Below are 72089 nucleotides of genomic sequence, written 5' to 3'. Positions count from 1 at the left end.
AGAGAAACAGTTTACTACTGCCATCAGCTACAGTGTTAATGTAGTTAGCAGAGTCCTGTATGATGGATACAAACATGACAAGCAGATTACAGATTGACCATGGGTGAAGTAGGCTTAAAGAATTTCTGTTATCTCAGGATGCCACTAGAGAAAAAGTAGAAAAATCAGAGATGAGATTACATATCAGAAGGACATGACATATAAAAAAATGGTGCTGGTGAAATCACTCAGGCTTACAAAACCAAACCTTCAGAGGTTGTTTAGCGCTGGGATAAAGACTGCCTATACAGAACCTATTTAATTCCTCCTATGCATATGCATTTGAATCTTTATTTATTTATTTAACTATATGATCTGTACTTCTCTTGCTTAAACATCTGGGTTGTGCTTTGAGTATTCTTGTCCACTAGACTAGCTATAGAAGTTGCAACTTCATTTCTTGCTGAAGTTGGAAAACATTAAAAAAAGTATTGGAAAAAATTAAATGAACAACTATTGATTAATGAATTTGAATTTGTTTTGGAAAACTGGATTTCATCCCCAAACACCGGGTTCCTTAGCAAAGTAAGATTAAATCAAACTTTGGAGAGATCCTTTTTCATAGCACATCCTTCACTTCTAGATTCATTATCTGAGATCTCCAAATCTTATTTGCTGAAATCTTCATTTGTGCCCAAAATCAGTGGGAGTTGTGTCTGAATACCAACATGGTATTTAATGCTAAAGAGGATAAAAAATAAGATCTTTGCATCTTGAATTGTGCATGCAAACTTACAGATTACTTTTTAAAACTCTGTACCTCAACTAGCAATCTCTATAATGGGGTTAATCCTATTCATTCACTTCATAAAGGTGAAAGCAATTTCATTAATGTTTGAAAAACTGAATAGCCCCCTGGGTGAATTAGTCATTCGTTTTTCAAAGGGAAGTTTGAAAAGCACGTACTAAATAAATGTGTCATGTTTGAATAAGGAAAATAAGCTATTAAAATACAAATATCATATATTCTGGGCCCGGAAAATGGCCAGGGTCTTGTGGAAAAATAAATACTATCATAATACTCATGCACATATAAAGCTAGCACTACCTACCATAAAGGTAAGGAAAATCAGCATTCAGGGTTTGACTTAGCAAGCTTGGTCATGGGCTTTTAATGTAGCTTACTGTGTGTAAGTAGATCCATACAGATTGAAAACCTACACCTTGCTAATCACAGTTCTACAAATTTTCCTTCTGTATTCTCAGAAATAGCTTAGAAAAGAGAGTAATGCCTTGTGAGACAAGAAAAGGTCATCTGGTGTGACAAACCTCTTTCTTCCATGTCTATTTAGTACAATTTCCTGTTTGGTCAGCATCCTTTAAAACCTTCTTCTGTGTGTGTCCATAAAATGCTGTGAGATCTTAATCTTATTTAAACCAGCTACTTAATTGTCTTTGTCTCTGAACTCCTCCCAAGCATTTACTACTCTTTGCATTACACAGCTCTTCCTGAATCACCTGCATATATTTAATGTCATCCTTTCTGGCCCCCTTAACCTTAAACTTGAGCTTCTATCCAACAGAAGCACTATCTCAACCTTCCTCATACTCCATCGCTGTCAGCTCTAGCCAAAGCCCTGCCACTTATCCAAAAGTTACTGGAAATCCTAATCGCTCCCAAAAAGAAAAAACAAACAGATAACATGACAGGGTCAGTAAAACTATTAGTGCCTACAAAGTAAGTTTTGCTTAGCTTTCCTTCTGAGACATGAGATACATATAAAATAAACCAGGGAAAAAAATAAATTAGTAAGAGGCTCTATCTGCTTATTACATCATCAAGCTTATGATATAGATGGCAGAATCCTTAACTTCCATCTGTCATACCAACAGGCACCCACAAGAGCAACAGTCAGAGCACGCAGGGTGGGAACACAGGTTATATTCCATCTCTATTCCTTGTAAACAAGCAGCTTTCCTTCCAAGAACATGAGTTTTCCCCATTATTGCCTGGCAGGCTGAATCTCCAATATCATCACAGAATGATAGAATTGTTTAGGTTGGAAAAGACCTTTAAGATCATTGAGTCCAACTGTAAGCCTAACACTGCCAAGTCCACCACTAAACCATGTCCCTAAGCACCACATCTACTTATCTTTTAAACGCTTCCAGGAATGGTTACTCAACCACTTCCCTGGGCAGCCTGTTCTGATGCTTGACAACCCTTTCAGTAAAGAAATTTTTCCTAATACCCAATCTAAACCTCCCCTGGTGCAACTTGAGGCCATTTCCTCTTGTCCTATTGCTTGTTACTTGGGAGAAGAGACCAACACCCACCTCACTAATAACCTCCTTTCAGGTAGTTGTAGAGCAATATGGTCTCCCCTGAGCCTCCTTTTTGCCAGGCTAAATAACACCAGTTCCCTCAGCTGCTCCTCATAAGACTTGTGCTCTAGGCCCCTCACCAACTTGGTTGCCCTTCTCTGGACACGCTCCAGCACCTCAATGTCTTTCCTGTAGTGAGGGGCCCAAAACTGAACACAGTACTCAAGGTGCAGTCTCACCAGTGCTGAGTACAGGGGGACAATCACTTCGCTGCTCCTGCTGGCCACACTATTTCTGATACAGGCCAGGATGCTATTGGTCTTCCTGGCCACCTGGGCACACTGCCAGCTACATATTCAGCCAGCTGTCAACCAACACCCCCAGGTCCTTTTCCACCAGGCAACTTTCCAGCCACTCTTCCCCAAGCCTGTCGCGTTGCATGGGGTTGTTGTGACCCAAGTGCAGGACCTGGCACTTGGCCTTGTTGAACCTTGTACGGTTGGCCTCGGCCCATCAATCCGGCCTGTCCAGATCCCTCTGTAGAGCCTTCCTACCCTCAAGCAGATCAACACTCACACCCAACTTGATGTCATCTGCAAACCTACTGAGGGTGCACTTGATCCCCTTGTCTAGATCACTGATAAAGGTATTAAACAGAACTGGCCCCAGTAGTGATCCCTGGGGAACACCACTTGTGACCGGCCACCAACTGGATTTAACTCCATTCACCACCTCTCTTTGGCCCCGGCCATCCAGCCAGTTTTTTACCAAGCAAAGAGTACACCTGTCCAAGCCATAAGCAGCCAGTTTCTCCAGGAGAATGCTGTGGGAAACAGTGTCAAAGGCTTTACTAAAGTCCACATAAACAACATCCACAGCCTTTCCCTCATCCACTAAGCGGGTCACCTTGTCATAGAAGGAGATCAGGTTAGTCAAGTAGGACCTGCCTTTCATAAACCCATGCTGACTGGGCCTGATCACCTGGTTGTCCTGTACGTGCTGCATGATGGCACTCAAGATGATCTGCTCCATAACCTTCCCTGGCACTGAAGTCAGGCTGACCGGCCTATAGTTCCCCAGATCCTCCTTCCATCCCTTCTTGTAGATGGGCATCACATTGGCTAACCTCCAGTCAACTGGGACCTCCCCGGTTAGCCAGGATTGCTGATAAATGATGGAAAGTGGCTTGGTAAGCGCTTCCACCAGCTCCTTCAGTACCCTTGGGTGGATCCCATCTGGCCCCATAGACTTGTGTGTGTCTAAGTGGTCTAGCAGGTCACTTACCATTTCCCCCTGGATTATAGGGGCTTCATTCTGTTCCCCATTCCTGTCTTCCAGCTCAGGGGGCTGGGTACCCAGAGAACAACTGGTCTTACTATTAAAGACTCAGGCAAAGGTGCCATTAAGTACCTCACCTTTTTCCTCATCCTTTGTCACTGTGTTTCCCCCTGCATCCAATAAAGGATGGAGATTCTCCTTAGCCTTCCTTCTGTTGCTAATGTATTTATAGAAACATTTTTTATTGTCCTTTACAGCAGTAGCTGTAATTTTCTCCCTGCATAACCTCACGACATCCCTGTAGTCCTCCTGAGTTGCCTGCCCCTTCTTCCAAATGTCATAAACTCTTTTTTTTTCTCCTGACTTCCAGCCAAAGCTCTCTGTTCAGCCAGGCTGGTCGTCTTCCCTGCCAGTTCATCTTTTGGCACATTGGGATAGCCTGCTCCTGTGCCTTTAAGATTTCCTTCCTGAAGAATGAAATCAATACTAAATGGGATAGGAACTGACTGATTTGGTAGGTCAGAAGGCAACAACGATTTCCAAGTTATGTACTTTTATGACTACCACATATGGACTCCCAAGTATACTAGTAAATAGACTCCCTCGCTTCATCTCTTTATAATCTACAGGGAGGACAGAGAGCTGCCACAGTGCTAGTGGTGTACAAGGAGAGTGTGATGGTTTGTACGTACCAATGCCCAGAAGGTAACAGTACAACTGCAGTAGGGCTCACTGGTGTCAAACATCTCCCCGTTTACAACTTCATAGCCAGGAAGAATAAGCTAGATCTAGTGACTGTGGCAATGATGACCTAATGGATATCACGGAAACACTAAATCCAGCAGCTACTGTTGAGATAAACATGAAAGGTCACACTGAAAGTGACCATGAATCTTCCTGCAGATTTCAGCAAGCTTTGGATCAGGCCATGTTAGAGCAACTGCCAAGCTCTGACTCCGGTGACCAATTTCAAGGCTCCTGTCCTTCATTTTATCAGTTGCGTTTTTCTCTGGCTCATGACCTCAGTAGCAAAAGCCAAGGTCCCCATCTGAGACATTCTGCTTTCACAGAAACACAAGACATGACTAATTTAGTATGATAAGAAAAACACAAGACTCAAGTTATAATAGTCACACTTATTACCATGTAAGCCATTTCATTTAAAAATGAGCATAAAACTTAAGTGCAGACAAGAATAACTTTTGTATCAGAAGACAAATATCACTGGTATAATAATAATGTAAAATTAAAATATTAGAATCAGCTAAACTTAGAAGATAGATAGCAAAATGAATAATATATGCAAGTACAATCCAGAGTTCTGTTTTATGCATACAAGGGGAATAATTAACTGATCTGGAAACATGTAAATGAGGGCTTAAAAGCATTTTCAAAACAGCACATCCAATTTCAGTTACACATGCAGAAGTTGCTACATTATAATAATTAGATTTTTTTTCACAAAAGATTTATTTATTTTGAATAGGAGTATTAAATATTATACTAATTACTAGTTATTTTACTTTGTACCCAGGGAAAAGGAATGAATATTCATTAATTCCTCAAGCTACCAAACCCCAACAGACCAGACAGATTCCAGCATAGCTACTGATAACTATGGAAAACGTTTGGTACAAAACCAGGCTCATTCCACAAATCATAGCTTCGGTCTTTTTCACATGTTAAATGCACTACAAGAAGCAACAGAACAACAAATAAAACCAGAATACATCAGTGTTTTTCCTTTTACTTTTTAAGTGTCTTTTTGTATAATGCCCTTGAGAAAGCTTTTTATTAGTATTATTTTAGGAATATTATATCCATTTTGCTGAGGTAGCAAAGGTAAAACTCAACGTATTCTGGAGATAAATAATAATCAAAACATCTTCCGCTTATTCGCCTGTTCGCTTTATTTATTTTTTTTTTATAATGGAAGAAGCTCTACTGGATTCCTGTCATCATCACAGCAACTGCAGGAAAGACACTTGTCAATCAGATACAAAGTGGTACATAATAAACACATACTTCTCGGTAGCATGTCAGGATGACTGTCTAGCTTAAAGACAAGAAACCCATTCAGATTCCATGCTTTATTTTTATTTGTTAAATTAAGACCAAAACTTTTCAGTGATGAATGATCTGGGAATTCATAACTTTTGGAATGCCCAAGTGGAGATATCATACAGGTGCTTTATTTTTCAGAGATTGGATACATGGTGATTTCTGAAACTAAGCCATTTCAGGGCATTTCCAAATGGCTGTACAACTCTAGCTCTGGAATTTATTTTAGAAGTAATAGGCTACCAGCTTGGCAAATGGCTGATTAAGATGAAGGGAATCAACCAGTCACCAGAATCAGAGCAACCATCAGGCTAAATCACTGCAGAGCTTGCCGCCTGCTGCCAGCCAGGGTTTGGACTCTCTCCACATGTGTATGGACAACCCTTTCCAGGCTCCTCTAAAGACCAGCCATGCCCATCTAAAGATCTTTAGAATGGTCAAAGACAACGACAGAGAGAAACCATCTGCCTGTAAGTTAATTTGATATTTATGTTGTAATTCCCATTTGTGTTTTCATTCAAATCCAGAATAGTTGCAGACCAACTAGGTTTATTTCTCAAACTAGACCTAAAACTTACTGGAATTAGGTTGACTCTCTTGACAACGTCTCAATGGAAGGGGTAAATTCTGCATGAGTTTGGATGCTTTCTGTTACTCTAACAGTAACTATTTTGCTCTTCATTTTAAATTGTCTTTATTTTACGGTTACATACAGTGCTAGATGAATTAACAAGCATAGTTCAGAATCTAATCACTGACATAATAGCCAACCCATTACTTTATATTTTTTTTTTATTAAAACGTTACTGTTTCTTAAAACATCATTGCAAAAATAGCCCCTCAAAATTCATCAACTACCTCCACATATTTTTAAGAGGCCAAATTTTAAAAAGGAGTAAAAAAGTGCCTTAAGAATTCTTACTTTACCTGAAATTTAAGTATTTACACTTTGCACTTTGAAATCAATCTACAACTTCATATTTACATGCTCTCAAGGAAGGTTAAAATCTTTTATTTGGACACTCAGATTGATACAAACAGACGTTAACACCCCCACACCCCCCCGCCGTTCCCTATACACAGGATCTGTATCTGTTCTGATCTAGTGATTTAGATGTAAGGTTTACACAGCTTTGAAGAGTGTTTAATAACGTACCTAAAATACTTTTTTGAGTAGCCCAAATCTGCTATAATTCTCTCATTTTACAATAACCCAAACTGTGTTCTCTCTTAAAGAAACCTCACACTGCTTCCCCCCCTTGTAATTACAGTGTAAAATAGCTTTTCTTCTATTGACTGTTTGCACATTGCTTTCCTTGTACATGCACAAACCAGAATCTCTCCTGAGTTTAAAGAATGAACACCGTATCATCTGTTGAGGAATTAATTTATGTCATTTTATATACCCCACTGAAAACATGCATTGAAAAAAAATTAATTACATTAGAAGAACGTATGTATATACTAAAGCTAAAATTACATCAAAGCCCTTCAGAAGCACCAGCCTTCTGGAAACTGAATATGCCTATTTCAAGTCCAAAACTGGACTAACTCTTACCATGATGAGAAGAATGAGGGTTGCTTTTTTTTATTTGTTTGTCTTGCCCGAACTAACATCTAGAAATACAAACACATTAAATCCCAGGCATTAATCTCACATTTCACATGCAGTTACCAATTTATTTGAATCAGCTCTAGTTCAGAGCAAAACATGGAAGCATACAATGTAGTGTCTAAAAAAAAAAAATGTATTGGGGCCTGATTACAGATGTGCATTAAAAATAAACTGATGCCAAATTCTTTACATCTTGGCATTATGCCCTCAAAGGCTAACACTCCAGGAATGGGGCGTATGGCCTGAATTAAACATTTAAATGAATGCTAAAGTTCTTTCCTGAACATGAGGATATGCGAAGACTTGTATCATACAGTTAACCAACTAATTCAATAAGCCTATTACTTTTTTTTTTTTTAATTTCCTTGTTCTTTTATACTCACGAGATCAATTTATGGTATGCCGTGATGGGTAGGAAACAATACTATGACATAAAACGCATCATTAATATTTTAAAAACCTGTATTATATATCTATATGGATAAATAACATAAAAGAAACCAATTAAAACAAAGTCACTGAAATATAAATAATATAAAAACCTATCATTCAGCAAGCTACTGAAATAAACTAATAATTAAGGTATTTACCATCAGTCTAAAACAATGCAGTCAGGATTGGGTTAAGTGAGCTGTGTGCATGTGGGAGGGATACATTGGTCAGAATTATCCTTTACTAATTTGAGATAGTACTATAAAACATCCACTGAAATATTTCAAAGAAAATGTTATTATATTAAATGTTACCTTTTTCTGCTACTCAAGTAATTAATTATTTAAACTGTTACGAGAGTCTAGATTCACACACTTGTAATGACTAGGAGGATATTTAAAATTCATTACAGTACATTAAACTTCCACTGATTAGTTAGCATCACTGCAAAATAAATAAATACCGAATTTGCTTTGATCAGCAGAAATTCTGATAAAATCAGCAAAACACCAATTAAAATGTGAAAAATGTCACCTACTGTCATTATGCTAATGGAACTAAGACATATAGAGGAAACTGATTCAATGTTTATTTTCATATCAGCTGTGTCTTCAAACTGTAAATCATTACAGCTTTTACTTGCATCTCTTTCTCACAACCCCAGAATTAATTCTGTAGATGGATTTACTATGGACCACATCGTACTAGAATAGGCCATCCTATCATAAACAGAATAATAAGGTCTAGCTGCACTTCTATGAACTCCTGTTGGGAGGGGCAGTGGGGAGTAGCAATTCACTCAGAAATATGTGAACAGAGATGAAACTTGACATGTGGGATTTTTGCCTGAAACTTTGTTCTTTGGAAGCAGGTGGAAGGGAATGAAATGATTAAGTAGAGGTGCTATATTTACAGTTATACACATTTCTTATTTATCGAGTTCCTCAGCTTTGAGGCCCTAAGCCTGCAAATAACCACACAGTTGCTTGTAAATCAGCTAGAATGCCTTGAAGACATAGAAGGCAAAATCTCAGTAACTAGCCTGCAATTTTTAGCAACCCTGAATTTTAACAAATAAGGAGATTTCATAGAAATGAACAATACTTATACCTACACAAGCTTCTGACAATGCCAGTGCTTCTATTTTACATACATAATCTTCAGCTGGAGTGACTGTTAAGTATCCAGTTAAGACAATCTGGGTAAATCATTTGGGCTGCTGGCTGTTTCAACTGAACACAAGCTGAACCTTTTGAGCACAGCTATGCATTCATTTGAACTACTGCATACTTCTATCACCTTAGAAGTCTTGATGGCTCTCAGAAAAGAGAGCCACACCATGTATCCCATGTACCAGCTGCCCATAGTGGAGCATCAGGAACACAGAAAGGAAAAACTGTGGCCTACTAGTGATAAAAGATGATTAGCATTTATTATCTCTCTCTGGGAGGTCATTTTGGCCAGACATCCTCTGGGTGAGCCAGTCCCCACTGTGAAGTGTTTCTTTATGTACACATGCCAGCTTCTTTGTGGTTTATTTGCCTTTTTAAACTCTGCATCGGGAAATTTTCATAGTACCTGGAATGGAAGCTGAGCGAAGAGTTTAGTACTTGATCCACTGTCACCACTCAGCCCCTTACTGACTACTGTCAGCAACAGCTGGCACTGGTTTAGAGGTGAATCATGGACTTGCAGAAAGACATAGTTCTGGAATAAAATACTAGCTAACGTGGAATTAGAAAGCTCAGTCACAAACACATACTTCTCTTGGATCACAAACACGTACTTCTCTTGGAGTGGAGTTCCTGTGAGAGATTAACTCTGAGTGCCCTTGCAAAACAGGATTCCTATATCGGAGGGACTTCAATGAAGGGAAACCAATGACCTGGCACATGAGGTGAAAGAAAAAAATTAAAAAAAACCAAAAAACTATCACAGGTATATAGAAGTCAGCACAAAGATAAGAAGAGCTGGTGTGGCAGCTTAAGAGACATGAAGACAGAAAAGTCAGAGTTTATGTGCAAATGCAAAAGAAGGCAGAGTGCACAGCACCTTGAAGAAAAATATGAAAACTAACCTTGGAGTCAGTGAAGGAATTAAACAGTAAAGACCTGTCGGTTATAGGGTATAGTTCTTGAAACAACCTCAACAAGGTAATTTCTCTTCTCCCAGCTCTCATTGCCCTTCCCATGCTGACAAAATTTGCTCAGATGGCACAGCAGCAATGAAAAAACACCACATAGCTTCCTGAGGTGTGAGTACAAAGACTTTAGCCCAAGGCTTGCTTTGTCTCACAATCTGCAACTGTGGCAGGCAAAAACATGAGCAAGCTAAGCAAGCTGATGGCTAAACACAGTACAGATACATACCGCCCTGCCACAGTCAGTATCAGGTTGCCCTGAGACTCTTAAGAAGTTCATTAATTTTGGTCTCATGAAAAACCAATAGATGCCATAACAGTTCTTTAATTGGTATTTTGATTTCTACTGAAGGATCATAGTCTAAGAATAGATAGCCTGTATTCATGCTGTAAAACCCAGCTGCTGACCAGAATTGACAGGAATCAACTAGTTATTTTTGGTTTATTTTTTTCTTTTTAAGTGGCAAGGGAAGTAGGGTTTATTTGTGCAAATGCTTATTATCCAACACATTGTAATATCTGAACTAACCCTTCATGGTGGCCTAGGTCTATTTGAACACAAACAAGTGCACAAGAATGCCAAAGAAGGGAAACACTAAGATATTAATCTGTTTTTCCAGCTGTCAGTCTTCATGCTCGGTTTCCGGTCATCATAAAGAAGGGAAAGTGCAGTCACAGGATATAGATCATATACTCTAAAATGCACACCACATCATGGAGTCCCATCACCAGAACAAAACGTAGCTTTGAGTCATATGCAGCTACTTATTAATAGGTTTTGGGTAGAGTCAGGAAAAGGTGGGAAAGATTACATGTTTTCTGCTATGTGCTTTTTCTGTGTCCAGCATCTATAAGCCTCATGATAAAAACAGGCATATGACTTCTGTCACCAGTCCATGCCAGTATGAAATTTTGTAGAATGATTATGTCAAAAAACAAGGAAGGAACTCAGTGTTTAGTCTCAACAATCAGAAGAAAATAACATTCTATGAGGAGAAGACAAAATTTCACACCACATCCACAAAGCAGGTAACAAAAATTTACAGAATGTGAGGACCTGGCCTTACAGCTCTGTGTCTGCATATATGATGTGCAAAGAACACATTAAAGCTAATGGTTCTGGGTGATCAAGAAATCCTCACAGCCGGTGGATTCCCACTTCTCTGAGAAAGCGCCATTTCAAGATAACAGAAGGATGCAAAATGCAGCACAGATTCTCAGTTACCATATTTAACATCCTTGGGTTTAAGTCAGCCCTTGAACACTATTTCCACACAGAACTTGTAATTTATTAATTTGTGTTCTATGATGTTCATTGTTTATGAAACCTGCATTTTTCAAAACATTTTTCTCAACTATTGCAGCGTTTCCTAATATGCAGGAAAAATAGGTACTCAAAATGAAATGTTACTCTGAAGTTCAGTAATTTGGGTGGAAAGTTACAGATACACTGGTAATCGTAAATGGTCTGAGGTTTGAATGATTTTTTCCACTCCAGTTAAATATATTGAGAAGTATACTCAAATAATTAAAAAGTGCTGGAAATAAGCAGTATTTGGAATTAATGGAAGTCATATATTCACCCTGTTGCATTCATTATTTTTAAATTATAGTTTCCACGGATTAAGAAATGCAGTGAAGTTAAAATGAAGCAATTTTGTTGCTAAATATTGTCATTTAGATTAAAAAACATGTGTCTGTTGAATCCAAAAGCCAAACACTACTACTGCTGCTGCTTTTATTATTTGTAAAATCTAAAAGAAACTGTCAATAAGCAATGAGCAACAACTGGGAAAGAATTAAAAAAGAGAGAATAAAAGCCCCAATATCCCTGCCTCCCTGGGTAATTATTTTCTTAGATGGCATGGGTTGCCAGTAATATTATGTACACATCAAGAAAGTCACATTATATTAATTGCACATTTCTAAATAGTTTAATAAGGGACTATACGTTATAGATGCTGTAACATATGGCTGAGAGTCCAAAAGGCTGAAAGGTTGCTCACAACCCTCTCTTATCCGTCAGCTACAGGCTAACATTCCTTATTTCAAATGCACAACCTTTACCATACTGGTAATACAGTAAATAATTTAAAACCTTTTCTAAGCCATTTTTAAGTTAATATGACTGATTGGAAGTAATAACTAAAGGAAGAATGGGAATTCTTGTCCTGCCAAGAGTTTCACAGGAGCTGGCTCATGCAAATGCACCAGTCTACAAACCCAAATATTGTTCTTCCAAATCGTCAAATCTGTATGGATTTCTGATCATTTCAAATTGGACTCTTTATCTGGGGCAAAGTTTATTTGAAGCAAACTACCATGCAATTTTACATCCTTCCTTTAAGGATATTTGACAAATTGTTGAATGCTAACAACCTTTTTTCACTGACCATGGAATAAAGGGTCGTCCACACCAGAGTGGAAAAATCCTCATTTTTAAATACAGTATCACCATCAATCAACATACAAATGAACACTCATGGCTGAATTTTTAATTACATTAAAACCTCACTGGTTTCCTTTGAGGCACAGTTTCATCCCAACAACCCATGATAGACGGTAAAGTTTTATTGTGACCCGTTTTCCATTTCAAAAACTTCAGTGCATTTTAAAGGCAAACATATAAAATGCATTTTAAATTTATTTTCCTTCACACTTACATAGAATTTATATAAATGTCACCAACCAGGTCTTACCACATTTCTATGGTTCCATATAGACTTTGTTAATGTTTTTCTCATTCCATTCAATGAACTATCATATTTTATATCAAATTTAAACAATTCAGCCAAGGTAAATACTTTTATGGGGTGGGGGCATATCTCCTAAATGATGTTGCCAAGTAAGTCACCATTATTAGCATTTTCCTATACTCTTTCCATGCTGTCCTACTTTGACATAATCAGCAGCAGAAAGAAGACAAAAATACTTTAGAATAAAACCTCTTCTCCACTGCTTCGATGCAAAAAGTGAACATGAACTTCCAAAAGAGAATGCCCATTCCAAGGACCTCACCAGTGGCACAATATGAAATGACATCTGAAGAGTTCAACCACGGGGAAATTGAGGTGCTTACCTGGCTCAAGACTTCTGGGCTGAATTGTAACTGCGGTAATTTCCATTAATTGCCATTCATTGCCCTCCTCACAGCAGCTCCAAAACCAGTATGCTGTTAGTTAGCTAGAAAAGAAAAAAGAAAACAAAACTAAACTCAAATGAATTTAAAAGAGAGAGAGAAAGAAAAGAAAATGAGAAAAATCACCTACGTATTTTACAAGTGAGAGGAATTTGTTAAAGCATTTATAAAGAAGTCATTTTCAGTAAGTACGTACTCAGAACACTATGAAATCTTTAAAGGGTATATGACTAACAAGTCAAGGAAACAAGTTTTCTTTTTACGCTACTTGGTTATCCTGTTTATTTCCTAATAGTTCTACATCCATAAAAGGCCAAAGGACTCTGACCTTGGCAAGCTAACTAAGCAAGAAAAGGCAATCATGTGTGCAAGGTTGTCACCTACACTACAAATTATGATAAAATATACCTCAGTATTGGAAAAAATAGCTGTATGTCTTCAGTGACATCCACTGTAGTACATTTAAGGATTTGAATAGGACAGCAATTTATTTTGCACTAAAATGTTTTATGGTTATCATAAAGCATTATGTCTTCAGAGACTGAAAGGTGATGTTTTTATGGACTGTTGCTTCTTGTTGCATTATCTTCACAGATCAAAAATTATCCCTCTCCCCCCCCTTTTTTTTTTCAAGTGCCCCCCTATTGCCCCGCTAATAAAAAGATGTTGCACAATGCTTCAGTCTGATAAAAAGGAAACTGTGTTAAACAAAGTGTACAAGGAACATATTTCTAACACAGAAGAGTTTTTACAATGAATTATTATCCAGCTAATTAGTGAAATAAATAATAATAATTGCCTGTCCCTCCTCATTAGACTCTTATAAAGAAAATGGAGCCCCAAAGCAGAGTTCTAGCTTTTGATTTGAAAAATCAGACCTTGTTAATTTTATTATCACTTTGCCAAAAAGCCAGTCCTCTTGCACAATGACAGGGTGGAAAAAATGACAGGCAGACAGATTGACTGATGTGCAAGATGTCCCATTTTTAGCTTAAGAATAGTTTTGAGGTAGTAATTGAGTAACCAGATGTGGTTAGTTTGCTCCTGATTTATCCCTTCTGAAGAGCCTGAACTACCAGTGAGGATTAGGTGGAACAAATATACAGTGTGTGCTTTTGACACATTAATCTGATGGATTTCAGGCTTATCGAAGTCTACGTAAATTGTAGATAGTGTATAAATTGATTATGATTGAATATTATTAATATATCAAAGGCCCTTCCCCTTCATCACATGTTCTTCAGCCTTTGACCAATATCATGCTACCACATGGCTGACATTGGTCCATGCTTCTGTCACCTTTGGACTGTTCTCTTGTAGGCCACTTTTTTCCAGACATTCCTTAAAATTCTCCATTTTATGCAGAAATAGAGTGCCTGTCAAAGCCAGCACATCTGAACACATTACTTGATGCTGAAGGAATTTCACTGGCTTCTAATGAGGCAGTGAATTAGCCTTAAGGGGTCTAGTTTCAATTTGATGCGTGCATTAAATGGAGTTACGCACGTCACATAACTAATCAATTTATCTAGGCATTAATATAGCTCTCATCACTCTGGTGTCCAAGCACTTCAAAACAAGCCCACAGAGGCCTTCAGAGGATCATCACAGAGAACAGGCCCATAAGAACCTTTTGTTCACTGATATTACACATTTCCCCCTCTTGCCACCCAAGTACTAGCAACATCTTTGAGGCTCTTGGACATTGTTGTCCCAAGCCAGTAAGACAGAAAAATCAAGATACCCTACATAGCCCCAAAGAGATGAGACTAAAATATGGATAGGCTTTTAAGAACAGACACAGAATTTTTGTTTACTTAACACCACTCCTTGCCATAATCCCAGGGTGATCTATACAAAATGTCCTATACCTCTCCGAAGGTACATTCACAGAAGAAAAAAGGAGTCTCTCAGTTTTCCACTGAACTGCACTTGCATGGAGTCTCAAAATTCAAACCTCAGCGATTTAATCTATACACTCTTCTACCCACCTCCACAGCCCCCCTAGCTAATCCCTTTCTGATATCTTCTCTTGTCTCCTCACCTGGCAGACTGCTGGCTCTAACTCCTCCCACCACATTCCCTGCCCTTACAAGTCAGAGCCAGAGCTTCTCTTTCCCTCTGCAAGTACTGCATCAGCTTGGACGAACCTGGAGAGGCCTAATTTTTCACAAACTACCCTGAAAAGCCAGTTCATTGCCTTGTATTAATTCCAACGTTTCCCTTTCAACAAAGTAAAGTTACATTCAGGCTCTATACATGAGGAATTTTTACCTGTTTGACATAAATAATTTTTTAGAGTAATCTAATTAAAACAGTGAGAACAGCTGAGTGGAATCCTAACAGTGGCTTAATTCAGCTCAGCATGCACCTGCTCTTTACCAGTGGGAGCACAGCTGAAATACACCTGGTAATGCGCTTTATATAAACTCTGCTCCCAATCCTTGACACTAGTTTAGTTGCAAAATGTACTTTTGATATAGTTTACAGATCACTCAATTTCTGCACTGCATATGTGAAATCAATGACATGATTGGTGCTTTCTCTTCACAGAAAACAGTGCATTGATATTATAATGGCCTTATAACTAATTTCAGATAGGGAAGGCAGTACCAGAACAATTGCCATTTCATTTTATTTCTACCTTCTGCCACAAAATTTGGGGCAATGTGATAAATTAATACAATGGCCTGAATGTTGACACATTTACTTACTGAACATAAACTGAAGGTCAATTTAGGAACAAGGCCTTATGCCATGAAAAAGATAGCTCAAGATGACACCAGGGTTTTAAAGAGCCTCCTTCAGGCTGCAGCATTATAACACTGAAGCACTTCCTGAATGACCCAACGTTATTTCTTTGTATTGCTTTATATTCTTAGGCTTTCAGATATTAAGCTTCAATTTCCAATGTAAAAAGCAATAACCCCAACACCAAGATAGTCTTCTAACTTTTCCATCCTTCACTCATTTTTAACTGAAAATATCATATAAAGCTGCAGATTTTCACATGTAAGGAAACTTACTTGCTGGCGGTGTTCCTAAGTCTTTCCTACCATAGGGTAAAAAATGGCTCTTTTTGACTAATATAGGGAAGCATCATTTCAGGTTATATTACCAGAGGAATATTTACACTTCTCTAATTCCTTCATTTCTTTGGCTATGCTTCCTAGTAGAGTAAGAATTCATTGTTTTTCTCATCTTTGTATTGCAGATAGCACAGGTTTTCTTTTGCCATTATAAAACACTCCTGGAGCAAATGCCATTGACGAACACACAGAACATCTAAATAACTTTCACTTCACAAACAGAAAAGTGTGATACATAGCACATAAACAACTGCTCCTCCCTAAGTTCTACCTTAAATGCTTTTTCAAGTTATAAACTACAGCATATTTTTCTAAGGTTTTTGTTTAATTCCTGACTAACACATCCCACAGATGACATGTAACGTGCTAGTTGGAACTGAGCAACAGCTACAGTGGAGGTAAATACCCCTTCAACAAAACCCAAAAACTCTCTGGAAATTGTTCTCAAGGACTGTAGAATAAATGGCAGAGAAAGGGCCTGATCCAACTCACCAACAGATCTTACTGCCTTGTCTTCAGAGGAGGTAGGGCACAGCCATTCAGGCACCACACGCTGCCCACATAGCAGAGCCTTTCTCCAGTGCTTGTGGTCAGGCTGGTGCTGCCTGACTGGAGCCACTGCAGGGCCTGAGACAGGCTGCAGCTGGGAACGCAGCTCTGCCAGAACAGAGAGGAGGTACCCACACAGCCCAGGCGGGGTCTGCTACAGCTGATGAGTCTAGATTAACTGGTATGAGCAAAGGAAAGTAACAACTGTTGCTGCAAAGCTTATTTGCCTTGATATATATGTTCAGAGATCAGTTTTCTTCTACTAATAAGTTGCAAACATACAGCTGCTAACATGTCCACATGAAGAGCATGTCCTACATTTATTTTTATTCCATGTACTTCAAACTGTATCTGGATTAAACATCAATATCCCTCATTCTCATACCAGGAGAACAGAATTTGAACTGAGCAAATAACATTTTTAGATACTTAAAAGCTCAGATAAAAACACTGAAAGAAACTCTGAGGTGTTCACAAATGCATCTATGTTCTCACTCCCCAGAAATTGAACTTGGACTCATTTCTGATCCAAGCTTGTGAGATCAAGCTAAACTATACATTCCTGTTTGTTATTATAATAATCACATTACTTTCATCTCTCTGTTCCAAGATAATTTAGTGCCAGTAGGAACAACCATATCATCACACCGCAGTACCACAGAAAGCTAATATATGCTATTTCAATTTTTAGAAATTCTGAATCCTTTTCATATAGAGCACACAATATGGCCTAGCGCAGTTTATATATCTGAAGTGAGCTGCTTTCCCAAATTATCTTGAGTCTGAGAGCTGTTCAGTTCTGCAGTCCTTCCTTTCCTTGATGCCATGTCATCTTCATTCAAAAGCTGATCCTTTGAAATATTCCTATCCTGACCGAAAGCGTATCTGGAGGGTCTTGGTGAATACATAAGTATTTAATATGCATTTATGTTTAATGAAGTTCTACATCTTTCAAAGATCCCATCCCACAAAAGTTTTCTCCAAATTAATGCTTTCTTACTGATATCACTGATGTAGGGCTACTTAATTAAAAACAAACAACTCTCTCCCCCCCTCCCCCCACCAAAACCAAAAACCAACCCAAACCCCCAAAATCATACTGCACATCCCCACCAATATATACACAAAACCCACAAGGGAAAAAAAAACAAACCTCAAAAAGGAAAAAAAAAACCCAACCAAAACAAAACCAAAACCCCACAAAAAGCCCCAACATCACAAACCCACAGAATACAGAAGACAAACTGCTGCATTACGTCCTACTATGGGAGAAATTTCAAGCTGCAGTCCTCAATAAGTCCAGATGCTTGCAAAGAACCAAGAGCAACAGTCAAGCTGCATGTGAGCAGCCCCATGTGTCCCATGCAATTCATGTGCAGTAAGGGGGGGGGGGGGGAACCACCAAAAAAAAAAAAAAAACAAAAAAACATTACTCTATTCCTACCATCCTGCAATGCCCGCATAAGTCCTCATTAATTTCAGTGGCAATATTATTGCCTTGTCATGAAAGAAAAGAAGAGAAAGCTCCTCACAAATAGAGTGCAAAGGAGATGCTGGAAGTAGCTGGAATTACAAAGTATAACTAAAAACTCTGAGCTTCTAAGTGGCCAGCTTGGCCCAATCCAAGGGACACATCCATAATTTTAAACAGTTCAAAACCAGAGCTTGTAGCAGCCAGTGTGAGGTCCCTCCCAACAGCAAGAAGAGCCTAGTTAGAAGGCAAGCCAGCCCAATTGCTGAAGTCTTCAGATCACACTCTGTCAGTTACAAATGTGAATAACTGTCCTATGTTCCTCAGCTACCTGTCAGGCAGTGATGGGTCTCTATTTTTTTGCACTGTGAGACCACACTCTTTCTTTGTCACCATCCACATATTGTTAGTATGCAACATAACATGAGATTGTGTCCACACATCTCTACACAAAGATAAAACCGTCAAAACAAAAACTTTTTGTAATGCTACCCTATTAGAGGGCGAGCCAAAGCTCATTAAAATCAATGGAAGTCTTTCTTCTTCACTGCAACAGGGGAGAGACATTTCCTCTCTAAATAATGTATGAAAAACATACCACAAAAAGACATGCATCACAAGAAGAAAACACTGTATCAAGGCAATCACAACCTATCCAACACCAGACAAACCAGCTTCATTTTTAAGCATAGATTTGAATGAACGTCATATTGCACACAAGCATCTATTTATTATATCAGTTGTAATCACACCTCTAAAGTGAAAAAAGCCAAAACCCACAGCATGCATCAGCCTGTTTAGTTTGGGAGAAGGGCAGCTATTCTGTCTGTATCTTAAATGGAAGTGAAGCAGACCCCCCTCCCTGAAACATTAACCATTTCAAAAGATCTCATTAAAAGGTTTCTCTGTTTTCACTGATTATTATGTAGACTACAAGAACACCTATAAATCTGATTGAATTAGGTTTTCAGGCCTTTATTCCAGATAATTTCTTCTCCCTATGTGGACTTTCTCAGGAAATGAGATTTAATGAGTCATAGTCCTTACTGATAATCACAGGAGAGCTCATTAGCTTTCTGTCAGATTTGTACCCACTATCTGCCCTCAATATGCTTGTGACTTACTAGAGCTAAATATGACACTACAGAGAAAGCAGACATACTCAGATGAAGCAATACAGTGGATCTGAAACACTATAGAGATAAATATTTCTCCTTAATTTATTTTGAGAACTTAAGGGAAAAAATCAACATGCCTTCTCTCCTTTCTTAACCTTCTTTCGCTATTGTGATGGCATTGCTGACAGCAAGACACACAGCATTAGAGAAAATTAAGAATGATATTTGAAGACTCCTTGCAGATACAGCAGCAGAGAACTAGCCTAAACAGTCCATAATACCAGGCTCTGGGGACTGGAACACATTCCTGTTCTAGTGTACAAAATTGTGATTTACCACAATCCTGCAATATATTCAGGATATCAGTGACAGATTAAGGCACAAGGCAGTGCACGTGAACCTGCTTTTTGACCTGCCCCTCCCACATTTACAGCTCTCTATCTCCATTTCAAATATTTCTGATTGGGTTCTTACCTCTCAGCCACCACCTGCACAGCCTACTGCCTCTTGGTTCTGCCTGAAGGGCATGGCTCTGAACTGGTCTGTGCAAAGGAACTCCTAAGCCCCATGGCTGTAGCACTGGGAAAGATGCTTCTGCTCTGCACACAATGTGCTGTGGAACAGCAGCATTCATCTGACAGACTGTGAGATATGAACGGCCTTAGTCTTTTTCCACCTACAGTTCACATTTCCCAAAAGGAGAGGAAAAGTAAAATTGTGATTCTTATTTCCCTTCTTGTTGTTCAGCTTGACAGGATGCTATTCCTTACAAAGGGCACATTGCAAGGTACTGGTCTAAGCCTGCTCTTCACAACTGGTCACTTTCTTAGGTAGAGTTTGCCTTTATCTCTCTCTGCAGCTTTCACATAATGTTATTTTTTAGCTGAAAGGAAAAACTACTTCTACTTCCTAGAAAACTGAGGATCACCCCGCACTCACAACTTGCTTTCACAAAGTACCTGCTTTCCAAATGTGTCTTAAGGACAGTCCAATAAGCAAGTACCAAACCCAGGAAGGTATTTTACCAGACTGTACTATGGTAAGTACTCACCTTTTCCAGGAAATCACCCGAGAAGAGAAGAGAAGAGAAGAGAAGAGAAGAGAAGAGAAGAGAAGAGAATTACTTTCTAAAGTAATTCACTGTAGTGCCAAGACCCAAGGCAACAAGCACTCTTCTCAGTTAATAGGCATTGCTGGTTTTAACCCACTTCCCTCACCCATCCTTAACACAGCCACTCCTGGTTTTCAATCTATCATCTCTCCCCCACCGTATTCCTTACATTTTACATAGATACAGCAGTGGCTGCAAAGGGTCTGAACAGGCTAGCAGGAAGAGAAGGTTGTGTTGGGCATATGTGTGTGACATATACAAGAGTTGTCAGAGCAAAGGGAGTTTTAAATTTCCTATTTCCAGGGCTCGGCAGAACTGCCATGAGTCCCTCTCCTTAGAATTTTGCCAATCTCTCCATATTACAATGTTAACAAAGTTGATGCAGATCATGGAAAAATTCTAAAGATGTGTGTTTTTAAATGTATTGGTAAGCCTGTTGAGGTAAAGAAATGATAGCAGCAAAGTAACACCAGCAATGAATGTGACTACAACTTCCTAGCATGTTTATTTTAGCATGATCAACTACACTCCAGATTGAGGCAAATTATATTCCATTAGACAGGATGAAGATGAACCGTAACGACCCATGACATTTTTAGCTACTTATTTCCCAAACTATTTTAGTGACCTGCTAATTCTCTATAAAGTGGGTTGTTAAGAAGCAGAAACTTTCAGTGAGTAACTGCTTAAAGAAATATCAGAGACCGGTGAGAAAAAGAAAAAGAAATGTGATCAAATATCTGATCCCACTCCTTTTTCATTCAGAATTATCTGTTCATATCTATCCTTTAACTTCATACTTGCACACTTCAGCACACATTCACTTTGTATCCACAGCACTCACAGGAACATATCATCTTAATTTTCTGTATGGGAAATAGGTGCATGATTATTTTTGCTGCACCAGAAAGAAAAGTCAAATATGCAGCACCAGCTACTGCATCAGAAGTTAGACCTTGTCTATGTTAGGCTTTCACACGGCTTCCATTCCAGTAATATCTGAGCACTTCCATTACCATAATACTTAGTAGTTGTCTTCACAACCATCACATAAGGTAGGAAATATTTATTTTCCTTCTTGCAGATGAAAAAGCAAGGCAGAGCAATCTTCCCATGTTCACAAAGGAAGTTTATAAAGGAAAAGAAAAGGGGACCCGAGTCTTTTGTGTCCCAAGCTAGCACACTTTATCATGAACCAACCCTTCAAAGTGATCAGGTCATTTGAATGTAAATGCAACCAGCCAATTCTCCAGCTAGGAACATGAGTGAAAGCAAAGAGCTGAAATAATCCAAATCTCTTTTATGCCTTAGAATTCATGGTGCTCTGCACTAAATCTCATTTCTCTCCAGCTTGAATAAACTTCTGATAAAAGTTTAAGCAATAATGAGATATACACCCATCTTTGGCTTTTCAAAGGAAATTACCTTGGTCACAGTGTAGGTTGACAGTCAGAGCTACTAAGTGAGACCAGGAATTACAAATTCTGTCACTGCCACAGGTCATACTTTTGAGCAAGCCAATTCACCTGTTTCATACTTTCCCTTACTATAAATGCAGGGGAGGAAACAACTTCTAAGAGATTAAGATCATCCAGTGCAAACTGCTCTCCATTTTGAAGGGGTAGTTTAGCTGTTTATTAGCAGTTCAATAGGTTTCATGGATAAGTAGTAATTTTGCATGTCTGTTCTTTCCTATACCTGGGATCTCTCACCTCCTCAGAAGCTCCATGTTGAGACGGTATTTCTTCTCATTAAGAGCCTTTCCTGTGGGGCCAGCGGGGGGCACTGAAGCTGCAAGTTCCCTAACACAGCACTTCCAGGTGACCAGGGAGCAGAGGGTCAGCTGCGCATAGCAACAGGTTGTGTTGACATCAGATTTTCAGGAAGATCCTGGACTATTTGTCTAATCAGACCAGTTGCACATTTATTTATTTTTTTAATCCGTCATTCACACAGCAACAGAAACAAGCAGCTTTTTATGCCATCATACAAGTTCTCTTTTCCAGGAAGTTAATGGTTTTAAAGTCTGAGACATTGCAACTAAGAATTGCAGGTGTAATTTCAGCTCAGGATGACTTCAGGGTTCCAGTGTCAGTCATTAATCACTGGAACTGCGCTTTCTGGGTTTATGATTTTGACAAAATCCCTTCATTTGAATTATGGCCTTGTATTCAACACTAGGGCATGTATTATTCTATATATAATTTTTAAATACAAAGAGAAACAACGTGGAAAAAATAGAATCTGTGACTTAAAAGTCTAGTCCTCTTATGGCATAGGCAAACAGAATGCTCTTGACTTTAACCTATGGGTTCCACTTCATATGTGGTGTATTTTTCATACATCATGGGTTTTTATAAATTTGCTGTATAAAGCACTAGAGCTACATTGCCAGCAAAATATAAGGAAAACAAATATGTCAGGGTAATGATGCCAGGACAATTCCTTATTGAAAAAAGCAGTTTATTAATACCTTATTGCTACAAGCTAGATCTTATTATCATCTTGGGTCATTTAGAATCTTATTAGGTATTCTGATGGTGGATGAATAATCCTGTGATAAATTCTTTGCCATGTCCTTCACAGTTGTCATAGCAGGATCATAAACAGCATTTATAACAATCTAGCCTGGAGGAAAAGGCTTACAATGGTCTGTTTAACATGCAGGAAATATTCAGATCGGCCGTGTCTGGTTAGATTTGAGACCCACAGGAGAGATACCAAAGTTAAATGTAGCATGGGTTTCTCTGAAGATTAGCTTTAAAAAAGTCTTTGGGTCAGGGACGTAGGGACTAACGCCAATGATGTGGCCAAAAGCATCCTTCTTTCAAGAAAGCCAACTTGAACAAAAATGGTAGCTGCAAGATACTTTCTTACTGAAAAAACACATAAGGTTACTTGAGCCGCTACTTAAGAAGCATGGCTGAAATTATTTGCAACTGAATAGCTTGGAGCTCAGTCATCTAGTTCAGTGATTATTATATGAAAAAATAGTGTATGCAGTCACATAGTGAAAAACATGCAGATTTTTGCAGAGCTATAGGATAACTTGCCTATACTGTGCAACTTCTTGAACTCTTGCAAGCTCAGGACTGAGTTCTTTAGAACTGCTACAAAAGTAACATGGGTAAAGTAAATTCTAGAAAAAAAAATTAATTTACATTGCTTTGAGTGGGTATTAAAAAAAACAAACAACATAGTCTACACAGATAAACACAGCCACCTCCCTATCACTGAACACGATGAATTACTCGTACCTGTTGTCATTCAGTGTCACATTCCAAGGTATGATACCACTTTCCTAAGTCTTAAGTGCAGTAAGTGCATCTCAAACCACCAGAACTTTTCAGAACATAAGTTATTTTTAAATGCTAACAGTGGTATAAATTAAAGCTTAGCCAAAACTAATCATGCAGGACCTGTCAGGCACATTTTCAGGAGAGTGATAATAGAAATGGGTAGCTTACTGGAAGGGATTGTGCTGACAGATTTGAGTACAGCCACGTATATACACAAACACTTTCTCCACAGTAGGTGATGTTGCTCTCTTGGCACAAGCAACTGAGACTATGGAAAGTGAACAGCAAAATTTGCTTTTCTTAGAAAAAGATGAATTGCCTCTTCCACTTGAATTTTAAATACACTAAATGAATCAGTTCTGTAGCTCTAATCCCTGAAACAGAGCTTGACTGTTGGAAAGCTAGTCTAAGTGTCCACAGCTGAAAATGTGGAAATTGCATTCTGGGACATTGACTGCTTCAGTCATTTGGACACCTTGAATTAGAAAAACACCATGATATCCTGGGATTTGGTTGCAGCTGCAACTACCACCTACAAGAACTGATTTTGCAGACATCTATGTGTGCACCCAATTTTACTACCAACATACAGCTATGATACTTCTGAGGACAGTATATATATGGCAGTTAAGTTTAATGGGTGCAGATCACAGTCACCACATGAAGAACAAAGTACTGTCAATTGCTCAGAATTTGTTCCCAACTTTATAAACAAATTGTCAATAATTCTAAAGTTGAAAATACATCTCAAAAAAGAAACCTTAAGCTAATCAGACGAACCCTGAGAGGGGAAAGGGGCTAAGCTCACCAAATAAATTGTTACTTAGAGCAAATAATTCTCAGACAGCTGCATTCTTTTATCTCCTGTACTATCCTGCTTTCCTCTAAGTTTTTGTTAGCTGACTGCAGATTCTTTGAGAGGTGTTGCTGTACCTTCTTAAGTAGTTTTTAGCACTTTGGGGATGTACCAGCAGAAATAAATAATAGCACTGTAATCACAAAGACAAAAGAAAACCAGCTTTGAATTAAGCAGTTAAATGAACAGATAGGAGCCTGCAGGAAAACATGCTATACAAAAGCTATAGGGCTTGAGGTATTATGTAAGTTTAGCTGAAAGTTGAGGCACACTTTTTTTCCCTTAGGAGTAAAATTGTTTTTCTAGCTTGTTCTTAGCATAAATCTAGTTGGGTTGAAGGAAAGCTCACTTATAGCGCTCAGGCTGCTGAAGTAGCACAACATCCATGTTACAATCATACTGCAATCATGATGGTATCTCAGATTTTCACATCTCTAAACCAAACAGCAGGCAGGATATAGGATTATACCACTAAAAAGAAATGTCATGGCATTTTTTTTTAATAATAAAATTCAGTCTTTGCTCCTTCTTAAAAAGCCATGCTTTCTATTGAGGAGCAAAGATTTTTTTTTTTTTTTTTCCAATGTGAGATTTACATTGATAATCTTCCTTTTCAATTAAAAAAAAGCATCTTAAGTATACTATCACTGTGCACAGAAATTTAAAAATTATTTACTTTCTTTGTTAAAAAAACCACCAACAAACCTTTCCAGCTCTGTTTTGATACAGTGATAACTGTACAGCTGTAAAAAGAAGTACCACAGGGGAAGATGATTCCTATTTTGGATGCACTCAACCAGACTGAAAAAGCAGCAATGTAAAATGAATACCTTTTAAGATTGCAAGTTAACTGAAAGTCTTCGGAGGTTTAAAATTGTTCACGTCATTCTATAAATGCACAAAATCCCTCCAAGGCAGCTCTCTTGATATAGTCACCTAAGAATATTAATTTACAAAAATCTCTCTGATATTAACACATTTCAAATCCTAGATAGTCATAGGAGTTAGTCTTGCACTAAAAACTGAACTATGACAAAAGAAAGTATCTGCTTCACAAGTTAAATTTCCCTTTGTCTTCAAACTTAAAAGAGGTAAAATATGCTTATCTTGAAATAAGACTGCCTCTCTGCCTTCTGAGCATGTCTATACAGCTGTTTTGGACTGAAGCGAAATCTCTGCAGCATTATGCAGTCACACTTCTTCCACCTCACCTGCTCATGCACAATCTCTTTTCCTGCTGAAATCAATGGGACTTCTGCCTCTGATCCAGCCTCATCTGAATCATACCAACTAATTTCCTATCAGTTTTATTGCTAGTACGAGAGCACACGTGGCCCAGCAAGACCACCTCTGGTTGATTTCATTGCATTTTTACAGTACTATGCAATATATGTTTCATATGCAATAAAATAGTCTAGTTTCTACAGATATTATCCAAACTAGCATTATTTAACAAACTTTATAGGTAGTTCTTAAATTGACATACTTTAGCTCCACTGGGCTGCTTTTAACACTAAACTCATGTGAACTTATTTTTAAAAAATGTACATTACCATATTCAGAATTTTTACCCATTGTTCAGCATTTTCATTCAGCTTGCAAAGCCGACCAACAGAAGTGTTCAGAGAGCTTTCACAAACAGTTTTCTACAAATCTGGCTGGGGAAGTTAATTTCTGTTAGGCTGCTTGCCCACAGCTTTTTGAACAAGTGCTAGTGGTAAAAGGTGAAGATATAACCCATTGGCAAAGGCAAGATACAACTCAGTATTAGCCCATTCACATAGAACACAGCTTGCTTGATTTAGTTCATTGCCACTGATTCCCAACTCTGTAAATAGAGTTATAGCAGCTTGCTCTCAGGTAGGGTGATAACTATGACACAAGTGCCTTCCCTCTCTAGCCTGCTAATTCACCTCAAACCCAGCTCTCCACAGTATCTAGCAAACTGCTACCAGGCTCAGCAGGAACCACGAGAACAAAGTTTTTTCATGATCAGGCATCATCGACTCCCAGCTCAGAGGTTAAATGCCATTTCAGAAATTTTGTGACTTTGGGAAGTTATTTTTCAATTGGTACCTGTGACAAAGCCTTTATAACAGCAACACCACAGAAAGAAATTAACATTTACCTCAACACAAAGGAACCTCTTCTTTGGTATACAGCAGTAGCATGCATTCCTGATTACAAGAAAGGAATCAAAGGATGCTTGCCAAGTCTGCTGGCTAAACTATGAGCCCAGCAGCTAAAGGTTTCATTTCCTTCCCAGATGCTAACGAGAAAGAGGGTGGGTCAGTGGCTCAGGGAAGAGAAGCTGAGTCAGACTGGCCCACATTCTGATGCAGATGGTAGCAGCCCAAAGGGGACTGGGCTCCCTACTGTGGCTGCAGACCAGGTGTTACCTGCAGTATGTGGAGTGAAGCTCAGTCAGCTGTGCCTGCCTTGCTGCAATCACAGCTTCAGGTGCACTGAGTAGACTCAGCATTTTTATGGATATGAACCCAACACTGGTTCCTGAGCAACTACAAGACAGATTACACCTTCAGTGGGCAAAATGCCTTAGCATTATCATTCAGATGTGAAAAACCTGTAGCACACTAACAGGGAAAGTGAGGACTGGATCAAATCAGCTCAGCTGTTCAGCAATACAAGCACCAAGTACCAAGCAGCAACAGTACATGCAACACATCTTTCCACAGTTGTACCTCACTGCCAAGATGCCACTGCACTTCTGTTTGACTTTGCTATTGAGCCAGAATGTATATGTTAGAGCAGTCTATAACAATGCAGAATATCCTACATAGACACCGTATGTACTAGCTCCCAGGTAATTCGTGACAGATAAACAGTGTGCAAGACTGGCTTCCAAATCACTTACAGCAAAACAGAAATATAGTAAAGACTACTGAAGGAAGAACAGATTCCGAGTAATTCCAAAAAGAAGAGATTTGCAAAGTTTCCCTTCTTTTTCCCAAATACCTGTTATTTGGTTCTGTCTCCCCTTCTTAAGTCTCAGTGAAACTCCCCTTCCCACTCACTCCCCTGTAAACAGAAGTATTAGTTAACAGGTTTCCTAGGACCTAGCTTGCCACTCTCAGTGAAACACCTTTTTAATTTTCCTCACACACAGAGATTCATTTACAAAACCATTTCCATTGAGAGTGTTTGTTGTACACCATACATCAAGATGTGCTCCTGTGCACATTTCCCACTGTAAACCAGCAAGATGCCCAAATGGTAGCAATGCCCTTTTGCACCTTACTGGATATCTGTGAATACCTGAACCAGTTTGTCCTTTGGCATCAGAGCCACTCAGCTGTGAATAAGGAAATGCTTCTGGTGTACAAACCACTGATTAGATCAATTGCCTTTACAATTCTCTGTGAGTGAATGCTATATACATTCACTAACTGATTGTCTTAACTGTTTCCAATTAGAGCTTAAATGTCTAATTAACAAGAAATGGACAGAAATCTCCACTGTTGACTTCGGAGGACTATGAAAAGAGGAAGAAAGTGGAAATGAGATAATATCTAGACAAAGATTTAGAATACCTAGACAGCATTAATGTGTATATATATAAATATGTGTGTATATATATATAGCATGGGTTTAAATTCTCCTGGCTTATTTCTCAACACATAGTTTCTCCTAGAATGTACCATCACTGGTTTCTACTGATTTCTGCTTGATTTCTGTTGGCTTCTCCTAGAAAATACAATCACCTTTGAATATAAAGTAACTGTAAAATAAGAACCTATAACACTTCAATCCACAGTCATTTTTGCTACAATAATAATCTAACGTATTTATGGTCCTGGTATGTAAGTGTTTGAAAGCATCCTTGCAAGCAAATAACATATGGACCAGACTACATTTTTCCTTTAAAACGAATATATTATGCATTACTGATATTCCTCTTACAATGAATGAGATTGAGAAAAAGCAGAATAACAAACTCTACAATGTAAACTTAGTGGATTCATTGCAAGTCTGAACAGTTCATCAATACAGATTATGAACTACTTGGATCGGCTTTAGAGCCAGTAGCTAAACACACTGGTAAATACCTTGATCATGAACAGCAACAGCATTACTCTTCACTGTTCAAAGCAATTTTCACTTCTTGAGCAGGATTAGACTATACAACTGCCCAGAGCTATACAAATAAATGCAGTTTGGTGCTACCTAAAACAGAAATCTGCTGAGAAAGACATCTGAAACTGGCAATAGATGCAGGCACTGCAAATAATTTCTCTGCATAGATGGATGATGCACCAGAGACCAGCTCTTATCATAAAAACTACAATAGCAGATGTCAGTGAAATAATATTTAGCAATGACAGGGACATTCTACAAAAGTCAATGAGGGGAAAAAAAAATATCTTCTCAGGTACATATGAATGTTGTTAATCATAATTAAGGCAAGTGTGACAGTTTCTTGGCAACAGACACTGAGTTCCCTTCCCTGATGAGAAAATCCTGCAGGAATACTCTCTCTCTTTCATTACATCAAGGCTGCAGTTCTTTACACTAATATCCTCCACTTGGAACACTCCAAGTCATAGGGAAACTTTTGTTTTGTCGATTGCTTTTTGCTGGATAATCACATGATGACCTCCACAAAAGAAAGGAGCAAGTTTCTCATTAGTAAAATAAGAAGAGCTTTAAAAGCTAGTAATATAAACAAGCACATATACTATTGTAGACAGGGGCAGGAGAGTGGGGACAAAAAAGAGATTCACAGCATCCAAGTTGGGGACCTAACACTATCCATACCCTCAAAGAAGATTCAGAGCACTAAGTGGAATAGCAAGGCATGACTACCCTAAAAGCAGAAAGTGAATGATAGTCCCTCTGAATGTGTATTTTTACTTGCATAATATGGTATCTATAACACCTAACAATGAGCACATCTATGTAAATATTTCCAAGAAAGCAATTTATAGGTATGCTTACTACTGACCTTTCAGTAATTAGGGGATTGCCAATTCTTCAACAACAATAAAAAATTGATAATTTGGAGGGAAGGAAGCATTTTCAGAGAACTTTTTTTTTTTCCCTTTAAAACCCCCCTTTTTGATGGCAAGGTTTTGGCCAGCTGCAAGTTTTTCATTCAAAACAAGTCACTTGTTACCATGATTCATCAATTTTTTCATAAAAGGAAAAAAACGTTGATTAAATAATACTGAACCATTTAAAGAATACACTATAAATGCATGTATTAGCTAAAAGGGTTGCAAAGAAACATGGTTATGATTCTAAAAGAAGGTGTAAATACCACAGAGAGTAAAGAAATCCCTTACAGTATGTATAATTACATTACTGATAATTATATCCCAGTAATGAGGAAATTACAGTAGAACACCAGCAAAGCCTCTCACAATAAATTGCACAAGTTTATGGAACAATCTCTTCAGGTGAGTGTGTGGAACTCCCTACATCATCTGAAAGATATTAAAGACAGGAGATGAAACATTCACAATGTGCTGTGGGGACAATACTGAGCTGGAAGGGAGATGGACTGGTCTTTTCCATTTCTCAATGCTATGCCATGAGCCTAGGAGTGGGGTTTAAAATCACTACCTCTGCTATCTTCCGATTTTGTTGTCTGTTCCTGGCTGTATCTCATGCTAGTGAGATCCCATAGGGTTTAGCAATTAGCATGAGGAAAGCAGTATGATAATCAGAAGAAATTAATGGTTTAAAAACATAATCTTACACTTCCCCTGAGACTTGTTCCATGCAACTGGATTCTCAAAGAAAAGAAGAAAAAAAAGAACAGGTAATTGATTCTTATTAAGAAAATGATCTGCCACAAAATGCTATCCATATGAAAAAGATGTTAATTTTAAAGTGCTCTCAGAGTCAGTGTGAACCTAGTCTCTGACTAGCTTTCTAAGGAAGAGAGGCTAGGATCCTCATGCCACACTTCTCTTCTGCACCTGCTCAGAACAGCTGAGTACAACATAGGTCTTCATGTGCTAACAACCAGCATCTGAAAAAGGGAGCAGGATGTGACAGTAAAATAGCAATCTCCAGGTTTTTATTAGCAATGTCAATGAGAAAGGTGGAGAAATGAGCATGCACTGCTTGCTCTTCTCAGTCATTTGTGTGGAGAAGCTAGGACAGCTCATGTGTCATGGATATTAGCAAATTTCATAAGCTACAAATTGTATTTAACTATGTCCAAAGCTGAATTTTTATACACTCCTTGGAAAAGATTGAGTTACAGACTTTATTCCCATGGTTAACTACACTATTAAACATGCGTGTTATTTATTCTGGCTTAATTTCCTCTTTCAATGAATTGATTAATAATGTAAAAAAGCAGTCACGTAAAGCAGAAACACCCCCCCACCCCCTCAGTAAATGTCTGGTCTTACTGCAATGAGTATAGGAACTAAGTGGATCTCTTAGGGACTTTTCAAAAAAATTAAACAGATAGAAACACTCAACCACTTCAGTCCAAAATAATGCTTCACATAGTAAGACAATCCAGCTCTTAATTAAAATAGAAGACATTTTCAAGATCTCTGTTCAGGGGTGGAGGAAGTGTTTCATATATAGCATTTTGACAAGCTAGTACAGGTGCTTCAACTCCACATTTTCTTTATACAGTTTTATCTATACAATACAGGTGGCTTTGGGGGCAGCATTATTTTCTGTGAATTTGTTCATTAGTAGTGTCTGTTCACACAGAACAGCCTTGCCTCAAACATTTGCTCAAGTCAAAGAATAAGGCTGCATGCAAATTTTTGTTACTCAGTTTCAAAAAATTCATAGCAAAAATTAACGATGTAGTGCATCTTCCCATAACTGAACATCAGCTCGCACAACAGAAAAACAATTTAGACGTCTATGTGAAACAGCACCACCTGGTGATCTTTGTCATAATGACAGTACGTCTTTCAATGGGTACTCAAAAAGTTACATTTTTCTCTTTTCTTCCAACATCGTAAGATAAGAAGATTAAAAAAAAGTAGAGGACGTCCCCAATCCGGAAAAGTTGTAGTTTAAAATTTAAAATTTATATAAAATGTAAAAAAGTTAACATTAATCTAAATGTCAAGACCCCAAAATATTGCAGACAATCTTAAGAGAGGTAACCTTTAGAGTGGAAAAGTAAATTAAATTCTGCATTAAGTCCTTCATTTTTCTGTTTTTCTCTTTGACTGAAGTTTTGAAGCAGTGAAGTCAGCCATCCACATCCACTAATTTTACAAAAGATGGGGTTAATTCCATTCAGGTGTTTGAAAATGTTCATTTATACCCCTTTTTGACCACAGCTGCATCCCTAGGAGCCATGAAAAGCAAGGCCTCCATCCCTTTGTGAAGTTTTGCATCTGAATTCTCCCCTGTGAATCTTTTCCCTGCCACAGAAATTTTTTCTTTCTCCAGACAAGGTCTCTCCCTAACTACACATCTTCCTCCATCAAAATACAACCTTCCACTCTTTTTCCCATCAGCCTAATCTTCCCTTCTACATGAAGTCATTGTCTCATGACTATTTTTCTCCAGGCAGCAAGCCGCATTCCTCTTGAACCACAACAGAAACAGATTATGTCATGAGGAAACAAGTTTTGTTGTGGGTTTTTTTGTTGTTTGTTTTTGTTTGTTTTTTTTTTTAAAAAGCACCTTGTATTGTAGCACAGCAAGAACAAGTCACAGGAAGATAGGAGACTGACCTCAGCAAGAGACTGATCAAACAAAACTGAAATCAGCTACCTTCAAGAGACAAGTTTATCACTAGCTATAAAACCTTCCTTTTCATAGCAGCAAGACAAGCATTGACCTCCCTGAAGGAGAGGTGGTTGTTGGTGCTTCCTCAGGAGGCTCACACTGCTGTTCCTTCTGCTGCATGGGACGTGAGGGCATGGACACAACACTTGCATCAGAGCACGTACGCACTTTACCTGGGGAAGTTGAGCTGCAGAATATTAACCTAAAGAGGCCTAATTTGAAGGGGTATCTCAGACATCAAGAGTCTCTGCACTTCTAAATAACAACAACAACTGATTTTTAAAACATATAGCTTACATTCTTCACAGACCTGGAGCCCCCTTACAGTCACCAGCTTGCAGCACCATGTCCTTAATAGCTCCAAACAAAGCATCTTTAGTATCACTCTGGGAAAAAAACCAGCAGAACTACTGTATTGAGAGAGATGTCAAAACAGTTCTTTTTCCCCAGGGACAGTCTGCCTGACTGCCCTGCTGGTTTTGTCATTTTGAGAGCTCAACACAACTCTATTAGGATGAATTTTGTCATAAGATAAATTGCATGCTCAAAATGCCTCCTGAAGTTTCAAAATCCACAATTAACAATTTCATATTCATAATGGTAAACATCAATACATCTTCCTCAGGAAGAAACTACCATTTGCATAAATTTAATGAGTACTTTAATACAGTGGTATTGTGGTAGCATACTCACACCACTCTCTCTCTTGTGAAGTCTGACAATATTTGCTAAAAAAATACTAATGGGATTGTGGTTTCTTAAATTATTTTTACAGGCTCCGCAAAACAACTAGATACATTCATGATTACAGTAGAAACATACCTAACCCTCAAAGAGCGGTAACACAGACATTGCTCTTTTACATTTTATAAGGCTGGACGTTCAAGGCCAATGGAAACTCAAATCCCTTCTCCCTCCAGCATGAATTGTGTTGTTTTTTTTTCTTTTAATTTGTACTCTGCAACAGAATATTAACCTGCAGAAAAGCTACTAAAGGAGCCACTGCTTTTCCTATAAAAAAAGCAATCCCTTCTAAAATTCAGCGTATTTAAAAGGAAAGCTAGATCCCAGGATGCAAATTTGTCAAATATCTTTCCCTGATGTCTAGTGCCATCTTTTGCATTTTGGCAAAAATACGAAACAGAAAAATATTCTCCTTGGTTTTGTTTAATTTCTCAGCACTGGATCCTTGTAGTATCTGCTTGAACTGAGTTAAGTTACTAGAAAGTTATCTGTGTGCTAGACTTCTTTTCCAAGCATTTGATGCCAAGTGTCAGTCAGCCCTCTGTCCTTAGAAGTAGATTTGGTAATAGAAACATAATAGCATGTGATTGTTTATGTGCTTGGATGGAAATAAAGGAGAAGGTCGTAGAGAACTCAGAGCTTGCAGAAGGTATGACTGATGCTCTCTTCTTTCAGAAAATACAGTAACTCTTCATGAAAGATTGCAGAAAGCATTTTGAAAGAGGATGCACAAGCAGGAAGAAAAATTCCACATGAGCTTTTATGGAACTGGAGATAACCACTTAGACCACAGATGATAAAAGGTGCAAATGGAGTAGCACAGCTGGCAGTTTGATCCATTTTGTCCCAGACCATTATGATTATCTAATTATGCTCATTGCATACACTAAATATTTCTGATCTGTAGCACAGCCACCTTGCCCTCTTATTTATAAAAAATATTTATAGCAGAGACATTCCAACAAGTCCAACTAACACTTATGTTACTAGAAATATTAATATTTGCTATTTCCTTTTATAAAGGAAGGATTAACACCAATATAAAAGAAAGAATGGCAATGAGCAGTTAAAATTGAAGTCTTTGATCCTCTGTCACATGACTCACCAGGCCTAACTCCATAACATACTTCTCTGGTTCTATTAAATAATTCCATAATTTGCAGACTGAAAGGGTATTCAGTACTTTTTGAAATACAAGTCACCTCAAAGTGTACAAAACTGACCACAAAAAAGAATCAGTCAAAACTGCTAGCCACATCAGAAAACAGTAGGGAAGGCTTAATGTTTTTCTGAATTTCCAAGAAATATGCTATGGTGTGAAGAGATACAGAATTTCAAAGCAGCTGGTTCACTGGTAAAGCTAGGATTTCTGCACACTGGAAAAACAAGTGTAAAAGGAAATTTTCCATAACTGTATAAATGAACAGCATCCACCCTCTGAAAGGCAATATGCCGTTAGCTTCTGACAAATTGATGCTGTATTATTATCAAGGATTTTTCTAAGTTGTGGCAACAGTAAGCAGCAATTTTTGGACTTCAAAATTAGAGACAGGCTGTGAAACACCCACTGTTCTCCAGCATTCTTTTCCTTACCATCTAGTTTGTATTTTTATTATGAATACTGTGTTCAACTTGTAATTTTCTAATCAACTGAAACAGCAAAATACTGATTAATCTAAATGATAACATAATTATAATGAAATCAGATGCGCCACTGGATTGAAGGCAGACGCAATCTGAATAGAGTGATTGGTGCCTTAAAAATGGCATTCTTGGAATAACAACGGGGAACCTAAAAGGATTTTTAATGCTAATGTTACAGCTGATAAGTAAATCCTATGACATACAGCTATTTAGAAAGATAGAGAGAAACAAGATTGGGGTGGAGTTTTTTGGTACAGAATCTCTTAGTTTTTTGCCTAAGAAGTCTCATGGATGAGGAAAAAATAACTCAGTAAAGGATTTTCATTATTAAAATGTTTTGTCTACCTCTTTTTCCAAATCACTCCAACCACATCTTCTATCAAGATCACTTGAAATTTCTGGGTTGTTTTCTGACCTGGTAAAGGAAATCTAGTTTCTCCCAAATAAGCTTTTGGTCATCTAGAAAAAGAGACACATACATCTCAGGTAGCTTCTGACTGATCTGGAAATCATAAAACTAAGTTAAAAATGGTGGGGAAGGCTTTTAATTATTTTTTTTTAACTGGTCCTGATTTAAGTTGGGTTTTCACAACTTCCAGCATTTCTCCTCATTCCGGGTATCTAATGACTTTTTCTTTTTTCTTATAATTTTTAAATGAGTAGTGATGTACTCAGGTGATGATTTAAGAAGTTGTAGCATTCTTTAAAAAACAACTAAATAAAAGAAACCATCCAAAAACCTAGACTAGAATTAGGTGGCAATAAGATCACTAAAACTAGCAACATTGTAGTGTAAACTTTCAAAGAAATCAACATTTTTGTAGTTCTGGCCCTTCATAGGTCTAGATTCCATGTTTTAAAAAAATACCAGCCACTAAACTTTAAAACAAATATAACTAAAAGTTTTAAGAGACTATGTTTAATCCAAACATAAGTCCTCTGTAAACTAACAGGGGAAAAAAAAACCAAAACCCAAACAACTTATGCATTAAGTTGCTATTTTGAAAATGAGAGACTGAACACCACAGCTACAGAGCACAAGCCTAAGATCACAAAGCATTAAGACATGTGCATGCTCTGTTGCTGCAGTTCCACCCCATGTCCTGCTTCCAAGTGACACTGAATATGTCATTCTCCCTTCCTTATGTCCTAAGCTGTTTGATTCAGGCCATGGGCACGGGAAATGAATCTCACTCTACATTTGTTCACAGACACACACATTTTAATTGCGCCAGAAAAATGTTTGCAATGCAGGTACCATATCATAATGTCCCAGAGTAAACTCCCCACCTCATTTATGTATTTCTTGTTTCCTCAACCGATTCCAACGTGAGTAATTTAATTCCCACTGCCTAAATTCCTTTTTTGGTAGCTGAATACCATGTTAGTGTCCACTACGTTACTCCAAATTCCAGAGTCAGTAACTGCACTGTCATAGAAATGAGAGAGGGACCCCAATTACAACTGTATGAGCACTTGAATGTTGCAACAGGCTTTTGATCCACCCTTTTATGTTGCTCATTACTCAAATTCCCTTAGGGCTTACCCTTTTTTTTATTGTTGTTTTTGGTTACTTCAGCTTCCATGCAGGTTTTAGATAGAGATTCCTAAGTTTACATAACATCAGTTCAGCTCTGATTCAAAGGTGACTTATCTGATTGTATAAACAAAAGGCTGAAGCAATTTTAAATTTAACTTCTTTTTAAGTCTTATTACTGAGGACTCTGTAAGAAGTACAGATAGGTCATTTTTCTAATATGATTGTTTCAAGTCAGCAAACTGAGCATGGTGATGATGCATTTTGAATTTGCTGCTCAAGCACATTTTATAGACACTTTCCAATGCTGGACAGACCTAAAGAATTTTGACTGGTGAAGTAGACCAAACCAACCATTGTCCATCTGCTAGGTCATTTGCCTCTATAGCAAATAATTTTCAAGGTACAGATAACTTGCAAGACATTGAATACTTACACCCAAATAGATTTTATTACAAGAAAGAAATACCTTGGGATTTCCTTTCTTCAGAATAATCACTGTCTGTAGCATTTGTTATCAGTAGCTGAAGTTCCACACCACACTTCCAGCCCACCCCCTTTTTCTCTTTAGAGCCTCTGTTATCACTAACAGAGCAATCTGTAATCAAATACAGGCTAATCATTCTGATACAACTGCATCATACTGAAGACTGCCTCATGTGAAACCTGAGTTTTCTGAACTTATCTTGTGTCTCCCATAACATGAAACAATTAAACATGTGCTGCATTAATTTTATTAATCTTTAATAGGTGATAATTGGAATTAGCTCTCCAATGGGAGGGTTTGAGTGTGTGTTTACCAACAGAAGAATGACAATGATTGATCAGAAACAAAACCAGAATGTTTAGTCTAATTACTTTGTTGGTTATCTGAATATAACTCACATTTTATTTAAAATTGTTTGTCTAGAAAAACAAGATTGCCACTGGAAACAAGAAATCCCTTAGCTTTCTTCTTTCCACTGGCAATCTGCTAACAGCAGCAAATTACATTCAAATTGCACATCAACTAGTATTAGTATTAATTGTAAACTACCTCAGTTCACTTAATTGTGGGCATAATGAAGTATTACAATTAGCCATAATATATTATTTAAATAAGAAATATCAATATTATTTAGAGCAGGTGCCAATTACGGCAGGCAGTGAAATATGCCACCAAAAAGAATTTCAATTAGAAATTCAAGTTCACCAAAGACAAAGGTCCCCGTCACTCTGGTAAAATGGCTAATGGCACTAATGCCCACCACCTCTGTGGGGGAAGAGAGGCTAACTTGGAGCTCACCTGCATTTTGCACTATGGATTTCACAGGAGTTCTGGAGAGGCATGTTATAGACACAGCTGCAGACTGCTGCAGAACAGGTTTATACAGCACTGTACAGGAGAAAGAGATCACTACATAAAACCACTAGGTTCAAGATGCTAGTGTACTGTTATTTGAGCTTAAAATTACTTGGGTCAAAGTCTACATTTCATATCTGTACAGTCACTAATGTTTGAAATTCTCTTTGCTTAAGAATATGATAAATAAAAAACATAGTTTCCAATGGATTTGGATGCAAAAACTCTAGGGCTAAATACTTACATGCCCCTTTTTCAGTACTTTAAAACTTGCAAGATTAATTTCTGGTTTCCCAGTTCTCTGCAATTTTTAGCAAAGTAGTAAAGGCTGAAGTTTAAATCCCCACTGACACAGATTTGGATTAAAGATGCTTAGCTCTCCTAAACCAAATTTATCTAGTTTAGTGTTTCTACTCCCAGTTCTCTATCAGGATAAGGACATTCACTCAAAATACTCATGTCAAACTTACTGTCTGATAGCGTAACCCATGTTTTTGCCAAATACATTTGTCTTTCCAGTAAAGAAATTGCACCCAGCAGAACAGTATCTGTCAAAGTGGAAACAAGGTGCATCTATAAAGCGACCTAGACTAATTTATACTAGTTAAACTTTATACTAAAGACGACTTACGCTAGAGCTGCCAAAATCTAAGTTTTTTAGCTTTCATACATCCTTCCTGCTTCATATCTCAGTTTGTAAATTTATAAAGTAAATGTAGCAACACAAGGTTAGCAAAACATGAAAAATCTCAGGGGAAAAAGTCAAAATAAGAAATATGTTCTGTGTATTCTGTGCTTCCCAGAAATGCTCCTGGGATACGCTGGACCCTAAAATTGGGGTTGTTAAATGAATGTTGCCAACAACAAAACATAGCATCAGTGATTCTTTTAATTTTCCAAGTATTCAAAAGCATTAGTCAGTTCCCAACATCACACTGCAATAACACAAAGTAAGGAAAAGATTTTGATTAGCTAGGAAAAGTTGAGGAGAAAAATTGCAAGCTGAAATATGCTGCAAGTATGCTCAAGTTTCAGCCACAGGCCCATGGTGATAGAACTTTTCTTGCTGTACATTAAGATAATTTCAGTATACTACAATTATGTGCCTAATTAAAATTAAGAAATTAGAACACAGTTAAAAGGAATGATATTTTGCTCACAGCTAATTTCATTAAAGTATTAATGAACAGGACTCATTTTATGGCTAGAGGGCAACTACTTTCTGCAAAGTACTTCCATGCTAGCTAATTTATTCATGCATGAAAAACAATCCAATGAGAAATGAGCGAGACGGGAACTGCTGGTCCTAATTAAAATATTTAAAACACCATGTCTATTCTGTTCCATCTAGCCAAAGACCTAAGCTAGGAGCCAGCATGATACCAATTAACATGGAACAAGCAAACACACAACACCCACAGATTCTGATTAAAGTGCATATTATTGCGCCATACAATATATTGTTCTACACATGTATGTAAATGTTTAATTAACCCATGTCTAAATCTCTGTAATGTTCAGAAACTGATACTTTAAATCCTAAACAAGTGACAATCAGACTGCATGATATTCACTTTTATTTGTCACAATGCTTTCTCAGCAAACTCATTGGAGTCATCCTGCAATTCACGCAGTAAGGTATTTCTTAAGGGAGGGAGGGGAGGCAGAAGCAAAGGAGGAAAAAGGAACAGGCAAAAGATTTTCTTCTCTGCATTTTAGACAGCAATGAGATTGCTGGTTGCCAAAGGCTTGGAAATGGAACGCAATGTTGGGTTAGCCTCAGGTAATACAATATTTTTCATTAATAATTGAAGGAAGAGCCTGGGACTAAACCCATTTGTCAGTCTTGGACGGCGGCAACAAAACCAAAATAAAAACGCTTCCTTTATAAACCAAAGAGCTGTTTGTGGGGGAAGAACCCAAGGGATGGTTCCCACTAGAGAAGAACACTGTAAAGGCTCAGAGAGAAGTTGGAGACTTGCAAACTTAGTAGAAAGCAGGATCAGAAAAAAACAGAAAATGCTCTAAACTTTACTTCACACATAGATGAGAAAAATCTGAGTTCAAGGAGACTTGAAAAAGCAGACATTTGCCTCAGTTTGCACCATCATAGGTCTTCCTTTTTGAAAAGTTTCTAGTGGTCCCCCCCCCTCAGTTAATCTTCAAGCATTTCATGAGAAATCCAGCTCCCCAAGAGGTTTTACTTCTGCTTTTCTATTCTGTTCCCCTACAACACTCATATACCAGTTTCTTCATTAAATGCAGCAAATTCAAGAAATTAAATAGCCTTCTCTTGCTTTTTCTGGCTGATTGGGTAGACTTACTTTTGCCCTTCCCTAACTGACAAGATTTGCAACCTGTTGATGGAAGTGTCAAATAAAAAAGATCCCACAGTTACCAGAAATCCCTCTAGCGCAGCTCTTATGAAAATTATTAAACCATGGAAATCTGTTAGCACAGCCAGTACTCATCCAAATTAATGTGTGCTCAGTCTTCCTGCACTGGCTGCAGATTGGTGAGTTAGTAAGACAAGAGTGAGCTCACACACACTCTGACTCTTCCATTGTATTTTGTGCCCTGGACTTGGTCCTCACCCTTCTCTAATTCAAGGAAAAACACTAAGAGCTCTAATCCTCCAGAGAGCCAGGGATGCAGATACAGTCAGTCTGAGTCTGAGCCAGGAAGCTCAGAAAGACTGAGGGTTTGGAAGGCAGATGAAGCTCAATGCAGAGGACAGTGAAAGTGAAAGGCTGCAAGGAGCTTTTAAGGAAGATGTATAGGCCAAAAAACAATTCAAGTTGCTGGCAGAGAGACTGAAGGGAAGTATCTGTAGGGGAAAAGAGCAAATAGAAGATCAGAGAAACAGAGAAGAACAGAAAGACAGCAAAGAAAACAGTGTAAATCCAGTGGAAGCAGACATCCTTATGCCCATGCTTAACAAGAGACATGAGCACATCTTCCAGCTCAGGTGAACCAGGAGAACAGAAATACTAATGAAAGAACAGAATAATCACCCAGAAGGAAGTACTGAAATGAACTGTGATTGTGTTACAGTGCTGGGATACAAGTCTGATAGTTCAAATTCAGCTCATGGCTTTGCCTTACAATGTTAGGTAGCACATCTAAACTGCTCTATAAAAATGCCACCTGTGCTTCGACAGTACTAGTTTGCAGTCAGGGAGTTATAACTTCCCATGAAACAGATTTGCACGAAAATCAGTAACAGCAGCCACCACTGCTGCTGCCGTTTACTGAAAGTGAGCCAGAGATGCTGGTTGCTTCACGTAGAGACTGTCTCATACAGCATTTGTCAAGTGCCTAGCTCAGTTTCTCTTTACCAATCAGCTCAAGTTGTCTAGGCTCTGCCATAATACAAATAACAGTAAGTGTGGGGTCACAATGGTACATCATGAATAAAATGGGCTGTAATCTCTTGGAAAGATTTCACTGCAGTTAAAAATCAGGATTTTTAAGGACCTGCAGAAAATTCCTCTTCCCTTTGGAATATCCCACTAAGAGGAACCTAATGAACAAACTTTACAGAATGAGATGTCTAGAGGATTTTTCTTTTCCTCCCAAGCAAGTTGTCCAAAAGGACTGTCGTGGTTTAACTCCAGCCAGCAACTAAGCACCACGCAGCTGCTCACTCACTTCCCCCCATCCAGTGGGATGGGGGAGAAAATCAGGAAAAGAAGTAAAACTCCTGGGTTGAGATAAGAACGGTTTAATAGAACAGAAATGAAGAAACTAATAATGATAATGATAACACTAATAAAATGACAACAGTAGCAATAAAAGGATTGAAATGTACAAATGATGTGCAGGGCAATTGCTCACCACCCGCCAACCGACACCCAGCCAGTCCCCGAGCGGCGAATCCCTGCCTCCCCCCACTTCCCAGTTCCTAAACTAGATGGGACGTCCCATGGTATGGAATACACTGTTGGCCAGTTTGGGTCAGGTGCCCTGGCTGGGCATGAGAAGCTGAAAAATCCCTGACTCTAGTCTAAACACTACTGAGCAACAACTGAAAACATCAGTGTTATCAACATTCTTCACATACTGAACTCAAAACATAGCACTGTACCAGCTACTAGGAAGACAGTTAACTCTATCCCAGCTGAAACCAGGACACAAGTTCATTCAAGTTTAAATCAGAATGGATTTTAAATTTAAATGCTAATACTTACAAATGTCAAATTCTATCTTTTCCCTAAACACCGAAGGCAAAAGTTTGTGGGGAAGGGAGGAGGAAAGTAACAAAAGAGATATTAAGCAACTCAAAAAAGGACAAAAAACTACCTAGCACTATTAAAATCTCTAGGAACTCCTACCTTTTGAAATCTTTCTTTTAAAATTACAGTTAAATTTAAAAAGGGAAGATCCCCATCTTGCTTTCTACCTGTTTGTTTAGGATTTTGACAAAGTAACATTAAAAAAAAAAAGCAACTTACTGTGTTATAAAACTTCACAGCCATGTCAACTTCAGCTACAACTTTTTCACATATACTGGCACAAACTGGGTCAAACCCATGCAGTGGTAGAAGAGCAGATAATGTAGGATATAACTTAGTAGTGATGGCAGACTAGTGGCATTCCTCCTGGACTCAACACTGTACTACAAATACACTTGCAAGGTGTTGAAAAGGCAGGAATATTAACAGGGAAGAAAGAGACCGCGAGGGAAAGAGAGCACGCAAGGGAAGAAAAGGGATGCCTGGTGATAAAACCAAAGGGGATGAGAGGTGGAATCAAACAGAAATGGTAAGGCCAAAGAGATCCGAAAAGGAACAAAGAAAAGATGTTCATAAGGGAGGAATGTGGAGATTTAGGAAAGAAAAAGGAGATGAGTTTTAAAAGGTAAAAAGAACAGTCAACACAAATGAGAGGAGTGCTTTAACAGCCATAGGGAGTGCATACTGAAGCCAGGACAGTAGGACCATCTTAAAAATAAAATAAAATAAATTTCCTCTAACATCCCTAACCCTTCGATTTAAAGGCCAATCTCTGTTCAGTCTCAGTTGCTATCAGTACTACCTACAGTGCTGTTGATCAAATTAGACATTCCAGTAAAACAAGGGTAATTTTATTGGCTTTTGTACACATTCCTTATGGCTGTTTAAGCACTCTTCACTGTTTTGCAAAACTTTCTTTAGCCTGTAGTGTCTTCTGTGACAAAATAATCCCATAGCCTCCTGAAATGTCTTCAGTCTCCACGTATGTATTCTGGTCTATTCTACCAATTCAATCAGTGAGCTACATTGTATGTCCCACTCCAGTCTCTATCCACTGCTGAGTCTATCCCTGCCATGATAGCACAAACAAGTCAGATTCAGGATCCAGCTTGGTGTACCAGGCAGAAAGATGACTTAAGGCTACCTCAGTCCATCCTCACTTTCTATTATTCTTGCTCTCAGCACAGCACCTGGCCAAGTATATGTCTCAGGACCAATGCACAATAATTTTCAGACATCATCATTGTTGTAAGTTTATTGCCAGCTAATGTTGTTTCTCTTTGTCAGTATTTTTAGTGCTGAACTGGAAAAACATACAAATAGGTCCCCTGGTTCCATATGCTAAAGCCTGGAAAAACACCTTTACAGCCCATAGGAGACTAAAAGTTGTTGTGGTTCTCCCCCCCACCCTGGACTCTTTTAAAACATTAGCTGCATATCACTGAGTGGTAATGCATTTGGGACCCTTGGAACTCTATACATTTAAGGTAAAATCATGTCTAATGCTAAATAATTCTGCTGCCTGTCCTATTATACTTCACAAGGGATCCACTTAAAAAGATCTTGTGTCCCATGGTAACCACTGAGGGAATTTTGCTGCAAACTACTCCACATGGAAACAAGACTGCTCACTCAGCATGATTGGCAAGATTGGGACCAAAGAGAGCTCTGGGTTGGTATATTGGGTTTGTCTGGCAAGGTTTTGGTAGTGGGGCACATTACAGGGGTGGCTTCAGTGAGAAGCTGCTGGAAGCTTCCCCTATGCCCGACAGAGCCAATACCAGCCGGCTCCAAGATGGACCTGCTGCCGGCCAAGGCCGAGCCCATCAGCGATAGTGGTAATGCCTCTGTGATAACATATTCAAGAAGGAAAAAAAGTTGCACGGCACACAGAAATGGCGGCCAGGGAGAGTAGTGAGAACATGTAAGAGAAACAACTCTGCAGACACCAAGGTCAGTGAAGAAGGAGGGGGAGGAGATGCTCCAGGCACTGGAGCAGAGATTCCCCTGCAGCCTATGGTGAAGACCATGGTGAGGCAAGCTGTCCCCCTGCAGCCCATGGAGGTCCACGGTGGAGCAGATATCCACCTGCAGCCCGGGGAGGACCCCACGCCGGAGCAGGATGTATCCAAAGGAGGCTGTTACCCCACGGGAAGCCCGTGCTGGAGCAGGTTCCTGGCAGGACCTGCAGATCTGTGGAGAGAGGAGCCCACGCTGGAGCAGGTTTTCTGGCAGGACTTGTGACCCCTGCAGGGGACCCACACTGGAGCAGTGTGCTCCTGAAGGACTGCACACCATGGAAAGGACCCATGCTGGAGCAGTTCGTGAAGAACTGCAGCCCGTGGGAAGGACCCACGTTGGAGAATTTCATGGAGGACTGTCTCCCATGGGAAGGACCCCACAGTGGAGCAGGGGAAGAGTGTGATGAGTCCTCCCCTGAAGAGGATGAAGCAGCAGAGATAATGTGTGAGGAACTGACCATAAACCCCATTCCCCGTCCCCCTGCACCACTGCGGGGGGATAGGTAGAGAATCCGGGAGTGAAGTTGTGCCTGGGAAGAAGGGAGGGGTACAGGGAAGGTGTTTTGAGATTTGGTTTTATTTCTCATTACCCTACTCTGGTTGATTGGTAATAAATTGAGTTAGTTTTCCCCAAGTTGAGTCTGTTTTGCCTGTGACAGTAATTGGTGAGTGATCTCTCCTGTCCTTATCTTGACCCACAAGCCCTTTGTTATGTTTTTCTCTCCCCTGTCCAGCTGAGGTGGGGAGGGAGTGATAGAGCAGCTTTTGTGGGCACCTGGTGTCCAGCCAGGGTCAATCCACCTCAGTTGGTTTTTTTTTTTTCCTTGTTTTCTGATTCGCCCTGTATAAGCAAGAATGTGTACAACTACTCACAATATGCAATTGGCTTCATCAGTGTTGAAGAGCCTCTCTGTTATTCAAACAGCCCATATACCAAAAGCTTTCACCTTGTCTCCAACTCTGGTTGAAGTGAAGGAAGTTCTTCCAAAAAGTCTGTTGACTTTTTGTCAGTAAGGTATAGTTTCTTTGCAAAGACCTAATCTTTTCCTTGAGATTTGCAATGGAATTTGAATAGCCTCTGTATGCTGCTTACAGGGATAAATGTCACCTCTCCAAATTAGTGGTGACAGACAAACCTCTAAAGAATATACCTCTATGGATTTTGTTACATTTTGGGGATTTTTAAAGACATTGCAGAGCCAGTGTTTATCCCAGATGCCCAATTTTCTGCACTCTCTAGAAGGAGATAGTGCTTTCATTTGTGTTCTAAATTAAGCAGCGTAGGTTAATTTCAACATTCTGAAGTAGTGAGAGCAAAGAGCAAACTTCAAAGACGACACCACATTTTTATGCATCTTTAGCCAGACAAACATTAGCCCTTTTCCCTAACTGAAGCAGCTACTCTAAAGAATGTTAACTTACTGTTTTCTAAATATGCAGATATTCTGTTGTCATTGTTTCATAAAGTAATGAACTGCTTCTTAATATTTAATAAACCTTGCATGCTGTCCCCAGGCAGGGAGCACAGACTGTTGATAGCCAGCTACTAAATGTCCATTAAAATACAGTATTTCCCCTTAAAATGTGCTTAACAAACAAGTTATATCACCTGCAATGAAATGTGAATTGTTTCAGCCACAAAACTGAAATACTCTCCTCCTACAAGAAACCTAGATACGTAGCAGGGAAAGCTGGTACTTCCTGCACTCTGATCTGACTCAGATAAAAATCTTTACCCTGTGACAAATGTTTGTCACTAGTACCATTCATCTCAGTCTGCTGTATGGCAAAATGACAGACCAAAGGATGATATAGTCAAAGAATGCTACAGAGAAGCTATTTAAAAAGGTGCTTTTTGGGAATCTTGTTTATTGTCTCTTGTGTGCAATGCAAGTCATAACATATTGCAATAATGATCTTCACTAATTGGATACAGAAGTCATTAATACAGAACAATAGCATTTGTACACTTTAGTACTGGCTTTTTATGTTCTAAAAGCAAAAACTAATGCTAATGAGATTTTATAGAAACGGGGAAAAACATTAAAGCAACTCAGACTAGACATTGCCCTTTGTGGTGCTGCCACACTAGAGGGGTCCACCTATGCATGGGATTCTGTGCTGGACTTTGCCAGACGGCCTTGAAAAGTGGAAGACATGTCAAAGTGCTGTGTAAGAAAGTGCTATGCAAAATGCAGGAAAGTCCTAACTACTCTGCCTGATCAACACAGGTGTGCAAAGGCCACATCAACAGAGCTGTTACGTATCTACAGTTATTCAGTAAAATCATCTTTGTCACAAAGATGTCACAAAAAATCATCTGCTCACAAATATCCCTACTTTGCCAATACAGCTGTCATCAGTTTCAAATAAAAGAAAAAAGGTACATTAATATCAAAAGACAAAGATGAAGTAATCAGAAATATATATGGAAGATAATTATTCCACCAAAGCCCAGTGTAGCTGGCAGACTTTGGCTTTGGCTTTATAGGAAACACAAAAATAGGAAAAGGATAAAAATGGTGCTTTTAATTGAAAAATTTTAGAGAGTCTTTAAAACTGATCTAAACTAGCTCTGTAAGAATTTTGTAGACTGAACGGCTTTTTAGGCTGTACTTCTTGGTGTCTAATTGGTTCAATGCCTGAAGAGAAGGAACAAACACGATTAGAGAAAAGCACGCTGCCTTTTGGCATCAAGAACCTCTTTGAATCTTGAATATCCCTTAAAAGTGAATTGGATCCAGCTAGCTAGTCCAGTGCTTTCGAGTTACAGGAGCCTGAACGGGCTACATTTATTAATTTAAAAGGTTGCAATAATTATAGGGTCAATCTTGCCTAGATAAACACACATGGAATACAAAAAAACCTCACATGTATTCCCTGCAAGAATGCAAACAAAAAGGGAAAAAGTTTGTACAAGACATTACTGATTTATTCTTTCACCAATCAATATATATTGGCCCTTTTCTGCAGCAGTATGTGATCATATGAACCTGGGGTCATATCAATATGCAAGCCCTAACTGACTAGGAAGCAAATTGGAAATAAAAATGTTCTAAAAGGCTTTTACTCTGACATATCCATGAAAAAAGCAACCATCACACATTGCAAAGAAAAAGCATCTGCTAAAAAAATCCAAAATAATAATAAAGGTTTATATTTTGTATTTCTTGTCAAAGTACCACCATCCCTTATTTCTCATTAAGATTTTAACACATCTGTTTGGTATACCAAAAACCTAACTATAACTGTATATTCTGAAAACAATCCTACTCTAACGAGCTATATTCAACCTGTGGAGCTTTTAAAGTTTTAAAAAGGTGCGCAACAGTAGCTTTCCTGTGATGTTCTTAGAGATGCAGTTTTGAAATCAGGATGCCATCTTTGCTCCTGGTATTTTTCTGATCAAGTGAATTAGAAATACAACCATTTGAGTTATTCATAGGTAATACATTGCATGAGACTAGACATGGAGGGAGTTTGCATGTTTCTGAGGAAGGAAGAAAAAGAGGGAAAGCAAAGGTATTTTTTTCCCTTCCCATAAGCAAGAACACAGTTGTTCTGTATCTTTCAAGTGAGAGATCTAGTTTCTGATTTTATAGAGTAGCTTGAGTTGGATGAGCCAAAAGCCAGTGAACTTCAGATGCTGGGAGGAAATCATGGAATCAGGTATGTTAGAACTGAAAGCACAAAATTGCATTGTAGCTGGTAATTTTTTTTTCCTAAGTATTTAAAAACCATTAAAAAGATGATGAACCTTTTTAGGAACTCAATTTTTATCATTCAGATATACTATGTCTGCTGGGGTACTAAGGCCTTGAATATCAGCAAGTGGTAGTTTTCCCCACCTGTGACCTTCTAGCAACTGCTGGATGAAAATGCCCAATCGGCCATGTTTGGTAGGCTGAGGTATGGTTCTCCATGTGATGAACTGCTGGGATCAGTAGTTCTCTTCTGTTATTGTCCTTGGGTAAGTCTGTTTATAAATAGGTAGGCATGGATAGTACTGCTCCATGCTTAAAGCCAAGGTCTAAAACCAGAAGATGTATCCACAATCAGAAACAAGAACTAGAACACAAGCCGAAGTTCAGGAAAGGTGTGCCATATCCCTGGGCTATGAGCAGCATCCAGCCAAGCAGGAAGGATGGATGATGCTGCTCTTGGCAGCCCACTGCAAAGTGACTCTTCCAGTGTTTACTACGGTTTAATCAGGGAGGATGTAGATATAAACACAACTTTCTCATTCTGAATAAATGAACTGGAGCCAGACTACTGCATTGCTATATAATAAAAAGGTTTTGTTTCTTAGACAGTTCACTGGGCTCCTCAAACGTTGCACCAAGCTCCTGACAAGAGATCACCTCCTGCGAGTCCCTGACCAACAGCAGCACTCAGTTTCCAAAGGGAATTTCTGCCATATAAATAACTAGACACACTTTTTTTTTATACACTAAGGTTGACTGGGGCGTATTATGGAGGAAAGTAATTTCAACCTTTGAACTTTAGAAAACAAACACTTATCACACATCAAATTGCTTAGTAATTCAGAGACCTTGACACCTCAAAATCTTGAGCTTATAAAAGACTCCCACTCTGAGTAGATACTGTAATTAAGATAAATAATAAAGAACTGGGTATTGAGTAAAAGTTATAGCTTACAGTAGTAGGCAGAAAAAAACCCTGAAGACTAATATTAAAAGGTTGAATCATGTACAAGCATCAAATTTCTGAATTTCTTCAGCTTAATAATGATCTGCAAGTTCTTCAAGACAAACTCATTTGAAAGTTCCTAGCACTAGATGCCTCTCTGTCCTATATTTAGAATTTTTTCTAGCACAGTATGTCTCAAAAAAATCCTGCTTACACAAAAAGGCTTGTACAGCAGGCTATGAAATTGTGTGTCCTAATGGTAGATTTCCATGACACTACTTCCAGCTATCTCAATACGTATGGATACAATTAGGCAACTTCTGTGAAGAAGGGTCTTCAAGGCAAAGAAAATAAACCCTAAACAGCCTAAATTGAATAATGAATGAGAAGTTTTGAAGATTCCAAGCAAATAGAATGGCTGACTGCCTGTGGAAAGCAGAATCTTGAATAAAGATGCCATTGGTGCAGCAGTCAGAATCTATCATTTAAAGACCTTACACAGCACTCATTACACACAAAGAAGTCTATTGAAATTATATTGCTCAAGCTTACAGGAGTGTTCCTGGGTAAGGAATGCTGAATAGGGCCCTAGTGAGTCAGTGAGTTGTTAGTAGTGAACATCAGCCCTACTGCTTCTTAATCTACCGCTAGCAAAAAAACTCACCAAGAACAACTTTTCTTCTTGCCCTTGTAATGTGACTGAGTTTGATTTTAAGTCTACAAGTAGTTTTACTCATACCTATAAATTTATTCTTCTATCTAATAGTCAAAGACACTAGCCCAGTAGATTTTAAGAATCTTCACACAGACATCTTTGGTCTTCGTTATAGGTGCCTATACTAACACTCTGCTACTTGTGCTGTGGCTGCAATCAGATTTTGAAAGATCAATATATGTATCCCACATATCTGCAAGCACCAACAGTTGTAGTAAGAGCACATATCTAAAAGAAAAGATTCTAAATTTCTAAAAGCATTTTATCACCTGCCTGGTTGTGATTTGGTAGTGTTAAGAATTTTAAAAATATAAAGCCTACCTTAAAGTCTCACGAGGAAGTATCTGACTCTGCCAACACCCTTAAATGAAGATCATATTTCATTTTCATAAGAGTCCATATAGAGGTAGCTTCATTTTCCTACCACAGTGTTATAGCTAATAAGCTCTTTCTCTTGAGGAACACCTGGGGAATATCATCTTCCAAAGTGGAAGATGTCTCAGAAATTAAAGAATTGCAAGTGCTGATTGGCTGTTGATAATATTAGTTGTCAATAATTAATTTATTTAAGAAGATATCTGATACTTTATTTAGAAAATAATTAATTATTCCTATAAACAATCATTAAAAATATACACATGCTGCAAAAGCTGGAGATACCCTAAGCGATGATCCAAACAGTAAGCCTATCAGAAGAACATGTCAACAAGCCTATCATCAAAATAGCCCACTCCACCAGCCACAGATGCTGCATTCTTATTATAACTTGGATTAACTTAAAAAAAATAATATATATATAACCACTACTAGAATTTTAAGTAGAAAACAGCCTTTTTTTTATTATTTTGATATCACAAAAACCATTAGAGACAACCTTCTCCCTCTGAACAAAAGGACTTTCTGTATGTACTGTAACTCTTTTCTCTGTGGGTTTGAAATTACACACAGTAGTGCCAAAGGTAAGTCATTTCTAGAGGTTTAATACATTTCTGAGGTTTTTTCTCTTTTTCTCCCTCTTGTGAAATATATTTGTGGCCCACAGCAATCACTTTAGACTTTTTAGACACGTCCGGATAGAGATAGATGACACAAGTAATCTACTTATCTTCCTTTTCCATCACCAATAAAAGTGACAGCCTGCCTAATTAGGCCTAATAAAGCAGCAGCCAAGAGAGGGGCTCAGCAGCGATCTAAAGAGAAATGGCATTGACCCACAGATACAGGTGCCGCCTTGAGGCAGTACTGGTATTGCTTTATCTTCAACACATTACATCTAGCTCATACCATATTCAAATGCAAGTAGCATGTTTTTCTCCTCGATTCTTAGATCAAGAACAAAAAAAAAAAAATCTCATCTAATCAAAAAAGGCACTGACAATTTTTCAGCCTCACATTAAAAGCAAAGAGTCATTCAGAACAGTGCACTCCATATTCTATTTTATAATATCACTTTAAGCTATTTCTTTGAATCACAGACATTTCTTTGTTAAGAAGGAAAATCAAAAATTCATCAGAAGAAGTTCTCAGGTTTTTTTTCCTTTTTTTCCCCACCCCTTTTTTCCTTTCCCCCTCCCCCCTCCCTCAAACAGGGCTATTGCATGGGGTTTTTAGCTGGAACCAACATTTATAGAAGTTAGGGATCCTTAAGCAATTATTAGCGGTGAGAGTTTGACATGCCTGAGAGTTGTCAACAACTGACTTTAAATAAAGTAGAAGGAAAGGGAAATAAACGGTGCTCTCAGCAAATTAATACACAGCCTTGCAAATTAAAGATGTAGTGTTTTTTAAACAAGGAAAAAAAGTGAACTTTGCATGAAACAGCATTTTAAGTATATCTTTGTAAAAATTATCAGATTGTCAAATGGCATGAAAGTAAACCAAGTCTGCAGCTACTTGTGATATTTCTACATTTGCTCAAAACAAAACAAAAAAAATCTTGGGTTTTTTGTCTGCAAGTATTCTTCATTCTTATTAGCCCAGACTGCCAAAGGCTGGTTTTGTTCAACTAGTACTTGTATACCACCACTTGCAGTACATTCCTTGCTAGTGAAAGGTTTGTACCAGGAGAGTTGAACACACAAAGGACTTTATTTCAAATTATTATTCAAGTTTCTGTCTTTTCTGAATGAAATGCAAAGGCTACAGTTCTCTGGTACAGAAAGATTGTCTATGTTTTTTGTAACACCCCAAGTGCCCTACTTCAAATGCCAGCTTTAGTGTTATTTACTAATAACACCAGTGATTCCTGTCCTAACAATATTTGGGTTTGGTGTTCAAAATGGATGAATAGTATTGTGAGTGAAGCAATCTTCTTTCATTAAGGAACTTTTGCTTTGAAAATATGCAGTACCAGTGTGTGCAACTTACTGTCACAAGATATCATCAAGACTAAGGCCACTGGAGGGGCGGAAAAAAAAAAAAGGGGGGGGGGGGGTAGAATATAACAATATCCAACTAACAAATTTTGGAAGGTAACAGACCTCCTAGTTCAGGGCATTAACTAGTCTGTGAGCACCAAGAATTACTGAAAAACACCCTTACTTTTTTGTTGTTGTTGTTACTTAATAACGGACTAAGTGATACGCACATTTGCTTACTAGTGACATTCTGGTTCAAAACCAAAAGACTTTAAACTTCATCAGAAGATTTCAGTTTACCTCAACAGCCTTGATTCAGATCCTTTAAGATCACAGGAGAATAATGTTGTAGAAACTTAGAACACAGAAGAAGCTGACTGGTTGTGGATGAGTAGAAATAAGCACAATGACATTTTCTGTCGTTTTTCCACCATATAAAAATGACCCTTCAGCATACAAGGCATTGGATAATGAGACACAAGTGGGTGCCAAAGAGCAGTTTTATATTTAACTAATAAAGCTTAACTTGTTGAAACAGTCCTTCTAAAGAAAGGTTTAACTAATCCCATAATTATTCTTTACATTTAAATTCTTAGTATAAAGCTAAACAAAATAATAAGCATTTTCCATGCAATCAGAACACGAAGGAAACATGGAAGATATGAATAAGAAGTCTGTGAAAAGCTTCTTGGGAACATACCTAAACCCACAGTTCAAGGGCTGATATATCAAAAGGCACAAATTGCAGAAGGCCATACAGAAGAACTGGAATCCATTATTCCAATTTGACTGATTCTGATGAAACCCAATGTTCAACCTAAAATTCTTAATATTCTACTTCTCATTCATCAGTATGATACCTTCACAACAGCTGATATCTTCTTGTCATTGTTTGAGGCAGGTTTTTTTTTTAAAGAAAAAGGCTTTCCCAGTTTGCTGGTTCAATAAGACAAAGAATGACCAGAAATTCAGAACTCAGACCTCATCAAAATGTTAACTACCTTAGGAGCTGCAGAAAAGGCTGAAGAACCACTGCTATTTTTAACAGGTTTTTTTCCCCCCAATTCTATTAAAAACAGAATTAAATTTAAAAAAAAATTGTAGCCAGCTCTAATAAGCCAAATGATGTGCAAGTTATGCTGAGCTGTAACATCAACAGATTTGTAATTGGAAACTAAAGCTAAGTAAGGGACAACAGTCTTTGCTGACACTTTTTTTAACTAGCTGAGAACACAGGCATACTAACAGAACCACTTACCTGTCCTGGGAAAATAGGTCTGCCACCAAGAAAAATAATACCATCAACATGATGAACACAGAAAAAGCATAAAACCACGTGAATGATAAAACACATTTGCCCCACTGGTTAACACCAAGAAACTGCTGTGAGTTACTCAGTATGTTCAGCTTTGAAACCACTCAGGGAGGGGGAGAATTCCTGTTACGTTAGGCTCAACTACCAGAATCACTCAAGCTATTGTTAAAATCAGCTTTATTGCCATAAATACTTGGAGGCCTCAGACTCCAACCACAAAATGATCAGTTAAATTACCAAAAATGTGCATCTAGGCTGAGCAAAAGGCAAAGGATTTGCTTGAAGAAAGCTCCCTGCAAAAACAAGAGCATCTTTCCTCTGCTTGTATATCAACTTTTTGTTTTAGTGTCCACTGTTATCTCTGTTTCCTATTTTAAAGCAAGCATTTTGCACAGAAGCTCTGGAAAATTATCTAAAGGGATTGAGTGGAGGGGTTGTAGTGGTTCAGCAGCATAAATTTAGATGAGCTTATCAGAGAGTGAAAATAATCCCTCACCTTTAAATTTAAACTACCTCAAGAGTCAACCTGTCATCCCATAGTTAATCTCACTGGCTTAGGATTCTTCGCAAAAGAAGAGGATTGAGGAAAAAGAGGAGTAACCCACAGGTAATGTTTCTGCATAATCACAGGGAATAGGAATTAGCTTATTATATTTATTGCTTCTGTTTTCTCCACGTTATGGAGGAAGAGAGTTATTCCTGCTCCTTTTACATGATACTGAATTTGTTACTAAAGGGAGCCAGGACTTCTTCCATAATGATGCGGAAACAGCCCAGAGCAGGCAAGCACAAAGTCAACGTTGGTAGTTCCACAGGGCCCAAATAGCTGACAAAGGTAAATGATCCAATAGCCATCAGAAGGCAGAGGTTTTTGGATGATGAGGGCACCATTTTGGGTCACTTACTCTGAGAATCATAAATGCAGGGCACGGAATCAGTTATATATTTCTTACTACCTGCATGCCAACTGTGCTTACTAATAGTGCTGGTTTACAACATGAACAGCAAGCCCTTTCCTAAACCTCACTTGAACAGACACCCACAGTATTAAGGGTGATTGTGCTGAGAGCAGAAGAGAGATCCACCTCTGTACCAGCCCTTGATACTGTGGCATATGCTGGCTCAGCAGTGCTACCTCAGTCTGAATTGGTAGACTGACATAAAACCCTTAACCCTTAATGAAGTGAAATAATGCGATTTGCTGAAAATGCTGGGCCTTCTTTTTATTATTATTATTTGAAAAGAAGTAACAGATGTAGGTCAGCTTATGAACATAACAGATGAACAGCATATCACTGCCTCGCACTGGTCAAAGCTAAAATGCTCTGTTGGGACTCTTCTACCTGCAAGTTTGCAACATGCAACTTCTTGCTCATTTAAGACTATAGTTTCCACTTCAGCGCATTCATGATAGAAAGCTTGTCATTATATAAATTTATGGGCCAACCGGGCATAAAAAACCCCCACATATATTGTCGTAGGTGTTTTAAGACTGCAAAGTTTTAGTTATCACTAACAAGCACAATTTAAATGAATCAGATCTTGACTAGCAATTTCTTGCTGCAGTGATATCCTCTTGTGAATGAGGCCATAGCTCCGGAAGTACAGTGAAGTTCACTGCCAGCTCCTGCATTAAGAAAAGGAATTTTCCTGCATCAGCTTTCAAAGACACTGCAAAGCTTCCTGACTTGACTGAAACCTAATGAGGATCTGCTCTATTGAAGACCTGGCCCAAAAGATATCTCTTAACAAATTATAAACCAAAGTTACCATATTAAGCCTAAAGTGGTTTGTTTGCTGATACCTTCCAAAGACACATCACTAATTTTAGTTGAACATAATCCTCAGCCTCTCCAGGAAGCTGTTGCTTTCTCATTTTTTAGTCCAAGGAATTATTCACATAAGAAAAATCTTGAAATTGAAGTTGTGAACTTTTGTAAGTAGGAAGGAAAAGAAAAAAGCTTTTAATCAACTCAATTCATTGAATGATTTTTTTATTTGGGTCTCAGATTCACACTGCTTGATACCTAGGCAGCAAATTCCTTTGGCTTTGATTTTGGTAGATCCTGGTTAAGAATCAGAAGTCCATCTCCTATGAAATCCTGAAAGCACATGCTCATGGTTGAACATGTTACTAGTTGCACTGATGGCAAAGACTTGTCCACCTAAAGTTAAGCAAATGTGCTTTGTTAGATCGGATTTCTGATGCATATATCATTATCAGGAATAACTGAAGAGGTCTAGATGGAACTGAGGAATAATGCCAAGTGGTTTTCTGCATGTCCCTGTCTCACCTACATCTCTCCTAAGTCTGTGTCTGCATCACCTCACCTCAAGCTGAGAAAGTACATAAGATATTGCCAAAGATAAAATTTAAGATAAGCTACTGTAGAAAGAATTCTAAAAAATTGTCCTATATTTTGTATTAAACATATCAAAATCCCATGTCATGTCCACAGAAATATACATTCTTCAAATGCCCTGTACACTTACTTACACTTTATGACCCTGTACCTCAGAGTTCAAGGGCATGAATATAAGAAGATACAAGGCTATATATTTACGAATCCATCATGTGTCCGCCTTTTTTTTTTTTTTTCTTCTCTCTTTTTGTGAGCGATTGGGCAGGTCTTCTAGAGAGGCAGATATTTGTAACAATGCCCTGAGGGTTAAATAATGATGTTGAGGGTGGGGGAGGAAGTTAGGCCAACCTGCATAGTTTCATATGGCCTTAGTGACCAGTATGGAGCTGATCACCACAGCTAATGATTACACAGAGAAAAAAATTCCCCCAGTGCTCCGTAAGTAAATAGAAAATGCTAACCTTAGCATATTCAAAGGAGCATTTTAGCATGCAGTCATTAAGTTATCTCTTGGTTATTTATTTCTTCTGCTTGTTATTAGCTGTGTGAAGAATATTATTCTAATTATGTCAGCCCAATCAGCAGTATTGCATGTCCAGGCTCATTTCCATTAGTTTGAGCTTTGTCTTTCACACTGTGATACTAATTCAATGAGACATCAAACATTTAAATCGACCCAGGATGCCGAGGTCAGGCAGTTTTGCCCTTCCACTCTATTAGCACTCGAGTGTAATTGTGTTTGTCACTCCCCGCATGACTAATAGTATCAGGGTGACTATCAGAGCACAAATGAGCAATGCACTAATATATTATTTTGTTCTATAATATCAATATGTGTTTATTCAGTGGTTGTGTTAGCCAAGTTGAAATGTTCGCTTTAATATAGTAACCATAAACTGTTCACTTAAACAGGGGCACTCACTCATACAATTACTTTACAGCAATAGAATTTTTACTTTGCAGCAATAGAATTTTGCTTAAGTGAGAAAAATGAAAAAAACTCACAAAAAAAAAGCTTTCAGAGATGAAGCTTTGCAACCTCAATTTGGCCTAAAAGTATCAGTAAAACTATGCACAGTTCATACACAGAGCATATATAACAATTTGCAGTGTATAAATATAAATGTATTATGAGCTATATATAATCAGAGAGTGCATAAACCATTGAAGCAATTTAAAAGCAGTTTGCATCTTTAACAACAATTGCTAAAAACTTTAAAGCACCAGACCTTGAACTGCAATATTTAGATACCCAAAGAAAAGGAAACCAAGGAATTTCCTTTACATCACTGCAGTGGTGCAATCCACTGTGGAATATCAGCATGTGGCTGACTTGAAAGACGCAGGTAATCACCAGCTGATGCTGTTCATGCACTTAAAGCACACATTTGCCTTAACAAATTCCTGAAAGGGAGACATGATTAATTACCTCAAAACTTACATAAATAGGGAAAAAGGAGGGAAAAACCACCAAAACAATATTAAAAAATTAATTATGAATTCAGCACATATGATAATTAGCAAATCTGATAATTTCAGAAAAATTTAAATTCGCTCTCCTCAGAGCAATAAAGCTTCTAAGTATTTTAAATGCTGCATCATTTCTTTAACAGATGGTTTCGGAATAACTAAAACTATCAATGTTCTTACGCATCTCCTTTTCTTGGTTATGTTTCAAAACAAGGTAAATTTCATTCTTTATACTTTCTAGGGCAGAACTTGCACCAGCTTCACAGGAGGCTAACTTTCACCTCTAGCATTTGTGCTTTTGCACTTTCATTCTCTAGTGCTGAGGAAAGAACACACAATGCCTTTTTGTGCCAGTTTTAAAAATGCCAACAGCCAAAAGTATTACTTCACACCAGCATTACATAATTAGCTCATTCAAGGTTTGAGGGGGAAGCTCGCTTTTTTTTTTAACTGAACAGACACAACTTGCTTCTCCAAAGTATACAGTAGCTTTCAACATTTTTAATGCACTACATAATCTTCATAGAAGATAATTCAAACTTTTGTCATCTCAAATCACATACATAAAAAAAACCCCAAACCACAAAACACACACAATTGGTCAACTCTGGGAGCCATCTGGCAAAATTTTGGGATGCTTTACTGCTGTCATTGTGTATATGCACCCCTGCCTTTAGGCAGGGTTTCAACATAAGACTTGAACATATGCTAAAGGTTACACTTATGTCTTAAAGTTTTACTGACTCCAACCAACTATGTGAAGGTTTTGGTGACTCAAAATAAAAAAATTTGTTCATTTGATTGATTAGAGATAACATGCTAAAAGCTCCCAGATTCAAAGATAGATTCTGAATATTAAGAGAGATGAAGGACCTCATCATCAATGTCTGCATGGTCCAGGAAAGTACACTGTGTTTATATGTACAGTTGCCTGCTTCACGCATACAGCTTTAAGAGCAGATAAGGTTCTTCCCGTGAAAATGTATTCCAGATCATATTGGGAATTGTTTTAGAAGGAAACGTTTGTCCTGTGACATTTACTAGACTAAGTAACTTCTGCAATTTCAGATTGAATAAAACCCACTCAGTACAATTCACTTCAGCCTGACAGGTTAGAACAAACAAAGCAAACAAACAAACCCACCTGACCCAATTCTTCTCAATTGTTTTGTACTTCTTACTTTTCTTCAGCAGGAGAAAAAGAAAAAAAAACCAACAAACCACACCACAAAATATTCTGACTAGGGACCAGAGTACAGAGAATTAGAAATGGCTTCAAGCTACAGGAATGCTACCTGAGCTGAACTTCTAGATGTTTGCACATCACCGAGCATCAGCAATCTGTACCCTCTTCACATTCTCAGCTTGTGATGAATCTGCACAAGACAGAACTTGGCATCATGCCCAGTCTATCTGATATATCTTCTCCAAATCATAAACTTCCTAAACTAATGCTTCCCTGTGCAAAGATATTGGGAAAAGGATAAATCTTCAGCCTTAGCAGGCTGTTTTAATTCATTGAACCTGTGTGTGTTAACCGAAAAAATGGTCCTTATAAATACAGATCAAAGAGACAAGTACATTTTAACCATTTTTATTGACCTTTCGCTATCCAAACATCCTCTCAGGAGAGCAAACACATCTAAATTCCTACCACATCACACTTGTTGTTTGTTTCCATTTCCAAGGGAATTGGAAAGTACATTTGTTAACTTCCCTAATTTGTGCAGCACCATTCCTGTTCATTTACATCTCAGACAAAAATTATATTTTTATTTAATCTTCATGAGTTGCTCAAAAAAACGCCACACCTTACTACCTTTTACGGGATACATAAGATAGGACAACTGCTTTCTAGCTTCTGTTAAGAGTAGAAGCCCAAAAGTATTTTCCACCCTGACACAGTCTTGGATGAATTTCTGAAAAGTATCTTTGTATCTCACTGATCCCTGTGCATTGAAGATGTGCTATATGCCACTAAGTGAAACTCAAGAGATGTATTTGTCTAAAGTATGTTCATTTCTCTACCATACAGATGCAGCCAATGTTTGTGTTCCTTTCTATGCCCTTCCCATTTAGGGTATTATGTATTTCTAATGAGCAAAATTAGCTTTCTTTGCTCTGAGTTTAACTTCAAAGATTTTTTTTGTCTATGACATGCAATTGCTATATATGGTAGAGTTGGTGCATGCTTTTCTATCAAAATATTTATTTTGATAAAACAACACGGAAAGTGTGGGTGGCAGAAAAAAATGCATTTTCTGCCCAACAAATTATATATGTATATACACACATATGTGAAGAGTAAATGTACTGTTTTGCATACTTTGTTTTTGCCTACCCATTCATGGTAATTAAACCCATGTGTATTATATTTATTCCCATGAGTTCAACCCTCCCTTTTGACAAATCAAATGATTAAACACATACTTTACTTCTAACAAGACTCTATGCAATGCTAAACTGCTGCCATTTAGTTGCAAGAGCTTTGCTTTTTTTTATAAACACATTGCTTTCTTAAAAACAATGAAACGTCCATCCCTTCTTCTTCCCCCCGCCCCTTTCACTCATGCTTTGATAAGCAGCAGCTCTAAATAGATAGCATTCTGCTTCCTACTGGGAGAACATTACCCTTCATTTAGCAATGTAACTTCTGTGTGGCAGCGGATGGACAACTGATTGCTTACAAGAAAGTTACACCAGCATTTTGAGGGTTATGCAGGCATCCCTAACTACATCCAGGGAAGGCTGAGAAGTAATTATCACATATGTAGTAAAACCACAGCACAAAAGAAACCATTGCCATTAGAAAGGTCTTACCTTACTAGAGAAGGCATCTCTGCAGGTTCCACACCACAGACAGCAGGCAGCATAGGCAGCCTCAGAGGTTCCTGCCTAAGAAGTACAATGGAAGGTTCATGACAGAACTTCCTGCTCGTGCACCAGTACGCTTTTGTTGATTTCAGTTCAAGGTTCCATAAGATTGGTTACTAATCTTTAACTTTCTGACAAAGAAGATTATTAGCTCAAGCAGCCATGTGACTGCCAGGTTAGCTAGTGTACTTGCATTCCAAGTCAGTGGTGCTTTGGTAAATAAGCTATTCTGCAAATGAGTCGTGCAAGTATTCCATGTTTGGAAACAGAGGCTTTTCAAGAAAACCCACTATCACTCTAGACATAAACAAAAGAGTCTCAATAGTAAATTAAATGCCACTTCAAACTAAAACAATATGGCCCACTAGGATCAAGCTTATGGGCTGGTGCTTGAGCTAACAATGCAGATACTGCGCAGATACTGTGAGCAACAAATACAAATGCTAGAAGGAGTGCTACGGTCCAACTCTTTCGTCCACCGAATGAAATAAGGAAGTGTTTGCTCCTATCACTTATAATCAAAGCTAACATTGAAACAAAGCCTTGAGTTCCTTTGAAAATTCTTTATAAAGACTACAATGGGTACAACTTAAAGTAAGAAAAAAACCCCTGTATCTTCTTCGTATTGATTTGTAAAACAGACTCTGTGTGTGTGAAGGGAGTTCACATACTTTAAACATTGTAACTTGGTAGAATATTTTGCTAGCCAAAGAATGAAAATTTAACTTCGGGCATTCATCCTGTTAGACCTTTCCTTCCAAGAACAGAACAAATGAGGGGGGTGGGGGGAGTTGGGTAGAATAGACAATTTAAGCATTCAAGTCCACTGTACTCCCTACTTTTTTTGCAAAGGAAAGTTTCCACATTCTCCTTTTTATACTTTCTCCCAGTTCCACACAGGGTAAGGGCCTGCAGATCCTTTATAACTTACTTATGACAAGTAAAAGATCAGCAGTTCAGTTGACAAAATAGTTCATAATAGTAGAGCAGCAGTTACAGTTGTCCAAGCCCAAGCAGAACTGTTGAGTCTGCAACCCATCTGTGTCCCGTAGCGGGGTCAGGAGTCGTACTATACATGATCCACTCCCAAATTCTACACGTTTTAGAAGACGACATCTTTTAGATTTGGGGAAGACTACAGTTCATTTGAAGGATAAACACAGGTAAACGTTAGAGGAAAGCCAATGCAGTGCAGACAAATTGGGGGTGTTTTTAAAGTAGTAACACAGGAATTTAAAAGACAGTAGTCTCAAATAATTTCCTCATTACAGTCCACTGAAAATCTCCATGTTTCAAATCCTTAACTAATAGTTTTCTGGTTAGTTTCTAGTGCAGATTAGAATCTATTAATATAAAATGCCACTTACTACAGCTTTGAAACACAGTATCTATAACTTTATATGTATCTCTCTAAGGTAGGACAGATTTACTTCCTTGAAGTGAAACACACAGGTATGACACTTCAAAAGGATTTGCCTTTATTTACCAGACAAAATTACAGACACATCACATTTGCAGTAGTGGCCCTGACTCCACTTTATGTGAGATATGTTGTCCTTTTGTTTGCTGCTGACAAGCGTAAAGAGCCACTTTCACTGCAGATAATAATGGTTAATTTATCACACAGAGCAGTGGCTGACCTCTGTGCGTCCCTGGCCCTCCATCACCTTCACACCTGCTCAAGCTAATTGTTAGAGCCAAGTGTAAATGAAAATCAACTGGGCTAATAATGAATGGAGGCCATTACTCGCAACAGCACGTTGCTTTACAAAGGTTTATCAAGCTACGATGTAACTAGTTCCTTAGTCACAGCTCCCCATTTTATAAATGAGGATAAGGCAAACTCTCCAAGCCAAGAAAGAAAACCAGACAGTAAGGCAAAACACCTATGTTTGGCACTGTTTTTATAGACCCTTAGCACAGCAAATAATATACCGACATTAGAAAATGCAAGCCAGAAATCCCAGTTCATAAAGCAACAGTAGTATTTTTTAAATCCTGGAGCAGGGGAAAGAATTTCCCCTTTACCTATTTAACATGATACTCGTCTCCTAAGATTCATGGGTGCAAGTATACTAATTAATGAACAGGGAAACATAGGTGAAAATCCAACCCATAAGTCCCTCATAAATCATGCCACAGACTTTTCCTGTAAAGACCACAAGACAACCCAGCACTTCAAAACCTAAAATTTCAAGGAACATTACCTTGCATGTGCTCTTGCTCCAAATAGCTCAGAACAAAACCTAAAACCCCAAATAACTCACTATCTTTTAGTGAATCCAAGCTCCTACATTTACATCCATTTATCTTCAGACAATAAGAAATGAAATTATGAAAGTATTCAACCACTTGGTCTCATAAATAAAAAAAAATTGTAAAATTCAGGGGGTAGGTTGTCTATAACTTCAAAACTGAGAATACAGAGGATATAAATAATTATGTAAGAGCTACTAATGTCTCTTTAAGATCCCACCTCTATAACTGTTTTCTCCCACAAAAAGAATTGTCAGGCCATCAGTGGGTTTTGTGTCTCTCCTCCAACCCCACCAAGAGAAAAAAGACAATAGTTACATTAAGAATCAAACAACAGATAAACAACTTTATCAAGTTTAAAAAACCCCAAACCAAATAAAATTCCACTTCCAGCTTCTCATCCATGTTCAGACTGTTTTTCAAGCAAAAACTTGGGACCTACAGAAAGTGAACACTGTGTAACAAGCTTTAAACACATCTAAACTGGGTCCTGTCGCCTTCAGTAATTTATTAGAAGAAAAGCAAATACCTGTCTTTTTGTAAGACTCTTATTACTCCTCTGTGCACAACACCACAATTTTGATTTTTACCCATTTAAAAGGAACAAAGAATATGTACTAAAATTGTCCATAATCTGGTAAAATAATTGTATTTATCCAATTGAATAATTTTTATTAAAAGCAAATGCATACTAGTTCTTCCCACAGAGTATCAAAAAGCAGAGCTACTGATAAATTCAAAACCACTTTTCCATAAAAAGTTAATAAAGAGAATGAAAACATGCATAACAGTTTCTACCACGTATACTGCGTTAAGGATGTACTAGATGCTTTCAAATTAGTAAAATAAAGTGCTTTCTTGCATGAATCTGCAGGACAGAATCCAATATCAATTAAAAAAAAAGGAACTGCGAAGAGTTACTGAACATCAGATTGCTTGTGGCAGGGCAAAGGCTAAAAAAAAATGGAAATGAAAACTTGAAGGTGTGACATTTCGATTTTGGACAGTATTTAAAAATCCAGTGAGGTCAGTAATACTGTTGAAATCACATGCACACCATTCTGGGAGAAATCTGTCTGTATATATATGTATTTTACAGTTTCACACAGCTATCCAGATTCTCCAGATTTAATTAGTAAATTTGCTTGACTTACAGTTTTGCTCCCTATTATATTTTCTCTTGGTTTTACATTCTCATCCATACAAAGCCAGCACAGAGTTGTGTCATATGAGTTTGGCTCTATATTGCATTGCAAGACAAGGATAAAAGAAAATGCATCCAGTGTAACCTGTACACAGTCATAGCATATACAGTTTGGAATAGAGTTCATGGGATCTCATCACACTTAACAACATCTCAATGACATGCAAAACAAAAGCCCAAACTGATGTCCCATTTTCCTTAATGGGAAAATACTTTTCAAAATGTGCCATGAGCCTTACATTTTCTTTCGTAATTCATTTTGCACTCCTCATGGTCAGACTTGTTTAATGACACTTACAACACTGTATGCTACACTAACTAGTGTTAGTTATTCCAGTGCTTAGGGACCAAAATCTTATTTGACATGAATGTATGGGGTGCAATACCTTAACGGAGCTGTACCCATTTACCCCAGAATATGCATGTGTGTTTATGAGTATCTGTAGTGAGCTATCTTTAGTCATTTCCAAGAATACTGTTAAAGACTAAAGAAATATAAGCACATGGAACTGTTGCTGATTTCCAGTGAAGGTTCTATGCCATTTCATATTACTTTCAGATGGGAGAGATTTGCAGAGCTGCCTCATCTGTTCCCCACGTCACAGAAAGAGGTAATTATCTGTTATGGTAAGTGGTAACAGATTGCTACCCAGGCTACTGTATCTATTCTCCAGCAGTTTTCTTTTCCAGCCTACTTAGATATCCTATTCCTTTCCCACGCATTGTCACAGTTACACATGCTCTCACTGTAATACCTAACATACATTTTCTATAATTTAGTTTAAACTCAGTATTCTTTGTTCAGTTTTAGCTGCCAATTGAAAAAAAAATTGCTATGAAAATGTTGAAGGAAGAAAAATAAATTCTGCAGAAAGTTGCCAACAAACTTTATCCCAGACAAGCAGTACATAATGCCCCATCACCCCTGTGACCAGGCCTAAGGATTTTCCCCATTATATAGAAAGTGCTGAATCAGGATGCAAAGTCACTTGTGTACAAATAACGGGCACACACATTGTTTTCCAACATGTAGATCCCAAAATGTTTTTCAGAGTAAGAACAGTTCCTTATAAAGAGAATTTAAGCTTTCTCATGATAGACTTGATTCTCTTGGTTACCATTTGAGCCTATTTAGAGGTAAATCCATAGACTCCAACAAGCCTATAAACCACATGCTGCAAAATACGAACTTCAGTTCATCACCATTTTCTCTGTAATTGTCATATTGGCTGACTGACTAACGACGTATTTGGCTAGGAGGCAGTGTACTTTCTTCCCATCCTCTCCCACCCCCCAAGATACATATATTGCTATCTGAAAGGGTATTCTGATTAAAAAAGTGCTTGAGGCCATCTCAGCAGCTATATCTACTCTCACCTCCTCCCCAGCTCAATTGAAAACCATGGTCTCTTCTCAGGGTTCTCCGTCTCCTCTGCTCATGCTATGGCAGTACTGCTGAGCATGGACGAAAATTCTCAGTTCATCTATGGAACTAATTTTTCAGAGTTTTTTCCAGGAAGACACCCAGGCCAGACGAAGATCTGCGAGTAGAGCAGAAAAACTCTTCTGCACAAGTGCCCAGGGCACTTCAAACACTGCAGAAAGCATTCCAGCTGTCTGTGATTTAAGAAAGGAAAATATATGTGCCAGAATGAAGGAATCTGATGAAGCAATTACTATGCTCATACTAGCAAACATTTTGTATTATATTCCAAAAGCAAGATCATTCTGAATATAGAATCTGATTGTATTTTTAACTTTTATACCCATTAAAATTTCAAAGTATTTTATGAACAGAAAATTTATGCTACATGTCCCATGAAGCTGTGCTAACCCTTTGGAGAACTAATCATCCCACTAAACAGAATTTTCCCTCTCAGTAATATTTAATATAATAGAGAGCTTGATTGTGATAGCAAAAATACATTTAGTTTCCTAAAAGAGGAAAAACACTCAAGAAGTCCAGGCTTGAACAACTGTTCTCCTACACAAATTAAAAAGACAGAGAATAAAGCTTAGAGCAAGGTTCCATTTAAATAGTGTTGCATACTTCCATGTTAGTGAAAAAATGTATACTTGCAAGATGGAAGCAAAACAATCATTTAGATTATATATCTCATAGAGATTCATGGTAGGTGTATTCAGTAAATCCATTTAAGGAAGGCAGCCAAAAACAGTTGATGCGATCAGAATGCTCTACCCATCTATTAGGCATACAACATTTAAGAAAATTTACAAGCACTGACATTAACTAGTGTTCCCAGCCTTTACAATTTGTACAATGAACTCAGCCTTCAACAGACAGAATAATTATGCTAATAGAGGAAAAACTTTCCAAAAAAAAGCAGCCAAATCTAAGAGACCTGTCAATGCCAGTGTCATCAGTGGAGTGATAACTAGTAAAGAGCGGATATCAAAGGCTGTCTTTTTCTTCCCCTCCATGCTCTGTTCTGTTTGAGCCCATGGTGGTCACAGCTCCTTTAACAATATTTATAATGAAGGAACAACGTTGGAGATGTCAACCCTGATTATTCATAAAGGCTCCTCCTGCCCAGCTCTCCCCTTAGGCTAACTGTAAAAGTACCTGATTCCCAATTCTCAAACACAAAAGCGCACAGAGCTTGAAAGCTGAGCTGACTAATAAAGTTTGCATATCCCTAAGAACAAGAGCACACAATGAAGAAGAAAAGGAATGGCAAGATTAAACAAAAACAGTAAGCTTGGATGGGAAATAATAAAAATTTAAAGAGGCAAGAACTTAGATCCCCCCCATACTCCTGTTCATTTACATTTCAGCATGTCCTAAGAAGCATCTGTTTTATCTCCTGACTGCTGCATCAAGGTATAATATACACCACAAAACTTAAATCACATTTTGGAGATGGAATTATGAGAGGTTGTGAGCAATATAACTTCTAGGTCACTGAACTTCAACTCAGGAAGGATCTAGAACAAGGGGTAAGACTGCCCCAGCAAACAATTCTGGCATACTGTTTCACTTTGGGGCCTTCATTGGTATTTATAACACACATAAATGTGGGAATGTCTTCAGACAAACAAGAAGCTAGGCTTACAACAGGACCATGAGCTAGATTTGCCTGCTGTAGAGCTTCGATGCATCTCTGAGCACATGACACACAATAGGGGCTTGGGGCTAGACTGTCATAGATTTTTCTTAATCACACAGGGGACTAAAAGAAAACAAGGCCTTCTTTGTCCCTCTGTTCTGCCTTGCTTACTTTATGACTGACTGCTGGAAAGGGTAGGGGTTACCTGCCCAGGACAAGCAAGTGGGCAGGAAGGAAAATGAAAGGAAGGAGTCCATGCTAGTCCAAGCAGCCAGCTAGTTGCAGAAAGATAAAATTCTTCACCAGTCCTTTCTTGAGGCTGATTAACACTACAGCCTTGCCTCACAAATGTGTGAGGCCCATCTAGTGAAAAGAGATACAGGAATCTTATAAGCTGCCACCTCCTGAGAAGAATCATGAAGAAGTTTGGCTGCGCACAGCAAGTTGCTTACAGCAGGAAGCAATAATAACAAATACTTTATCTCAAGCAAGCTACAGGAATAACAAAGTACAGAATCATCCAACACAGAGTTTGAGCAAGATGCTGGGATGAACTTTCTAAACTGAAGGAACTGACATGGGATCCTCTCTCCAGAGTTCCCTTATTGGCATTTACTTCCATGACAGAACAGTTCCAGTGTTCCAAAGTCACAAGCTGCCAACATGTGTACATCAGAACTGCTGACAGACTCACCTGGGTAGCAGAGCCATCAGGCACCAACATCTGAGACAACGTGTCCCTTGAAAGTGAGTCCAGTGAACTACACTTGTCCAATTTCTCTATCTGCAACTGCTATGGAAAGTGTACCTGTAAATAATTAAAGGGAAAAAAATTTATTTTATTCCATCTTCAATAAAAATGGACTTTCCGTCACCTCACTTTCATAGACTGGAATAGTTATGGATGCGGGGAACAAGCTATTTTTATATCAGCGGGGTAACACTTTCAAGAGACCTTCAAAAATGTATTTAAAGTGTGAACAAAATGGAAACAATGAAACAGAAGGAAAAATATATTAAGAAGTAACATTTAAAAACAGCTGTTACAGTGGCAAATCCACTACTCTACTAGCTTTTTTTTTTTTTTTTTTTAAATCACACATGAACAAGACAACCCTTTAAAAAGCAGTGACACAGAACTAGCATAGCTAGTTCAGCATACAAGGTAATGAAAATGTTACACAAAAGGCAATAGGGACACAACTGATCCACGTATTTCCTTCAGAGCATTGAAGACCACCTACCCCACTCAGTAAAGACAGGCTATACTTACAATCTAGAGTAACTGATCTATGTACAGACATGTCATCCCAGTGGGTGTGGCAGAACATACAAGTTACCACCAACCAGTTTACACATTGCTGAGAAAAGCATCTGAGCGTTATAAATCAACAAAACAGGTAGCAGTGACAAATTAAGCCACATTAAAACTTGTAGCAGCTGTGTAGCCTCTCTATATCATTCTAGAGAGACTGAAAAACATTTTTCATTAATAAATTCACATTAACCATAACAACTTCCGTAGACTGGAATAGTCCTTCTTAGCAGCAGCAACAAAGGACCTGCTTGCTTAGTGCAACTGCAGACATTTTCCTTTTTGTGAAAGATTCCTCTGTGCTATGAAAGGAAGTGGGCAAGGCCTATCTCAACTGATTTTACCGACACACACACATACCCTTGCACATCTTCTGCTGGAGGGAGAAAAGGTGGGTAAAATTTCAGACTACCTCAGCCTAGACTAGGTTTTCTGTTATCCCTGTAGCTCAGGTTATCCCACCTCAGATGACAGAAAAGTCATAGTACTGTCTCTGGGACTCAGCAGTTTTGCCTTTACACCAGCATTGCACTGCTTTGATTTACTGTAAAACACACAAGGAGGAGGGTGCTACTGTGGATGGTTTACCCACAGAGGGTATATTCTCTATTGTGATATGTAAGCCAGCATTGCAGAAAGGTCAAACAGAACCTTCCTTTGAAATCTGGTTCACTTAATTCTTTGTTTGCAAATGTGTCAGAAACAAACTGGCTTTATCTCCAATATATTTGAAAGATTTGTGCCTTTGAAATGTAACAGCTACCTAATTTCAGCCTTTCAAATTCTCCCTGTTGACTCCCCTACACGTAGTGGAAAATAAAAACCAGCAATTCATTTTCAGTGAGATACTTTTTCTATCACAACCATGCTAACCTGATCTAAACAAGAGATGACTGCGGAAACAACTTAAGCATTGAGAAGTCCATAGAGCTTAGAAACGGGTGAAGCATCTCAATTATACATCTTCCAAATGAAAATATTTCTGTTCAAGGATCAAAATGACCCATTTCAAAATTGCCAGTTGTTGTATCTTGTCAACAGTTTTTCTTGAATTACAAGGGTATGACATACCTAGTTCCTGCAGGAATTATGGACCTTCATCTAGCTAGCTAAATGGCCATGTCATTAGTCAGTGACATGCATGTATTTACAATGTTACTGTCCTCCAGAAGAGTTACCTCTGCTCAATTTTGTTCATGTATCTTTGCCATCTGGAAACACAACAGGACACATTCATCTCAACTGCCACCCTGATGACCTCAGTGTAATTCTACCAGGAATGTGTTTAGCCCAGTATTCATGATACATATCTCACATCTCCAGCTAGAGGGCAGTGCATGGAGTGATGAAGGAGATGAGGAGCAATACCTGACTCAGCTCACTAGCCATGAGGGCATGGCCTTTTTACTAATTAGCATGATTTCAAAAATAATTGGCCTTCTTGACTATGCCACAGCGCATCAGATGAAGTTGAGCGTGAGGAAAGCAGCGCAGTAAACTCATTACTGTTTACTCATTCACTGCCAAATTGTTAAAAGAGGTCATTTAAAAGGTCAAGAATGATACTACACTACATGAGAGCTTTAATCTGAACATATAAGAATAGGCAGCAACCTAATTATGAAACCAGAATTAATACAGAGATGGTACAGAACAAGAAGATAAGCACAATACAGTCAGAGAGGAATAATTAACCAAAATAGTCATATATCTTGGAACAAGTCAGCCTTACCTTTCTAGACATTGTAGCATACTGCACATCAATTTTATAGTGTACCTCACTAGTCCACTAGCCATTCACCACACTGCTACCTGAATCTACTAACTACTTTAAGTCTCTGCAGCCCAGACAGAGATAAGAGCACTAAAAAACCCTCTTTCCACATTCTGAGGCACCCTGCTGTAGTGCAGTATGAACTTGCAGCCCAGCCCTCCCGATCTGAGTCTTGAGACTCCTTCCACAGCTCACAACAGCCCTTCACAAAATCTCAGTCATGAGCTTTTGGTTTACAAATGAGTTTTTTAGGAGGCTCACAGTAGATGTAAGTACCTCATCCTTACCCAAGTTTTTAAACATAAGAAATAATAAATCTTCAGAAAAAATAATTACCTGAAAGTGACCCTTTACCCTAGAAGGATCCACAAGCCCAACTTCCATTTATGAAATAAACTTAAAAATCTCTTGCCATTCTACAACTTCCCACTGTTTTTCCAGGAGGGTCCTTAACAAGGCACTATCCAGTGAAAGCAGGAACTGCCTTTGTTGAATAGGATTCAGCTGCTTTTCCAGGTGGTTTATATTTGAATAGATAGCCATTCCCATTTAATGATTTTTCAGTGTTAGATTCACACCCATCCCAGCTGCTTGGTCTCCACTCTATCTAAAGCTTGAAGACTGAAAGGATAATGTCTACACACTCAAAAAGAGTTTGCAGCTCACTAAAGGCACACACGCAAAGTTCACGCACCCTAGGAAATCTTTATGGGATCTTCAGTCTGTCTTTTCAGGGAAGTTCTAAAGCTTGTGAACCAAACTCATCTGCAGCTTAAGTCTTTATTCACTGTGTTTGACAACACGTCTAGTAGGACAACAAATTTAAAGTAACACTATCACAATGACTATGTGCTGAAATATTTCCATAAACAAATCTTGCTCAATCTCTCCCCTTGGTAAAGAAATGACAGGTGGGGAGAGAAGGAAGAATCATGTAAGCAAACTCCCCCACACCACCACCACCACCACTGTAAAAACATTAAACTTCTCTCCTCATGAGCTCCTTGTCCCAGCTGTCAGGAGTTATTACCTGCCTTCAACATTCCAGCAAAGCAGCGACATTTTTGCAAGAGTGCTCATTAATCATCACATTGGAATTTCCCATTCTACCAAGAAAGTAGCACTTCTTTGCATCTGACTACCTAGAACATTTAATCAAATTCTTACTAAATAGCTAAGGACAGAACAGAAAACTCATGGAAAGCTTCAGTGGGGAAATGAAGTAGCTTTTTAAAAATCATTAATTTCCTGGCAAGTCACTGTTGGTAAACTTAGCTTTATGGCATCTGCAGCAAAACATGCAGACATATGTGACTGGAGGAGCCAGCTCTCCACTTCCTAAACCACACATTCAATTTAGATTTAATAAGACAGTAATTGCACATTAAATACTCATTGATTACCTAAAATACAGTTATTAAGAAATAACAGCGATGTAACGCATCTCTGTTAGATTCTCGCATATCTATTACAAAGCTGTTAAACAGCAATAAATGTTTATCTAAAAAATTAGCATTCAGCTAACATAAAATACACATCCTATTAAATCCAAGTGAAATACATGTTGAAGACAATTAAAGCTCCTGTCTGCTTGCCTCAATTTTTCTGAGCAATGCTGTTCTCCCTATGTCTGAAGTCACAGCACCAAACATTTGAATAGCAATCTTTTTCCTGAAAAGACTGAAGAAATTGTCAAGAAATTTTCAAGAAGAAATATCAAGCCTTTCAAGAAATCCTTTTTAGAGCCTCATTTGCTTGGTGATGGCACATCATCCTTCGCAGCTCTGCTGCTCCTGACTCTGGGGCACACAGGAGGGCTCTTTCTACCATACTCCATCCTTCAGTGCAGACAGGCTCCCAGGCACTGGTTTCCATAGGCAGCAGGGCTGTGCTCCTGTTGCTGTTCTTGGGATTGCTTGATTCTATAAGGATACTCTGAAACTCTAAGAAGGAGGCAGCAAGTGGAAAAGTGGCTGTGAAGTTGATAGCAGCTGAGCTGAGGGTATCAGAATGATAGCTTTGGATGGAAAAGGAACTTGTGTATTACATCCTTATTTATGCATCAATAAGGAATGTACAGGCCTCTGCTGAACAGGTACACACCCATGAGAGAAGCAGAAAAGGAGGTGATTTTCAAGAAAGTAAAAAAAAATTGCAGTCTGTAGGGATAGAGTTTACAGAAATAAAAATAAGTCTCCAGCCACGTCTGGCCTGGATCAAAGACAATAGGCTTCTGACAAAGAGTTGGCAGCAGTCTGGCAAAAGACACCAAAACCAGCGCCAAAAGGAAGAGACTGTGAAAATGGAGTATACAGACCCTGGTGACAAGGTCTCTACACAAATAGGAAATACTGAACTAACACACATACAAAACGGAAACTTCACTCTGAACATTTTCTTTAAGCCCAGAGAATTGCTTTTTAGGTACAAAAGAGCTACTGGAATGAAATGAGGTATATTCTGTCCAGTGGGCACTCCCTGGAATCACATCTGAAGCACCTATGTAGGGCAGCATAATGAAACTTTATTTCTGCTGCTCACAATTCATCAATTTTCTGGGTAAGTCCAAAACTCCTACAGACTCACTGGCCTCCTGCTGCAGCAATTAATTCACTTTTCCTACTAAGCTGTTAATTAATTTTAAAAAGCCCTTGTTGTTGAGCAATGCATATACATCATTAACATCAGAGAACTCTTTTATTGCATTATTGTTTACTAAAACACAAACTCAGAAAAAGGAAATTGGAAAGAATGAAGGTTATAAAGCAAAAAAACAGAGATGGATCTGGAACATAGGCATAGTCAGTCATGGAAATTCTGTTTGAAGCTTCACTGTCTGTTTTATTATGGATTCCATAGGCAGCTTCTAATTTAGTGCAGCTTTAACACTCCTGCTACATCAAAAATTCCCTCTGCTGAACTTCTGTAGAGGTTTTTGTGTTAGACAAGCACCAGTCCTTTCCAACTTCACAGTTTCCTAATTACGGTATTGCAGTTCTCATC

Source organism: Haliaeetus leucocephalus, unplaced genomic scaffold, assembly GCF_000737465.1.
Source record: "Haliaeetus leucocephalus isolate CR32 unplaced genomic scaffold, Haliaeetus_leucocephalus-4.0 Scaffold339, whole genome shotgun sequence".
Lineage (NCBI taxonomy): Eukaryota > Metazoa > Chordata > Aves > Accipitriformes > Accipitridae > Haliaeetus > Haliaeetus leucocephalus.
The sequence above is the reverse complement of the archived record's forward strand: the minus strand, read 5'-3'. Positions refer to the sequence as shown.